Here is a 65,543-nt window from a genome sequence, read left to right as displayed (position 1 = left end):
TTTCTTTTTAGAATTATTGCTAATAATATAATTCATTGCTCATAACGTTTACATCTTTAGTCGCTTTAGCGGTGAGCCTTCAAATCTATATTTTCTTTATCTTACATACGTGGCGAACAAAGCACATATCCTATACCCATTTACAAATTCAATTGGTTATCCGTCACGGATAAAAATTGGCGCCACCGCGGGGCTAGATAATAGTTCTTAGTCTTGATTCTTATCAAACTCATTTAAACCGTAACCCTCGTTCGTCTCGTCAAAAACAAATCTATGGTCGACGTCGGCAAAGCCACGTTAACAACACCGAAATTGTGGCAAAAATGGAGGCGCCGAACGACGGTCGCCGAATCCTCGCCGACCCGAACCCCGTCGACTCGAGGGAGGGGCTCAATCGGCAAAACACCGTGGATCAAGAGAATGATGCCACACCGGCCACCGATCCTCTAAGAACTCATAACTCCGTTACATTGTCTCGGACCCAAAGCCTAAGAACCGGAGGCACCGAATGACTCGCATTAATTTGCGCGCCCGATTTTTGTTGCGAGAACAAAGAGCAGCAATTGCCGAGCAAGGAATGGCGATTGCCGGTTGCAAGGCGGACGAGGGGAAGTCGAAAAGATAAGAACGAGCCGCGGGTGGTCGAGAGCAATGATTCTCGGGGGCCGTTCCTCCACCGAGGTAAAGATCGAGACTTTGGCAAAACGGGTGGATTCGACCGAGAAGAAGGCCGAGACATATAACTCTCGGGGTGGACCGAGATACGGGGCCCCGCTCTTTGCCGAAGGGGCCGAATTCGAAAAGGTACATTCAAAGGCCTTTCCCACCGAGCGCGGCCCCAAACGATTGTTCGAAAATGTAAATACGACGCACGCGGACCCGACCCGCCGAGCACGCGGTTCTCATATACTGCGCACAAGGCGGCAATGATCAAGTCGGTTTCCTCGGGCGGAGCGCCGAGTACGACCATCTACCCGAGCACTCGATCACGTCGTTCGAAAATCGCCGACGCTTCGCCTACCATCCAAGTGCTATCAAGGTGCAGCCCGTGAGGCCGACATCTTCCGATTACGCAAAAGGGACGATACGAGTTACTAAGGGAGTTCGTCTTTCCCGAGGGAACGGATGGAATTACCCGGTGCCCGAGCGAAGAACGGGTCGCAGAAAGTGGGCTCAATAATGCCTCGGCCAAGTCAAGGAAAACTTGCTAGAATACGAGGCCGTAACACGGGCCGATGTCCACAATCGGTATGAGTCGAAGATTCGGGCAGAGGATGACCCACCTCGAGCTCTCTCCCATAAGGTCAAAATGAACCAAGCTTCGAGAAACCGAGGAAGGGTTACGAAGCGAAGTCCGAATCGACTCAGAGAAAGGTTTCGGCCATACCGCACCGGAGCGACCAAATTTCAAGACGAAAAAATCGAGGAAGCGCCCGAGCCGCCCGGTCGAGGTAGCGAGAATGGACACGCGTCCGCCGAACAAAAGCCTGGGCCCTCGTTCGGTAAGCGATACCGTGAGTTCAACCAAAGAATAAAGGTCTCCGAGGATTTGAGTACAACTTCAACGTACCGGATCTTGCTCGGCCTTGTTTCGGATGTTCGGTGGCCGAAGCCACCATGACACATCCCGGTGGATCCGAGCATGGTTTGCGAATATCACGAACCCATGGCCGTAAACCGAGGATTGCCGCCTAGCCGATTTGCCGAAAACGGCCACCTCCGAGATCTATCGAGCGAACGAGCCAAAAGCCATTATAAGGGAGAGAAGTTCATCGAAGGATCGAACCGCCGAACACCGCATGTGATCAATATTGTAGTCTGGGGATTGACGTCCCTAGGTGTCCGGAATGAAGTCGACAAAGATCTCCGTTGTTCGGGAAAAGCGATCGAGATCATTTATCCGAGCTTCCATCTCCTTTGACGACGCGGACGCAGGCGTCATTCAACCGCACAATGACGCGTTGGTAATTTCGTACTTATCTTTAAGACTATGGTTAAACGTATCTTGATTGATCCGCGCCCAACATAAAACAAAGAGATGGACCGAATCGTACCGGCAACCCGGGTCGGTTCAATGGCGAGCGAAACCACAAAAGTGGAGATCACCGCCAGTAAACATTCGAGGCCACCATTCAATACCTGTTTCTACGGGGGACTATAACGCGTTATGCGGATACATCGCCTTCAATAGGTCACCCCCACCTGGGGGGAGGAAAACCATCCGCGGTGAGCAGCCCGAAAGAAAAGGAGACCCCAGTAGAACGAGGGGCCGAGGGGTCCTGGCCAAGAAAAAGGCCCAGAGGAGCCCCCCCCCCATTAGCAAGGGCCGTAGCACGGAGAGGATGACTCCTCGGGATGCCCCGATCTTTTGTCACGCTGCAGAACTCCTGGACGCAACCAAGTCGACCACAAGGCCGGAGCGCATCATCTGCTCGAGTTCCTACCGACATGAAGGTATACCTCGGGCAACCCCGAGCTCGTGCACAAATTAACGAGTTTCTTCGCCAACGTCGACTACGGTCGCATATGATATAGCTGTATATCACCGTGCGGGGGCTTCACACAAGCTCGCCTTTGACGGTAAGTTCTCCCGGCCAAGCAAAAGGAGGCCCATTCCGAGTCAAAGCACGCTTCATCAAAGACGAGGTAACAAAGCTTTTAAATACGGGTTCCATCCGGGAGGCGAAACATCCGGATTCTCATTAACGTGGTGGTGGTGCCCAAAAAAGGTAATAAATTTCGTGTGTCGATTATAAAGATTTAAACAAGGCGCGGAAGGATCATTCCGCCGCCGCACATCGATAGAATGATCGATGGCCGGGCATGAAATGTTAAGTTTTCTCGACGCTATCGGTATATCCGACGCAGGGATCAAGAGAAAACATCCTTCATAACCCGTGGGTTCATCGTTATAACGTCATGCCTTCTTTGAAAAAATCGCAACTTACCAACGCCTAGTTTGTCAAGAACATATAGAAAAACGACGGAAGTTTATATCGGATATGTCGTCAAGTCCCCGGGAACGTAGGACCATCTAAAGCATTTTTTAACCTTCGATGTGTTCGCACACGATACGAAAGCGGTTAACCCGAGTAGGCGTTCTTGAGGTCCGGCAAATTTTTGGGCTTCATGGTATCGAACCGGGGATCGAAATCAACGACAAAATCAAAGCCATCGAGGACATCGAGGTCGTGAACGCATGGGGTCGGCACAAAGGCTCGAGAATCGGACACGGGTCGCTTCATATCGAGGTCCTCCGACAATGCCACCGTTTCTTCTCTTTGCTCGTAAAGAAGAACGACTGGCCGGTTGGACACCCGGAGTGTCGAAGAGGCTCCCCACGAGTCGAAAAGGTATTTGACCGCCCCCCGTCGTCGCACACACCAAGGCCGACGAGCCGCCACTTTTCCTCTACCTAGCCGTTCCGGCAACAGAAATGGGCGGCTCGGTCCGAGAGGAACTGCACGCACCCTCGTCTATTATGTGAGTAGAACTGGGCGCAGTAAACCCGTATCCTCATTTTGAAAAATCGTTAGCATTGCAAGTCGCCTCCGTAAAACTCAAACCTTATTTTCAATGCCACCCTAAACGTGTGTGACCACTTATCGCTTCAAAATATCATGTAAACCGCCGTCCGGTAGTTAACAAATGGCCGTAGAAATTAGCGTTACGACATCGAGTATAAACCCCGGCCATCAAATAAGGGTGGCCGACTTCAGAGCCGACTTTTTTGCCCTGCTTATGGTTCCCGAGGTCGAGATGAACTCCCGCCGACCTCTAAGAAAACATTCGGGATCGCGCCTCGAATCGTCCCCGAAAGTCCCGATATCTTCGACACGATTAGCTACGGCGGAAGCGAAGAAAGAGTCAAAAACTGACGCGATATGTACAATGGTGTTTTTCGCGAAAATCGAGAAAGTTGTCAATAGGGATCCAAAATTTAAGGCCGAACTTCCCTTTAAATTGTACTGCCACAGAGATAGTAAAGCGCAACCGTACATCGACTACCAAGGCGACGGTAAGCTCCCCGGCGGACCCAAAAGAATGATAAGACCCCCACGCTTTGCTAGCCGGGATGACCGAGACGCACGCTCCTTCTCGACCGGCCAAATGTTCGGGGGTCGGCGAGGCGCGACGAGGCACTAGGGCTAAGGCCAGGCAGTGCTTTGGTACGAAAAATAGTCGTGCCGCCCAAATGTCGAGAAATTTTACTCTAGTCGAAACATGCCTCGACGATCCATCGAAATTCGGCTCTTCACGGCTTTAACACATCGCGGGGCGGACACCGGGCCCGCTGCAAGGCCCGTTTCATTCGTTTATGACCGACTATTTTTCTAAAAACGGGCCGACTGTGCCTTCGAAAAGAAGCAGGCGAGCGATCAAGGGATCACATCATTCGTCGTTTCGCATCCCGCCGGATAATCTCGCGATAACCCGCCCGCCCGAAGGTCAGCTCGGCGATCAAGATCAAGAAAATCGTATCAACTCCGTATCACCCATGCGCGAACGACAGCAGAATCCACGAACAAAACAATAATCCAAAACCGAGGAAGAGGGCTTCGTTCAGCACCGGGAGACGATCACGGAGGCGCCGCGGGCTTACAGACCACATCCAAGTCGAGCACCGGCGAAACTCCATTCTCGCTGTCGGACGTGGCCGAAGCTCTTATAGACAAGCCGGATGGGAGTCAAACTAAGATGCACGGTCGCGAAACTTGACCTCGCTTTACGAACTATGCGAATACGCGTTCTATTCGCATACGGCTCAAAAACAAAAAATGAAAGATATAACCGTGAGATCCGCCGCACTTCCAAGTTTCTGGGGACTTAATCGAAAGGCTGCACACCAAAATCCCAACACTCGGGTCCCGTGGTAGGTATGCCCGTACAATAACGGGCAAAAGGGGGAGGACGGCAACGACTACGCAACAACCGGAACGTGGCTCACCCAAAGAGTCCAAGCTATGGGCCGTATTCTCTCATTAACCTTTCTCATTTTTGGCAGAAGTCGAGAACGGATGGAAAATAGAATCTAGGCCGAAAACACGGTTGCACTCTTTTCCTTAGTACGGCTTTTGTCCCAAAAGGGTTTTCCGACGAGGTTTTTAACGAGGGTATTAGGTGTTCGAACGAAAGCGAAGAACATAACAAAGACTCACCCGACCTCGGCTCGGATCGTCGGGGGGAGTACCATGCCCACACCGAAGACGACACCAATCAAAATAACGGAACATCCAAAATTTCTTTACGAGCAGAAAATAAGGCCCGCCACCGGGCGACCCTCCAATGTAAGGACCAAACGATCATAATGAATCGTGTCCCATCCAAAATTTGCTACGACAAAATAAGCAGTGCTCGCCACCTACATGCCGCCCCCAATGTAAGGACCAAACGATCACAACGAATCGTGTCCCATTCTTTACATTTGCTACGGCAGAGGAAGAAAGAGTCAAAAACTACCATATGTACAAACGTTTCGCGAAAATAAAGTTGTCAATAGCTGTCAAAGTTAACAACTTCCCTTTAAATTGTACTCTGCCAGATAGTAAAGGCAATCGGCCCAAAACTCAATAAGACCCCCCAAACGGCGCCACTACATAGCAAGGCCGAGAAGGCCTGCCCCAAAACAAAAGCCGAACTAAAATGTCGACTCTAGTGAAACGGTCCTCGACCGTCGGAGACGACCGAACTCCCGAAGAGTCGAGTAAAACCGAACAAGCATGATGAATCGGTGACCGAGTCACCTTATCATGAAAACGGACCAACAATCGCAAAAAGATAACGACAAACATTCAAACGAAGAAGCTGAAAAGATACACTTTTCATTTATAGACAACGGATGTTCTTTACATCAAGAAAAAAGAAAAATGAAAGTTCTATGAAAATGAAAAATAAAAAGATAGATGCCAAAGTAATGGCTCTACACTATCCCATGGCTGAGTGAGGATGAATGCTCGGACTCGATCCGCTCGAGTCATCCGACTCGACCGAGATCACGGTTCTCCTCCAATCCTTTGGCTTCCGCATTAGGGGCCGGGGAAGGTTCTCGAGGCCGTGCTCAACTTGCTCGAGGGTGAGGCGCCGAGACTTCCACTTCCTCATACTCGGCGACAATGGCGGGTCGAGCCTCGGCCGCCTCCACACTTCTCCATGCTCCCTCCAATCGCCGCCTTGGCGGTTTGGCTCCCAAATGAGCCCGGTTTCTTTCGAGGTCATCTTTCGTACGGTTGGCCGCGGCCCGCCCGCCTTAAGGTCGTCATTAGCTTTATTCGCCCCTCGAGTTCGGTTCTAATACCTTCACATATCCGGCCCGCTCCCTCGGCCTTTTCTTCCAAAATCCGTCGCGCCGTTCGAACAAGGCGGCCTCGGACCGAGTCACGCCGGTTCTCGAGCAAGCACAGCCGTCGACCTTCGCCGAGTACGCCTCTCTCCCCCGAAGCTTGGAAACCGCGTCGAGTTCATCCGACCGCACGAGAATCGGGTTTTATCCCTAGGCGATCTTGTCGCCTCGACTCCTGGGTTGCATCGGTCATGGCGGCCAAGTCGCCCGCCAAACGACGGTTCTCCTCTTAACCGCATCGAGCTCGGGCGAAGATTGGCGAAGACGACCACCCGGCTCAACTCTCCTCCTTCTCCTCGAAGAAGGTGTTGATATTTCTCCGTCTCCGCCCTGGGCATCGAGTTGGCCCCGGAGATCGTCTATCTCGTGTTGGGCATGAATGAAGGCCTCGTTAACCAGCACCACACTCTGCAGATAAGACAAACCAAAGGACTTAGGCGAAGAAGGGATGGCATTCTGAGAATAAAATTTACAAGGGTGGTTAAGGACCTCACCCGGTTGCCGCGTGCGTACCCTCGTTGATAAGGCATCGCCAAGTGACCCCGGCCATTTGCGTTTGTCCGAATCCGAGACAAGAGGGCGCAAATAGCTCGCTACGCCCACCGGGCGTGATAAGAAGCTAAAGTCTTCGGGGGACGGTGACTACGTCGATCGGGTTCTCCGAGGATCCACGCTCGGAGCGGGAAAACATTCGCAAACTATCCCCGGCACCGATTCGGATGCTCGGTTGGCGGCCCTAGTGGCCCGGGGAATAGGGAGGTGACCGAGCTTCTCGCCGCGAAGCCGGAGGAGTCCCCGAGAACATGTCATCAAAGTCATCCACGCGTTGAGCGGAGTGGATGAACTTGGAGCGGCCTCGATGCTTTCGGCAAAGGCGGGGGCCGCCGATCACGGCGGGTTCGTGCCGGGGAGATGGACGAACACTTGTGGGGGCTTCGATCTCCGGTTCTCCGCTCGTTCACCGGCCTTAGCGACGACCGCTTCCCGGATCTTTTCCTTTGCGGGGGAGTATCTTCCGAAGAAGTTTCACCCGAAATGTCGACGAAGTCAATCGACCGAAGAGGACCGGTGAAAGTATTTCTTCCGCACCCGAGTGTGGGGTGAACCAACGGCCTTCGCCGATAGAAGGAACGGGCCGAACGGAGGCCGCCTCCTCCGGAATCGGGGGCCAAGGGGACCGAGCCGACCCTCCGAACGACGATGTCGGGCTCGGCCTCCTCCCTCGACGACCGGGCAACACCGTGCTTTCTTCCTTTTTGTTGTCGGCGCGCTTTCGGAAGTCCTCTTTCTTTTGGCGGCATCGTCAAGGACACGGGAAGAACCCGCCGTGTCGAACCCCGATGACGGTGCAGGACAAGCGGTTCCCGGCTCTGGCCTCGAGGCCACCGAACCCTTGGGCAAACCTGAAAGGCAAAAGCAATGACGGAGATAGTGAATTCAAAGGGCCACGGGCAGTAGGGAGCACAACAAACACGTAATGGAATAAACATATTACCGTGGTTTTGCGCACCCACCGGCCACGAGACAGTGGGCCCATGTCCGATTCTCTCATAGGGGTGCGGCGGAGGAGCGCGACCCATTCGCTCGCATCGCGGATGACGGGAGGAACGTATCCGTTGGCTGAGTAAAGGAAAAGAGAAGGCAATGAGTCGACAAGATCAAAGAATGAATAAAAAACAACTAAATGCATAAGAACGATTGCCCAAAAATTCGAGCTTACGCTTATTGTTCCATTCCTCCGGAAAGGGCATGTAGTCGGCAGGGATGATGTCCTCGGTTTTCACTCGGACGTACCTCTCTAGCCAGCCCCTATCCCGGTCTTCGTCCATCTTCGAGAAGAACGGTTCGACCGGCTTGACAAGTTTAATCACGCCGCCCCGGAAGATCCTTGGGGAATACAGGCGTATTAAGTGGCTCAGCGAAAATTCCTTCCCAGCGTTATTGGCGAGTAACCGGAGGCAGGCAACGACCCTCCAAACGATCGGGCCGATCTGTGCCAAAGTCACCCCGTAGGTCCGGCACATATCGAGGATGACCGGATCAATCGGAGGGTCGGTTTTGAGGGTAAAAGGATAAGTGTACACGTACAAAAATCCCTCTCGGTAGTCGGTAACAGATTCGTCCGGGCCAGGTACGAAAACCCTCACCGGGGTGTCCCACCCGCAGTCGGCCCGGACCACGTCGAGCTTCTCCTCGGTGATCGATGAAGGATATCGATTCACGTCGTATCCCCCGTCGAAACCGATAAGGCTTATCGACCTCAAGGTCTTTGTTAAAGTTGAATTTGGCCGAATAATGTCCGAAACTGCGAGCTCGATTTTAGCCGGGGGACGCGGGACCGGGATCCGGGGGTGACATCGAAGGAACTCGTGGGAAGTGGACTCGGACATCTCCAAAGTATGAAAGGAGAAGGGTTTAAAAGTGAAAGGAGGCGAAGGAGGCGGTAATTCAGGGATGACGAAACAACAGCAACCGGACCAAAACGATTGGCGAAATCAACCCTTTTGCATTAATTTCGAGTTAATGAGTCAAACAGCAAGTCAGATGCAGCAGATAGCAATTTTTGGGAATGTGAAGGAATGTAGAGAAGAGAGGAGGCTGAAGAGAAACAGAATGTGAAAATGGTAAATGAATAGGTAATGGGCCTTATATAGGCGAGGAAGGGGAACGGTTACCGAGGGTAACCAATCGAAAAACGCCGCGTGTCCCCATCATTAACGAGAGGCGACTTAACATGACGTGCAAAGGCGGTTGGCGAGGCATTACGTAGTCATTCCCGCCAAAATGTGAAGATAAGAACGAGCCGGCCGAGTCACCGGTTTCAAGGTTATTCACTCCCCGTTACCCCCGATGGATCGGCATAACGAGGGTGAGGGGCTATCCGTATACGGTCGATACGGATATAACGTAAACCGATGAAATGAGGACCGAGGGAAAGAAAGAGAGGAACGTGCCGATGACATTCGAATCGAACCGGAGGGGCGCCTAGACCGGAGCCGAGCAAGGACACGTTTCGTCCACCACCTTATCGTCGGTCCGAATGGTCGTTGGTCCCAGTATAGCCGTTCGATCCGCATGGCCGTTGTTCCGGTTTAGCAGTTGGTCCGCATAGCCGTTGTTCGGCAGCCGCCGTTGGTCCGTGTGGTCGTTGGTCCGGCACGCCCGCCGCACGTGAGCCACGCGTCGTTATGCCGTCCGCCGTGGTCGCCCACCAACCACGCGTGTGTCGACGGCGCCGTCGTCCAATCCCACCAAATCCGTTCAGGCTGTCCTTGTTATTATTATTTTATTTAGTTCACATCGTACGAAGCCCGTGGGGCAAAGACTATAAATATGGGACACCCTCCTTTCGGGAGGTTGGCTCCCTTTACCTTTCAAGAACATTTGCAAGAAGAATCTCACATATTTATTCTCCCTCTCATTCATTCGGCCAAGGCCGTTTCTTTTTAGAATTATTGCTAATAATATAATTCATTGCTCATAACGTTTACATCTTTGGCTGCTTTAGCGGTGAGCTTTCAAATCTATATTTTCTTTATCTTACATACGTCAAGAACAAAACACATATCCTATACCCATTTACAAATTCAATTGGTTATCCGATATCGGGTAAACACATTTCCCCTTCACTACAACCACAATTTGTTTCCGTTTTCTTCTTTTTCCTGATTTTTAATACTAATAATAGAACTAGTGAGTCATAAGTCTTTAACAAAAAGACCAAAAACCAGCCCTTGTATTTTCCATAACGTGTCTTAAAAGCAAAAACAAGAATACCAAAAGTGAGAAAACTCACAGCCCATTCCTACTGGCCCCCCTACTTTCCCTTCCTCTTTTTTATTCTTCAAATCTCACCCCTCAAAAAAAATTTTCCTCTTCTCTCAATCTCAGTCTCCACTTTCCTTAATTTTCTTCTACGCTTTGTGTGAGAGAGAGAAGAGACATTCTTCAATCTCACCCCTCAATTTCCACAAAATGTCGCTTAGACCCAACACTCGTACTGAAGTTCGTAAGAAATCTTACAAAATTGGGGTTGATGCAGATGAAGCCCGTAGAAGAAGAGAAGACAATTTGGTTGAGATCAGAAAGAATAAACGTGAAGATAATCTACTTAAGAAGCGTAGAGAAGGTCTTCTTCTTCAGTCTCAACAATTGCCTGATGCTGCTCAAACACCTGCTGCTATTGAAAAAAGGGTATAATTCTTTGTAATTTTTGAAGTCTTGATAATGATTTTTATATACCCTTTTGTGTTTTATGTTTAGATGCTGTGACTGATCTTGTTATTGATGCCACCGAGTGGGTAAAGTTTTGATCTTTAGTGATGGGGTGATTCTTGATTTGATTGGTTGATTACTTTCTGGATAAAAAGTTTGTACTTTTGTGTTTATATTTTGACTAATTAAGGGTTGGGTATTTTGAATTTACTGATTGAAGTGAATTAATGGAATTCTGTTTTTTTTTTTTATTTTGATGTTGCTTAAGTTGAATCCACTTACTAGTCTAACTTTTCTTTATGTGTCATTATTGAGATCCTGATTAATTGCTTGAAAATATTTTAGTGATAAGTAAGAGACGCTAGATATGTAGACTTTGATTATTATTATTTTTGGCGCGGCAGAGAATTATGTGCGTTTGCTCCCATACGATACTTTTTTAAAGCTGTGCATCCCTTGATTCCTGTGGGATCAACAAATGAACTTCTTATAATCTTATACTTAACAAATTTGACTAATTGCTAATATAAATGAAAATCTTGATTCTTTTTGGTGTAAAGAGAGAATGCTAGTATGTATAGGTTATTAGGACAGTGTTATGTGGTGGATGCCGCAGAGTGTCTAAAAGTTACGATTTTAGCGATGGGTGATTGATTGTTGATTTGATTGGTCAATTACTTTGAAACTGGACAAATAGTTTGTGTCTTTTTGCTTTTATTTTATCTTTCGGCTAATTAGGGGTTGGGTATTTTGAATATACTGATTGAGGTGAATTAATGGAATGGAACTTGGATTTTTTATTCTGTTGTTGCTGAAGTTGACTCCACTTAATAGTCCACCTTTAATTTATGTTATTATTGAGATCGTGATTAATTGCTTGGAAATATTTTAGCTATAAGCAAGAAACGCCAAATATTTGGACTTTGAAATTTTTTTTTTTTTTTTTTTTTTTTGTGTGTGGCAGAGAATTATGTGCGGATTTGCTCCATCACAATACTTTTTTAAAGCTGTGCAGCCCTTGATTACAACTGGGATCAACAAATGAACTCTTTAAATCTTATACTTAACAAATTTGACTAATTACTAATATAAATGAAAAACTTGATTCTTTTTGGTGTAAAGATAGAATGCTAGTATATATAGGTTATTAGGACTCTTATATGGTGGATAAGCGCGGAGTGCCTAAAAGTTTTTATCTTAGCGATTAGCGATAGGTGATTGATTATTGATTTGATTGGTAGATTACTTTGAAACTGGACAAAAGTGTGTACTTTTGCTTTTATCTTTCGACTATTTACGGATTGGGTATTTGAATTTACTGATTGAGGTGAATTAATGGAACTCTGATTTTTTATTTATTTTGTTGTTGCTGAAGTTGACTACACTTAATAGTCTACCTTTTATTTGTGTGTTCTTATTGAGATCGTGATTAATTGCTTGTATATGTTTTAGCACCAAGTGAGAAATGCCAGATATTTAGACTTTTGATTATATCTTTTTTGGCACTGCAGAGAATAATGTACGGATTTGCTCCATTATGATACTTTTTTAAAGCTGTGCAGCCATTGATTACCAGTGGGATCAACAAATGAACTCCTTATAATCTTATACTTAACAAATTTGTCTAATTTATATAAATGAAAAGCTCGATTCTTTTTGGTGTAAAGAGAGAATGCTTGTATGTATAGGTTATTAGGACAGTGATATATGGTGGATACCACACTCGATCGCTTGTACATAGTTATGCACCATCCTAGTATGAAATCAATGAAATTACCTCTTGATTTATTAGAAACTAGTATTAGTGCCCGCAGTGCGCGGTTGACTACGATAAATAAAGAATAACAAAACAAATTGAATTAGAGACAATATCATTGATTAAGATTCTTTTATTACGTCCTCATAATTTCATTCAACACAAATATAAGGTCCAATATAAGAAAAACTTGATAATCATAAATAGAGCTAATAATCATCAACAAAAATAGGGTGAAGAAACCACTATTGGAATAAGCTATGCTAGCAGGGGCAGTAACTTTAAAATTTCTCATTTTAAATAATAAAATGTTAAGAAGTTTGAACTCCATTCCAATTCAAATTTGAGAAAAATACCAATTGATAAGCTATAGAAATATTAAACTATTTGCCAAATTTCAATATGCTGATCAAATTGAGGGAGTGGTTGACCGAGTAGGTTAATTAGTAGCGGGGAGGTTGGAATGGAGCACTGGGAAGACTTAGAAAGAGCTAAAAAGGAAACCCATACTTTACAAATAGCGTGCCACGGCAATTTTAAACAAATCAACAAAATTACGCAGTAAGTCCTTTGTAATATCAGATAATCATAATTAGAGCTAAGTCAGCTAACTTCGTTTGTCCAATTGAGTTCTTATTTTTAGCCCTTTCTTTCACATCTTTCTGTGTATATGGCATTTTTAACAAGTGTGAAAAAGACAAGTTGAAATCATGGATTAATGTGTCTGTCATTATTTATATCAGGCTTATATATCTTTAATTATTTAATGAACCATAATTGATCTGCGGAAATGATTAGCTGGACTTATGTCAAGACCCAAAAGGAACTCTTACCTTCTGAGGCTCCATGCAACGAGAGTGTCCATTTGGTAACATATCATCAGTAACCTATTCTTTCTGGAATGAAATGTTTTGATAATCGTGCTCGTGTTATGAAAACCGAAAAGCAAAACTCAGTTTGATAATATTATTGTCTCTGATGAGAAATGAAGCGCACACTTCAATCGAGGTGCATGCTTCTTCAAAATAAATGTCATCTGGGTTAGAAAATGTGAAAGTTTTTCTAACAGAATTAAGATAAACTCTTTATATTCAGAAATTCATTAAACTTGACCAAGTGATTCCATTTTTGTTAAAAGCCATGCCTTCGCTGCTTAAAGTGATACAAAGCGAGAGGTTATGTGCCCTTCAGAGAAGTGTACCTTTCAAACAATGACGAGCAAAGAGTTCCAAACTATAGGCAGTCGGTTCTTTGAATCTCAACTTTGAGGAGTTGGATTAATATGTGTACTATTGTACAATGGATGCTGACATTAATTATTTCATTTGCAATTTGATTATTATAGTACTAAATTCACAGTTTGATCTTTTTTTTTTTAACTTTTTGTGAATTGTACACGTCACTTCAAAGAAGGGTGCACTATACTTTTCGCTTTTTGCTTCCAGCCTCGTGAACCTTGTCGTTTCTTGTGCTTTTCGCTTTAAAATACTGTTTTTAACTTAAGAAAGGTCAAGGACTTACAATCTGAAAATACAATATGGTAGAAACACTAAGAATTAGTGTAGAATATTAGCTTCAATTTTCAGCATAATATTAATAGAGTCACAATCTTAGTCACATAATATCGTTACAGACATGAATTTCTGTAGAAAACTTGGCTTCAAATTTCAGTAATAGTTGCATAATGAGGAACAGAACTGAGGAATTGTAGAAAGAAGAGATGAGAACAGAAGATGAATGATGCTAGCATAAGCACAAACACAAATGTAAAATTTAACAAGTTTTCTTCTTGAAAATAAGAAGAACGGAAATAAGGAAGTTCCTCTGGCTTCGTACTATTGTCGAAGAGGTTAAAGCGTTTAACCTTTTCCTCCTTCTGTGAAGGTAGAATTAGTTTAGAAGGAAATATCATATCATGCTATGAATACTTGACGGACGTGGATTTCATTTTCCAAAAAAATACTTGACGGACGTGGATTCTTGAACACGGCAAAGGTTTACAGATATTTTTTTTATTTATGGAACTGTTAAACATTTAGAATAAGGACAAGTGGGAGTATATTTGAGAGATTAAAGATGACACTCTAATCCTTTCCTTTGCCAAAACTTTTACTATAATTAAGGGCCACTTCTAATAGCTTTTTGTGTTTTCTAACAGCTGGAAAGTATTCCTGTTATGGTCCAAGGAGTATGGTCAGAAGATCCCGCGGCGCAAATCGAAGCAACTACACATTTTAGGAAGCTTTTATCGATTGGTATTCATTTGTTCCGTCATTTTTGGATCTAGTTTTCTTAAATTATTTTCTGCTGACTATAGTTTTGTTAACTGTAGAGCGCAGCCCTCCAATTGATGAGGTAATTAAAGCTGGAGTTATCCCTCGATTCGTAGAATTCCTCGGACGGCATGACCTACCTCAGCTTCAAGTGAGTGTTACCTATTGCTCCTTCTTTTCCTGTTAGGTTGCCTTTACTCAAGATGCAGCAACCATCCTGAATTGGCCTTGATCTTTACTATGTCTGAAGTTTGAAGCTGCCTGGGCGTTGACAAATGTTGCATCTGGGACATCAGAACATACTCGTGTTGTGATTGACCATGGAGCTGTTCCTATGTTTGTACAACTTCTTAGCTCAGCCAGTGATGATGTCCGTGAACAGGTAATCTTGTTTCATTATTTGAATTTATTTTTAATTATGCACCCGATTGTTGGACGTGAATTTCAATAGTTTCCTGGTGAGTGTTAGAGTTTAAACTATGTCACCTGTTGCACAGATATCTTCGGTATGTGGAATAGGAACAACTTTGCAATTTGCTACGTAACCTAAAACATAATGCAGTGTTCGTGAGCTTTAAATTAAAGTCAATATACGTCAAGAAACCTTGATAAGGAAAACAATTATTTCATAAGTTAAAATTTTATTTTGCTTAAAATAGTAGAATCATGTAGAAATAATTAAAGGAATAACACTTTTTTCTTGATGTGCAATTGGATGTAGAGACGAAAAAGCAATGAAAATGTGAAACAAAAGATAATAATTTGGCTAACTAAGTTTAAATTTCCAAGTGGATAACTGCGGGATGCATTTTGCACTTTGTTAAGGGATTAATGAGTTGTATAGTGCCGTTGTCGAGGAGTTTAATATTAAGTGAGAGCCTAGCGGTATAGGAGGTCTGAAAGTTTTCCAAATTTGCTTCTGCTATTTGTGTTGGTGATCCTGTGTTTTCTTCAAAGAATTTTGTGTCCAAATTCTAAAAAAAAGTGCATGTCCCTTTAACAAAGTAAACATTTGTTTTTAATAATTGTTGGTTCTTTCTAAAAATTCTGACAACAATTCTGTCTTGACACCAATTTACCAAACAGGCAGTCTGGGCTTTGGGCAATGTTGCTGGTGATTCCCCAAGTTGTAGAGATCTTGTTCTAAATCAGGGTGCGCTGATGCCATTGCTAGCTCAGTTGAATGAACAGTCAAAGCTTTCAATGCTAAGAAATGCAACATGGACTCTTTCTAACTTTTGTCGAGGCAAACCACCAACACCATTTGAGGCAGTAAGTGGACTTGAATTTTGCTTCCTTTTTAATGAGCATATTTTTGTGTCTTATTTATTGTGCTGTTTCCGAATCTGTCTAGATAGTTAAAGATTTATTTCAGAAATAATTGGCTGACAGTGTATGTTATAGGTCAAACCTGCATTGCCCGTTCTTCAACAACTTATCCACACGAATGATGAAGAAGTCTTGACAGATGCTTGCTGGGCTCTTTCTTATTTATCTGATGGCCCAAATGATAAGATTCAGGCTGTAATCGAGGCAGGTGTCTGTCCACGACTAGTGGAGCTTCTTCTGTAAGTTCCTAATATCTCTACAATCATTGTTTTGCTTTAAATTAGTCAGCATCCATGCATTTAGGGGGTTGGAGATTGCTCTTGACATCCAACTTTATACTTGGAATTTTTATAAAAATCCAGCTGATTTGATGCTAACCTTGCCTTTTCCCCTCCTCGTCCTATGAAGTCATCCATCGCCTACCGTTCTCATACCTGCTCTCCGTACCGCGGGAAATATTGTTACTGGTGATGATGCTCAAACACAGGTACTGCGACGTCATCCTCTGTCCGAATCAATACTGTAGCATTACCTTTATAGTGTTCAAGTTATCTTTGCACTTTGCCTTTCCGGTCACTCTATCTCCACATCAAAAATCAAAATGATATGAAAATTGTTATGCAGTTATTATGTTATCCATGTTTAACATCATGCGAATCTGTTTAGTGAGCAAAACAAAAGTTCTGAGTAACGTATCGCAAGAAATTTATTATGCACTTTGTCTTTCAGGATGAACTTGCGTATATAATCTTTATAATCAGAAAGATGGGAAAATTCTGCTAATATCACCTCTGCTGCTACATGGATATGGATTTAAGTGTTCTTCGCTTTGCTTACTTTTGCTCTATTTTCACATGACTTACTGGTATTCATATTTCAGTATGTGATTGACAACCAAGTCTTGCCATGTCTGTATCAATTGTTAACTCAAAATCACAAGAAAAGCATCAAGAAGGAAGCATGTTGGACTATCTCTAACATCACTGCTGGAAACAGAGCCCAAATACAGGTATATCTCCATTCCACTTGAGTGCTTCTGATTTTATTAGTCTGCTGCCAGGTCATATCTCTACATGGAGTAGTTTGCACTTTTTTGGCTCAGTAAATCCCATAAACTACTGTTTTGTTATCTAAAGTGGAAATAAGGTCTATACATAGCAAGACTACATCAAATGCTGTTTTTAAGTTGTTTGAACAGAAGCTAAGTACCTAAAATCTTTTGGGATTGAGAAAGTACTCTGATAAATCTAACTATTGCCTTGGTCTCAAGCTCTGTGTTATCGTCCTGTAGATGCTAGACATAGTCGTGAGTTTTTGCTCTGTCAGGTAGTTCTGTTTTGTTTAAACTGTAGTTCTATATTTTATTCAAGTACCTTCCAGAAGTAGTTTACAGACTATGCTTTACACCTGTGTTTGTCCCTTTCCTTTTCTGAGGGTCTGTAGGGCATTGGGTTGCGGTGGTTTTGTTATTGCACTTTGCTCTTCTCGTGGTGATTTAATGGGGGTCACATATTAGCATAATATTTAATATAACACATTTATTTATGATGAATTTAATGTACCACTGTTATAAATGCTACAACATATGGTATTTCTGTGAATTTTTTCCGTCATCGCGTGCTTTTCTTGTACACCTGCAGCTTAGTTTTGATTTTTACTGAATACTGATGTTATTTTCATGGGAAACAGGTTAACGGCTTCAATGTGCATGCACTTTTTCCTTTCTTTTTTAGGTTTTGCCTGGACACAGGGAGCTCCTGTTTGTAGTTATTGCAATTTCCTTTATTTTATCTTGGCTCTCTTTGATGCAAATAGGCTCACCGTATGATGCATTTCTTGAGAGTAAAAAAAATATATGTAATGCGAGAAAACTAAACATAAGCTTAAATAATAATTATTTGGACAAGGTAATTATTATCTAAGGATATGTACAAAGGAACTAAATTTGCCTTGTGAAAAAAAGAGAGAATACATATGAGGGAACTATTACAAGCGTTAGAATAATCGTAGGATAAACAACAAAAGTTTCCGCAATAATGGCTTTACACCAAGGATCCGCAGTGGACCTGTCTTTGTTTATCCTAAATATGAATGAGCTAACTAACAGTACACAGGATGAGGTCTCGTAGTATAGTGAGAGTATCAACCAAAAAGCTTAAACTACAAAGAAGCACGTTAGACAATAAGGTATTTGGATAAGAAGAAGCAATATCTGCGCTGCAAGTTTAGGTATCATAAAAAGAGTGAAACTGGGTGAGACTAAACAGGATTGTGCTACATAAATATACACAGTTAGATATTTAGGCTTGACTTTCCAGAGAATGATATGATAAATGAAGATGTAGCACATGATTAGAATATGATTGTTGAAATGAAAAAGTGCTACCGGAGTGTTATGCGATGGGAAGATATTTTTGTACTACGAAGTTATTTCAAGAGAAGCTCGCTTCCTTTTCGTCAACTTTTTTGCCGATTTTTTTGCTGTCCATTTTCCCTTTCAAGGATGAAATGAATTGATTCAGGAAATTCAAAATATTCTTTTCCTTTATTACTCTTGCTACTTATGCACTTGCACTTGTTTATTTTCTTCTAAACAGGCTGTTATTGAGGCAAATATTATTCTTCCCTTGGTACACCTATTGCAAAATGCAGAATTTGACATTAAGAAGGAGGCAGCATGGGCTATCTCAAATGCTACCTCTGGAGGATCTAATGACCAGATTAGGTTTGTTCTTTGTCTGTATAATCTCTCTGAGTCCTTTAATTCTGCTGTTTGTCTGATATCTCTTATGATCGGGTCATACTCTTCTTGTCACCGAACCGATATGATTTTTAATGAGGTAGTTAGTAAATAACTATTCTTGAAGCTTGAGCAAAACTAACAGCAGATTTTCTTCTTATTTGATAAATGATCAGACACTCTTATAGACATTCTATTGGAGTGTTATCTTATGATAAAATAGGTAAAGCTCTTGGTTTTGAAACACAAACTGATATTTAATGAGTGCTGGTCTACTTATCATCTTGACATGCTGGAGGATTTCCAATACTTCTGGAAAGAGCTTTTAAACCTTTTAAGGGAATAGCTCTTAGGTTTTTGAATGAGCAATTGTGAAGTACTGTGCAACTGCGGAAAGATGGTGAACATTTCAGTTTTTGTTAATGGATCTGTTGTTTATCCTATTGCAGGTTCTTGGCAAGTCAAGGTTGCATTAAGCCACTATGTGATCTCCTAATTTGCCCCGATCCCAGAATCGTTACAGTATGCTTGGAGGGGCTCGAGAATATTCTGAAGGTGGGCGAGGTGGACAAAGAAGCCGGCGTGAATGGTGGAGTCAATCTGTATGCACAAATGATAGATGAATGTGATGGATTGGATAAGATTGAGAATCTCCAAACTCACGACAACAACGAGATTTATGAGAAAGCTGTAAAGATCTTGGAGAAATACTGGGCTGAAGAAGATGAAGAGCAAAATCTTCCTGATGGGGTTGACGGGAATCAGCAAGGTTTTCAATTCGGAAACAACCAGCCTAATGTTCCTGCAGGGGGATTCAAGTTTGGTTAGAAGATTATAGCGCGTCTGTTTTGTTTTATAGGTCTCTTCACTCGTGGATCACAATATTAGACTATGTAATTGGATTTACTTGTTGCCAAGGGTCAGGGTTTTTGGTCTGGCACAAAGGCTTTTTGAATTGTCTGAAAGTGTAATGGTTTAGTTTGTTTTTCTTAATTTTCATTTGAACTTTCAACATCGTCTTACAAAGGAGTGTTCTTTTTGGTTGGCTTTTTGTGTGAAGTACAGGATATTTTTATGGTTGAATTCATGGTATGTGGTTAATGTTGCCTAAGATTAGCTGTTTACCACGACGTAATCTAGTGTTAAGATCATAGTCAGTATTTGTGGTATCAGACTATGATGGCATGAATGTTAGTATATACTTAAAAGTGGTGTTTGGTTTTGAAACCAAACTCAAAGCTTAATGGGTCTGGAAATCAACAAAACCTGTTTTCTTGATTACAGAATATTGGTTGTTGGTGTTCTAGATGAGAAAAAAAGTTGCAAATCCTTTAGCACTTCGAATGAGTTTTGCATACAAGTTTTGACCAAGATGATTGAGAGAGATTTAGCCAGTTTCATTTTGACGCCCCTTCTCAACCCCGACATTTACTAATTCAGCACAGGTAATTCCCTATTCTCTCCTATCTATTCTGATTTCTCGTCTCCTTTCTTTTCTCTTCTCATCCAATCTCTTTTTCTTCCTTGTTACAGATCTAAACACAACCACGGTAGCTCGTTAGATCAAGCTCCATATATTAGTTTATTAGTCTTTCAATTCAGTTATTAGTTGTAATTGTAATTTTGCTTTCAATTCGAAATAAACCACAAAATTGTCCCAAAAAAAACTTGTTTGATTTGTTTGTTAATTGATTGAGACTGTGACAATTGGTATCAGAGCTCACGAACCTGCAACCTGTGGCTTTAACAATGGTGGATGGCACTAGAGTGCAAACTATGAACGCAAGGCTTGATAGACATGATGAGATGCTAGCTGAGTTAAATGTTGGGCAACAAACCTTACGGCAAACATAGTTAGGTATTCGAGGAACCTTAGAACTAATTTTGAATCGATTGACTGCCTTAGAACGACTACCACCAAATCCAAATGGAGGAGGACGGTTGCTTCCTGTTCTAGCAGCTGATGCCAGACCAAATAGGCAAGCAGGATTCCCAATTCCACCTCCTAAGTGGGAACTGCTTGGTTTTGAAGGTAAGGAACTTAAGGTATGGCTTTGAAAATGTGAGAGGTATTTCAACTTGTATAGAACTGCCGAAGAATCTAAGGTTGAAGCTGCTGCTCTTTATTTGAATGATTGGCTGAGGTGTGGTTCAAGTCCTTAACCTTAATTAGGAAGTTATGACTTGGGCTGAATTTAAAGAGGAATTGTGTAATAGGTTTGGTGAAAAATTAATGGAGGATGTTGTAGAAGAGTTTAACAAACCTGAACAGACTAGACCAATAGAGAAATTTCTGGGCAAATTTTAGGATCTCAAAGCCCACATGCTCATCAGAAATCCTGTTTTAGAAAAGGCACATTTCTTGTCTAGTTTTGTGGGTGCTCTCAAGTAAGAGATTAAGTTTGGTGTCAAGCTGTTAAAACCAACCACCTTGAGTAGTGCAATAGAACAGGCTAGAATGTAAGAGAAGGTCATTGAAGCTGCAAGTTAGAGGGATAAAACACTCGTGAAACCTTACTCTAACACTAGGGTGACAGCAGCTCAAAGAGTTTCACCCATGCTATATAAGAGAATTGAAACTTATAGACTAAGTCCCGAAATTTATGAGTACAGAAAAGCTAATCACTTATGTTTCAGATGTGGGGAGAAGTATGCACCTGGACATCAATGTAAGAATAAGCAACTTAACTGCTTGGTTGGAGAGACTGAGAACGGTCCTGAAGCTGTTGTGGATCAGCCTGAGATCCAAACAGGAATCCTCATGTAACTAAAATCATAGGCAAAAGCAAGAACAAGAGTCTAGCAGTGTTTATAGATTATGGCAACACCTATAGTTTCATTGATGAACAAGCAATGAAAGAAAGCTCGGTTATGTGCCGTTTTTTATAGTCCTTTGTGAGTGTGATCGTCAACGATAGAAATTATGTCATGTGCAATGTCAGTTATGCAGGTTTCAGCTAGAAAATGCAAAATAAGTTATTTCAGGAAGACTTGAGGATTATTCAGTTGGGAGGATGTGATATGGTGTTGGACAATGATTGGATGAAGAAATATAATCTAATCAAATTTGATCATGAGAAGAGGTGCATTACAATTGGGAGAAAGGGCAATAAAACTGTGCTGCATGCCATACCCGAGTCAGGTAATCTGAGGATAGCTCAATTGTTTTATTAGCCTCTTATGAAACAGATGGCCATCCAATAAGTGGTTGAGTATGATATTTTCCAGAAGAGTAAAGATGAGAATGTCTCATATCCTAGACTGTTGCAACCACCTCCCATCCCTGATTAAGCTTTGAGACACATCTCTATAGATTTCATTGAAGGATTACCTAAGTCTAAATGTAAGGTCATTTTTGTGATAGTGGACAGAATTACTAAGGCTGCTCATTTCATGGCATATACTCATCCCTTCACTGTTGTAGATATAGCTAATAAATTTTGGAAGGGAGTTTACACCTTACATGATACTCACGAGTCCATTGGCTCAAACAGAGATAAAAAATTTCTCAGCAATTTTTGGCAGGCATTGTTTAAGCTCAAAGGGACTTAACTACTCTATAGTTTAGCTAATCACCCTCAGACTGATGGTCAGACTGAGAGGGTGAACGAATGTATTGAAAACTACTTGAGGTGTATGGCTATTCACAAACCCAACCAATGGAAAAATTGATTGTATTATGCAAAATGGTAGTGCAACACTAATTTTCACAGCAGCTTGAAGTGCAGCCCATTTGAAGCATTGTATGATTTTGCTCCTCCACAACTATCCATGGGTCCCTTTTTGGAGTCCACATTCCCAGCTGCTATTGATGTGCTTATACAAAGGCAACAAATGCAGCAACTACTCAAGGACAATCTACTTAAAGCTCAGGAGAGGATGAAATTGTATGCTGATCTCACGAGAACAGAAAGAGAGTTTCAAGCTGGTGACATGGTATACTTAAAGCTCTAACCTATAGACAAACTTCCATAGCCCTCAGAAAAATTTGAAACTTAGCTCTAAATACTATGGGCCTTATTAGGTCCTCAATGGAATGCGATCAGTTGCTTATAAGTTGTTGTTACCGCCGCTTCCAAGGTCCATCCTGTTTTTCATGTTTCATTATTAAAGAAGAAAGTTGGTACTAGAGCAGTTGTACAGTCAGTTCTGCCTATGATTGGCGTAGAACGCCAATTTCTAGTGAAACCAGTTGCTATATTACAAAGACAACTTGTGAGAATAGGCAATGTTGCTGCTGTTAAGGTACTCATTCATTGGTCTAATTTACCTCCTCAAGATGCTACATGAGAGGATTATGATTTCATCAAGGCCAAGTTTCCAAATTTCGATGCTAATCCTTGAGGACAAGGATTATTTAAAGAGGAAGGGTACGTCATGTCTTGGAGAATTAGAGTATAAATATAGAATAAAGGAAGTGTAGTTGTAGAGGTTCGAAGCTATGAAGAGAAACGGGGAATAACTATCACAATCCAACGGTCGAGATTGAATCTCAATTAATGAGAACCAATGGACCAGATCATGACAGCTAGATAAGTTTGTTATAAACTCAACAAACTCGTCTGGGCATTCATCATTGAACAATACGGGTAATTTCAAATTCTCTCCTCTTTATTCTGATTTCTCATCTCCTTTCTTTTCTCTTCTCATCCAATCTTTTCTTCTTCCTTGTTACAGATCTGAACCCAACCATAGAAACTCGTTAGATCAAGCTCCATATATCAGTTTATTAGTCTTTCAATTCAGTTATTACTTGTAATTGCAATTTTGCTTTCAATTCGAAATAAACCAGAAAATTGTCCCAAAAAACTTGTTCGATTTGTTTGTTAATTGATTGAGACTGTGACATATACTGAAATTGGCCGTAGATGTTTTTGGTCAATTATCTTTCACGGTTTCACCATTTATGTAAGTTTTGTCCGATTTTATGTTGTCTATTTCTACAAACAAATCATATCAAGTATCTATCACAACCTCGCCGTGCCCTTAATACATGACTTTAATTGCCATGATCTAACGCTCTTACATTAAAATATGAAGTAATACACCATATGGGGTTCCTCTCAAAGGGGATCTACATTCGTTTAGCAAAAATTAAAGTTAATAGAATCTCAATCGAAGACAACTGAAATAATTTCCACAATACTCATTAATTTAACCTGCTTCCGGGACGGAGCCGTATGACGCGAGAGTGTCACGTACGGTTCCTTTGAGAAGGGTGTGATACCACCACCTATCAGGCCTGATGGAACAAGGTTGACTGAGACTGGCGGACATCAAATGGATTAGAGTTATCACAGAACTGGAAGAGGTTCGATTCCTCTTTTCCCGCCAGAACAAAATTCACTTGATTGACACATGTACATACCGCGAAGTCACTCGAGCGAAGCAAAAAAAAAAAAAAAAAAAAAAATTATTACAGAATTAACTAATGACACTCTGGTTATTAGCAACTATTGAGTTAGCTATGTTAGTAAATATTTGATGTAGATTTATTGTTACAATGGAACTGAGCTGGTGGAAGACCTGAAGTTGGGTGGGAGGAGAGTACGTAGGTTTTCAATATCTTCAATGCTTGACGTCCACATATATCAATATGAAATTGAAAATGCATACATCATTATGTAGATTGTAACCTCTACAGCACGTGGCACGCATCACTCATTTAATCTAATATAATACATAGTTCACAACATCTTACGTCTTTTTCTTCCTGAATAAGTTTTGGTAGTTCAGTATGAACATAAGAATTTATTGTTCAAATAAATTGCTCGGATAAAAGGGGGAGATAATAAATGTTGTGTAGACAGTTTGTTGTTAGTATTTTTTTAAAAAGAAGAAAGGAAAGATAAAGAACTGCCATAGAAGCTATTTAAATGTTATGCATAAACAATACTCACATGTGTACCAAAAAAAAAAAAAATTGACACGGCGATGCATCCATTGACTTTTCAATGTCCAAATTACTTAGAGACCATTTGTGAACACGTATACTGGGCTTAGAATATGATTCTTTTGTCCTTAGTTTTATGTATTTTAGATAGCTAAATCAAGTAAATGTTTGGAAGTCGAATTTTGTTTCAAAGAACTTTCTCTTACTTTACCTATATTTCAAGGAATATTGGACATTATTAACCACACCGGTAAATTTTTATAATCAACTGCCATCGCATATAGTAAAAAGGTAAATAGTTATCCACACATTGTGTTCACATCAAATCAAGTAATCTAACTTAGAAGTTAAAAATTAAAGTGAGAATACATATATCACTTATTCATTATCAGTGTAATAAATTTGTAGATAAAAGATACATGCCTTGATTTGGTATATAGACACTCGAGTAAATAGCTTAAATCCTAGCTATACTAAAACATTATCATTTAATCATTATTTAATTATTGAAAAAAATTCAAAGTTGATTTAATTTACTATTCCTGCCGACAGAATTAAATGACACATATGTCCATGCACTGTGGAAGTCATTATTATCATCTGGATCTTTAATTGGAGTGGAGCTAAGTGGAGGACAATCAATTAAAGGGACCCCCATTATATGTGAGTTAGCCTTCTCCCTTGATTTGGGAAGGAAATAGCATGACCCATTCTGCCTTCTTAACAACAATCATATCAAAATGTACTTTGAACATACGTAGTTTTCATCTACAGCCAAGAATTTGAAATTGGAAACAAATTGAGTCGTATAAATAAGGACTCTTCATCCCCATACAGCGACATAATGCCCATTTATTGTAGATTGTATATATAGTTGTATGTTTGACTTGTGAATATTGAAGTTTTTTAAAATTTGCAAATTTATTCCTGAAGTATTCGATTTATTTTATATTTATGCTCCGTTCACGTTTCGATCCAAAAGTCCCACGTTATTGAATTCGTGATTCCATATTTGTCCCTTCCTCTAATGGTTGTCCAGCTTGGTTTTGATACTTGTCACAGTGGAACCACGTAGATAAACAAAAGATTCAAGTTTACCCATAAACTATTAAATTGTTTTATATATAACGATTGAAAAGATCCAAATATATCTCTGAACAATTAAACTTTAAATACTCAAGTATTTATATTCCTACATGACTTGACTACTTTTGTCACAATGTAAAACTATTTAGTAGAAGAATGTATTTGAAATGAAAGATAACAATAGAAGCTCCCATGAAAAGTGTTATAAGGCGTATATAAGACAACTGCAAATGTTTTGTGTATATTTGGAGATTTTCCCAAATTCTTTTATAAGACAAAATGCAACTGCAAATACTAACGTGGAAACATCGAAAGATAAGAATTTTTTTGATGTGGCAATCACATAAATATTATCAAAACATGTGATGATATTTTTTCGAATGAAAATGTGAAAATTTGGAGGCAAATTGGAAATTAAATCAGAAAGGAACTTGCAGGGAAAAGAGAGATGCCAAATGGACATGTTTATGGGAAATATCTCAACAGAATGTGAAATACTAACTTTTTTTGTTTTGGAAGTTAGTATAATTACTGAAAATTGAAAGGACACGACTCACTAGCATTAATAAGGCAAATTTCCTGACAAAAAATGGGTGAACTCGTGAGAGACAAAATATTCACCCTAGCATGACTATCAAGGACTCAATTATAATGACCTTTTTAAGGCAATATATATAATATGGCATTTTGTTAAAATAGTTTAGAAAAGAAAACCTTCTAAAACAACTGTCTTGTAAGGCGGACCATGAAATATTAGGGGTCGTTTTGTTCACATATTATCATACAGTGATTAATACTCCCCTCGTCCATTTTTAGTCGGTATACTAAAAATAAATGTCTACTTTTACTTGTTCATATTGAAATAATCAAGAGATAATTTATTTTTTACTCTCTCCGTATCAAATTATCCATCGTGGTTATAAAAAATAGTTGTCTCAAATTATTTGCCATTTTATAAGTTCAAGACCAAATCAATTATTTTTTTCCTATTTTGCCCTTGGTAGAATTTTGTCGTTAATGAAGATGACACATAAATAGAGTAAACATAAAATGGAGAGAGACTATATAATTTAGACATAAATATGGGTAAAGTAGTCAAAAACATCTCCCAATTAATATTCCCTACGGATCAAAAACAGTGTCCACTTAGACTTTTTTTTCTTGGGTTAAAAAGAGTGTCCATGTATCAAATCAAGAAAGAATTAATCTTTATTTTTTCGGATTTGCCCCTATTAAGTGTTATGACATCAAATTCCAATGCCTATTTAATTAGGGATAGTTTAGTCAAATTACATATTTTTGTCTAGAAGTTATATTTTAATTAAAATGGCTAAGTGGACACTTTTGATTCGGAGGAGTATTTAATGGCGTATAAAACGACAAATAATTTAAGGAAGGAGTAGTTCCTAATTTAACTTATTAACTATAATAATTTTTTATTGCATTTCTCAAAACATTGGATTTATTGTATTCAAATGGTAATATAGTAAACTTATCATTTTATTAATTATTTCAAGATATGGCAAGTCAAACATAGACAAGTAAAAATGGACACAACTAGTAATGAATAAACTGTTATATTATAATGAACAAACTATTATACAAAAAGTTGCTATAAACGAATTTACTTACTCTCAGGGTTTTTTTTTTTTTTTTTTTTTGTATTTAAAATGATATAATTCTCGTATTGTTTAGTACACGTATTTAATTTGTTTCACATTGTATCTCGCATAAAATAATTCCCGTATAACTTCATCCAGGTATTGTTTGATATCGCCTACTATATACTGCAATACGTAATGTAATTCTAATATATTTTCTGATACGACCAACCAAATGTTAATCATTTGATGCGAAAGTTTATGCTGGCATTAGTTATACCATATAATCGAATACCCCACATGATCAACCAAACGACCCGACTGTACTCTCTTAGGATATTTCTTTTTTTACTATAGTTAAAAGCTCAACACACACATGAGAATCATATAAATAAGAAAGATTAGATCTGTAAAACAATAAATATATCTAAACGTGTGTTCTAAGGTGCAATATAATTAAATAGAGAATTAGCACTTCCCCTCTTACACTTTTCAGTATTACCTTTCGAAACCCATAAACGTGGTTCTATGGTGCAAAACTTATATAGCATGTGACAAACTTTATGTTATAAATTTAATTTTGTATTATTAACAAACAAATACATTATGTTGGTGGTCCAACATTACTGACTCGTGTTTCATGTGTTTTGGTTTAGGGTCTAATAACGCACAGTAATTCTGTTTTAACTTTATTGAAGGCTACGTTCTCTCTAGTTGTCCCCGTCATTATCCATCTCAAATGGCTTTTGTGGATAGAGTTGCAAATTACACCATTTGTATCCTCTAAATCTCTAATATCACAATCAGAAATTCAGAATTATCAGCGAAAACAATACTCCATCAATCTAGCCTTAACAATTGAAATTCAAATAAATTCAAAATACTTACTCTAACTCGATGCCAAACAACCATTTATTTTAGACGGTTGCAATAAAATGCTATGATAAATATAATTAAATGGTACTAGTAAATATCGTCTATATGACAGATAGTTTCAAATACTCCGTACTTAAGTGATTGTTTTGGTTTAATTTTGTCTTAGAAGAATTTCAAGGTGTTTGAACCAGTTTTGAGAAAATATCTTTTTAGCCAACTTTTTTTATTTCTAACGTCTGTCGTTTAGTATAATTAAACTTTGTTCTTATTCAGTCACTACTATTTTTTAGTTTCTTAAAAAATCTTTTTAAATCTAGGGGCCGTAAATGTAAGAACTGATTTGGACCAAAGATTTTTTTTTTTTGTGTTTAATAGGACAATAGTTATTTAGAAGTATTCTTTATCAACTTAATTCAAATTTCATTTCTCTATTAGTTCAAACCAAACATAATATAAATAGTTTCAGAAATTTTCTATATATAAGCCCCAACTTTACCACTTGCAAGAATGGCCTTGTGACAAAGAATATATAGGAGAAATATTCTATTCCTTTTGGCCAAATCTCAGAGAGATGGCGTCGTCCACGTCAGCATTCAGGTGGCTAAGAGTTAGTTTCTCAGTTCCGACGTCGTTTATGAGGTGGCCAAGGTTGTTTACTTCGTATTGGAGTAGTCCGAGAGGTCACAACGGTGTCGTTTCGGCGTCGTATTTTCCATGGGATAGTATCAGCTTTGCTTTCTCACCTAGGCAGTGGTCGTGGTCATGGCCGGACCTAGACTTGCCTTTCTCCATCGTTGATTCTATTGTTTGGTCTATCATCTCTGCCGTTGAATCTGTTGCTCTCGTCTCCTTTCTCTGTTTCTTCTTCGTTTTCTGTGGCTGTACTCTCTGATAGTTTATCTAATAGAGGTTTCTACAGCGGAATAGCCGGAAGTTAGTCGGCCGGTGACCGGATATTGGACGCGAGTATAGTTTAGTTTTAGAAAGATGATGATTGTACCCAGCACGCCAGAGTGCCTTTGACTGGTGGACTGCTCTATGGCTGAGGGTAATTTTGTCAATTTACCTGCCTGGATTTTTCTCTTTTTCACCTTTTTTACTGAAGCTAGTACTGAACTCATAATAATAGTGAACTACAGGCTCTTTTTTCCCAATTTATTTAGATGTTTTAGTCTCTAGTACCTTTTGCCATTTGTATATAAGTTGTTGGATGTGGCTTTTGTTATTTATAACATTATTTCCCGCTATTAAATTCTCAGTTACTTTTACACCTTGAGTCCAATGGACTACCCTCACAGGTGCAACTTGCAAGTCCTATGCCATCCAAAAAAGGTAAACAAAATGGTTCACATTATCCTCAAGTTTCGAAGAGTTCGGTTGTTCGGATATTTTAAAAATTAGCTCCAAACGGAATTCTCGATCATTTGAAAATAAAGTAGAGAGTTTTGTTTTTCCATTGAAAAGCAAATGAGATGAAGCCATTTCTCAACGAATCTAACCAGAAGTCCTCCAAGTGCGACTAACAAAATGCAATTTTTTCAAGGTCCAATTTGATTGATTTGACGAGTTAAAGTGAGTTCATTAAATCAGGCAGCGTTTATAATGTGACGACTCTCTAACTTATTAGTAATTTCTTTAAAATGAAGCATGCAATTTCTTACTCCATTTTTTATCTTTGATTTTCAGACAACAAATCTGTGTTTATCAACAATTTATGTTCGAGCTACGCCACATGGTGTGTGTTGTGAAGCTCTAAAGTGATAATAGTAGTTTATTAGAAAAAGGTAATCCAAAGGCTAAAGTTACATTTATCAATTAACTATTCAATTAAACAAAATAGATCACTCAATTCACCATTCGAAATATAATACTAGTAACTCTGATTCTCTGAATTGTTTATTCTAACTAATGAACAAAGTTCAAACACTATTCCTCCTTTGTGTCTGTTGTGTGATCTCCAGAAATTGCTTTATTTTTTCCTTTTTGTTTGGGGGTTCAGACAATAGTATTTTCGGGAAGAAATGTGAGAAAACATTAGCAGATACTTTCTAAAATTAGTAGAAGTGTGCATAAATTAATACAAACACTATAATTATAAAATAAAGTATTTTTTCGGAAAGAAATGTGAGAAAACATAAGTGGATGTTTCGCCTCACCAAAACAAGTGACAGACACTAGCTACTATATGTAATGTACCACATAGTTTATTTATGATGTATTCCCATAAAGTAGCAAAAATGACTTAAGAGTCTACCTATATTACTGTCTAGTATAGTGTATATAAATTTTAAATTTATATAAGCATGTTGACTAGTTCCACCTTATTGTTTATTTTAATGAAGAGACAATCAGACGAGGACCTAAGGTCTCTTGGCCTTTTACAATTTGAATAAAAGAAAATATTTTTTTTCAAATCTCTTATATGTTTTTTTTAGATCTCTTATGTGAAAAAATTGAAAATCTTTTGTAAAAAAGTCATAAAACTAAAAGAGTTTGTAAATGACCAAAAATTCATTTCTCCCCTTACTTCTTGCAACTTTTTTTTCTTCCTTTCATTTTTTTTCCTTTTTAGTATGTCCATACCACATTTATTTGATAGAGTACTCAAAATAAATGTGTACCATACTGCCATTTATGATTTTGGCTAACCTAATATACTACCAAAATATGCTTTTTTCCCCCTTTTATGGCTAAACAGTACACATTAAAATTTTACTTAGGCACCGTTTGTTCATAGATACCAAAAACAATTTCACTTTTTTTTTGAAATTTTGGAGTTGGAGTTGGATTTGTGTTTGGCCATAATTTTTGAAATTGTTGTTTTTGGTGAAATGTAGTTGTAAAAAAGTGAAAAAAATTTGAAAAACAAGTTTTTTGAGATTTGTAGATTCCTAATACAACTTGTTCGCATTCGAATTACCTACCAAACGCTGATTCTGAAAAAAAGTGAAAAAAAATTCCAGAATAAAGTGAATAATTCTTATGGCCAAACGGGGGCTAACTTTATTACGGGGAAAACGTATAAGTTACATAAAAAGTGCCAGACGATCTTCTTATGTTCTTTAATCGATTTCACATAATTTCTCTTCTTCAAACCTCCTTCACTTCCCTTGTTTTACTAGTAAAAAAGATTAGAGACATTAAAATCTTCTCAAATTAACATAGTAATTATTTTCCTCCTTTACCGCAAAAACCTATCTTAAAATTATTTTTTAAAGATTGGACTTAGATAACTTATAGCGGGAAAATAACTTCAAAATGCTAACAGTATGGAGCAGTGTCAAAGTGTCTAGCAGAAACTAGAAAAAAGACAACTTTATGAGTGGTCTTGACTCTTGATTCTAAAATCGTTAATTGCGCTAATTGAGCCGCTAAAAAAGCCAGCTAAGTTTCCTTAATGTCTAAAACATTCCCCAAATTTCCAGAATTTTGCGTTGTCTCCTCCTTTTCATAGGATGCTATTCCCAATCATATCATCTTTTTCTTCCACTAACTACGTGGCCAACAGGTGGGATAGAGATTGATAGAATATTTGGGAATATTTGTAGGAGATGTACGAAAAATAGTTCCTACGTCAGATGACAATTAACTAACCCCCAAAAAAAGAGAGTCAAGAATGTAAACTTACGATCCGTTTGGACATAATTTAAAATCATGAGATAAAATTATATTTAGACATGCAATTTGAATTTCTTAAGTTGTATTTTTTTCTTATAAACATAAAAACCCTACAAGTGGTGAAAACTATCAAAACTTTCCCAATTCTTATACAATCTTACTAAATGAGCAAGTCATAGTTCATAACAAAATTAATACAATATTAGAAGGCCTTTAAAAAAAAATGAAATATCAATTGATCAAACTTTAGTTCAATAAAAAGGAAAATTAACATGAATAGTAATGTAACCACTCTTTAATATAACCCTCCCACATGGTACGAATATAAATAGGGAAAAGGGTCAAAAATACCCCTCTACTTTGGAAAAAGGGCTAAAAATATCCTCCGAACTTATTTTAGGTCAAAAATACCCCTCCCATCATTAAAGTTCTCAAATATACCCCTGTCTTGACAGAAATTATCCCCCAAAATAACCCGAAATCATTTTCTAAACCCGTTCCATCATTTAAACCCGACCCAACTAAATAATAACCCATAAGATCCCCTTATTCTCCCAATACGTAGGTTTGAAGTTTGAGGAAATTGGGGGAATAAGGGGATCTTATGAGTTATTATTTAGTTGAGTCGGGTTTAAATGATGGAGCCAAGTTTAGAAAATGATTTCGGTTATTTTTGGGGATATTTCCGTCAAGACAGGTATATTTGAAAACTTTAATGATGGGAGGGGCATTTTTTACCCAAAATAAGTTCGGAAGATATTTTTAACCCTTTTTCCAAAGTAGAGAGGTATTTTTGACCCTTTTCCCATATAAATAACGGTTGGTAAAAGTTAATGAGGTTGGTAAATGGTTGATGTGAGTAATTGCTAAAAATATCTACCAACTTATGGGTCTTTTTTTTTTTTACAAAATATAAACTTACGAGTCAAGTTTTACATTTAACAATTTTGAAATCCCAAATCATACCTTTTTGGATGATTTGGGATTTCATCTCATAAGATGAAATAATGAGATGAAATTGCATGTCCAAACGCTTATTTCATCTCATGATATGAAATCGCATGTCCAAACGCCTACTTATAATTAAGAAACTCTCAGTGAGTTAATTTATTTCTCAAGAAGATTTGCAGTACCAAGCTTTTACAGTCCATTAAGTATTAACTTTTCTCATTTCATTATCCAATTCCATAATGTTTATCTATGGTCATTTTTTTTCCCGGTGAAAACGAATAATCAGTTAGAGATTTGTATTTCAAGGGTTTAAAGATAAGTGGGTCATATCCAATCTCGGAAACTCTCCCTTCGGGTTTATATTCGTGATTACAAGAGTTAGATTGAAAGAACCGAGCCTAAGAAATGATAAAATCAAGCAAGATAAATATGTATTCGAAAATAATCAACGTGCCCGGATGTATATTTCTTGAGAGAAAAAGTAAGTGATAGGTTACAAAAGATGAGATGAAGATACCTTAGCTTACATGATAAGCTACCTATATAGAAATCAAAATAAGATTTTTCAGTCCAACATACAGGTGATGTGACGTGAGATTCTGCCCGTGATTCTTGCTTAAATTTAGTATGGCCCGGTCACTCATATACTCCTTGAGATGTCCGGCTCGCATTTCTATATATTTTGCAAGAATTAGTTATGCATTTAACTATAATCAATTCGAGAAACATGTATACCAAACAATTGACGAAACTTTTTAAGAAAAATAAAGGCAGGCACATGATGTGGCTAGAGCCTTACTCAAAATGGTTATTGGATTTGGATCCATTTTTTTCCGTTTGAATACTATCAATTTAGTCCAAAATGCATCTCACCAGATTATCCAATATATTGTTGGGCCATGGAGTCCATTTACTTGCCATCAGCTTTTTCTTAAATAAACACAGGAAAGGGATCATAAGGTGAAGGATCTTGTGGGATTACACGGGGTATGTTATTGTTGTTTTTAATCGATGTTCATTGACATGACGAAACTAAAATAATCAATCAACTAGATTACTAAGATTTCATCAGTTCTTTTATTTATTTTTAAGCGTAGGCGAACTAAACTTTTCAGTAAGCTCAAAGTAGTTATATATATATATATATATTTTTTTTTTTGTTAGAAAAAAATACAACTTGAGAAAAGTTGGAATTCAGAAAAACAAGGTATTTTCCAGTGTTCGAATCCTCATTCAATGATATTTTTTTAGTTAAGAAAGAAAAAGATGTAATTAAAAAGGCCTTCTAATAAGTCCCCATTTTGTCTTTTCTTAGTTGATGCTTAAAAATATTTAAACCCCACAAAAAATTCAAAAATTATGCCTAACATTCTCTTCCTCATAATATATAATCATTAATAATAGAATTTAGACCCCTCTTATACAGTTGGTAATTTTCATGAAAAAAGATAATTGTGTTAAAATAGTGAGTTCCACTATCTTTGTGCGAAGAAATTACCAAACTTTATTTCGGTACCTCATATATCACCCTTGACCAATATATACCCTGATATAGGGGTGTTCATGGTTCGGTTTGGGTCGGTTATTGATTAAAACCATAACCAAACCAATTTAGTCGGTTTTTAAATGTCTAAAACCATAACCAAACCAAATAAAATAATAACCACCGGTTTGGTTATTGTCGGTTTGGTTGGATTTTTCGGTTTATGACTAGCAGACATGAGACTTATCAGTAAAACATTAAAAAGTTGAAAAAGACATGTCTTTTTTTTTTTGTTTAAACGATAACTTTTATTTATCGTTTAAGGTGGAACATACATCATAGAAATATTTTTCACTATTAGTGATAGTGTCACACGTACTCAAGTTACCCAAAGTTGCTAAACTATTACATATAGAGCTAAAAACTAACTAAGTAGTGGCTGCACCATTTTTGTCATCTTAATACACATACCTGGAAATAAAGTAGAGCATAGGAGCTTTTAGTTGTTGTTACAAACATACATATTAATTAAACATAAAGACTACCTAAAATGAAAATGAAAATATATGAAATAAAAAAACTTTGTGTAATGATCCCAAACTTTGGGACAATACTTGCATTTCTTCCTCCATTCTCCCATTTTATCAAAAACACTTTGTGTAATGATCCCAAACGTCAGATGTTTTTCTATCATTATCCCCAAGGCTAGGGTCTCAACTACAAGAGGTTGTTCTTTTCTGTCTTTTAGGAGGATTACCCACGGAAGAAGTATTAGGGCATTACCATGTGCTTGAGTTGCGGAAAGAATTCATGTTATCAAGTATCTTCTATAGGAACCTCCAAATCTACAACCTCTCGTCCTTTTCATATGAAAAATATTAGAAGTTTAGGACCGTTCGACAAGAAAAAGGAAAGGTATAAATTCGAAAAAAAGAAAAGAAGAAACAACCTAAAATCAAATGGCTAACAAAGAAAGGCTAAAAATTTAAGTTAAAGACATTAGACTCTAACATGAACTTCATAAGTAGGTTTACACTTAACACTTAAAGAGTTAAAAGACTTAAAGACATGGGCTTGGACATATTCTTAAAAACATGGGCCTTAAACAATCATGTGAAATAAGTAGACCAAAAATCAAATTAATGATTAAAAGGTATAAAATATTTATAATTATTTATGAAAAACTAATATTATACATATAAATAATTATAAAATTTATGTATATAATTTATCGGTTTGGTTCGGTTATTTATTCGGTTATTTTTTAATATAACCATAACCAAACCAAATATTATCGGTTTTTAAAATTTAAAACCAAACCAAACCAAATGTCGATTTTTTTATTCGGTTTGGTTAAATTTTCGATTTGGTTTTGATTTTAACCAAAACCGTGAATAGCCCTACCCTGATATATGTGAGAGATAGATGCATTTAGTCCTAACCCTAAAGCTAACAATTTTTTCAATATTTGCTATAATCAAGGGCGGAGCCAGAACATTTGATAAGGGAGTTCAAGAAAAAGGAAATGGATGAAAAAGGGTTAAAAAATTGTCATTATAGAAAATCAAACCCGCAACCATGGGCTCAATAGTAGGCGCCCTAGCCGCTAAGCTGAGTTCTCCATTATGTTAAAGGGATGCACCATTAATATTTATACATGAATAAAAAAGTTGACCCCATATATATAGTGCAATTTTCCGACGAAGGGGTTCGATTGACACCCCTTGCACCCCTGTAGTTCCGCCCCTGGCTATAATTTTAACACTTTTTGTGTTATATGTACATCACGTGTGTTTGCAAATTAGTGAAGACCCACTTTTTTTGGCCAAAATCTTTTCTCCAAAGTCCAAACCCTGCGTTAGGAAGAGACTTTCTCATCTCTTTTCCAAAAATTAAAAACGACAATTTTACTGCCAGTCCTGCTTTCTTATTCAACTAGGCATGATTTTTTTTTTTTTTTTGGCAATTAAGATAAAATTTAACTAGTTATTGAATGTCAATTCCTTCTTTCAGTTTTTTATCGGGTCCTCCCATCCATGTGAGGTGCACATGGCAAATTGTTAAAGTTAACAACAAAATTTTATCAAACTCGTATAAAAGTATATAATAATGTATAAAATGTGTTTATAGACAAATATGAGCTAAATCGGGTAACACACTCAAAATATGTGCTACAAGGTATAAATACTTCCCCCACCAAATGCAATTGTTTTTAGGGAAAAGGGTAAAAAAAAATACCCCTCTACTTTCATAAATTGGCTACTTTTACCCTCCGTTACAAGTTGGGGCCAAATCTACCCCTCCCATTACAAGTTGGAGCCAAATATACCCCTACCGTTAGCAAAGTTTCAAAAATACCCCTCATTTCTAACATATTCCTACATAATCAAGCCTAGTCATTGAAATTAGGTGACATGGACGTCACATAACATTTAACTTATCATATGTGGTGCCTACGTGGCAAACTTTTTTTTAAAAAAAAATCTAGAAAAATGACTTCTATTAAAAATCTGATTATTTTTTTTCCCCGATTTTATAAAACCCCTATACCAAAGGTAATACAGGTATTAAGTACCAAAATAACAACCCCAATACATTGATCATTCCCTCATCTTTGCACAGTTGTGTAAGGGTTTTGTTCAAACCCAGGTAGTAGCCGGAAAAGCTTAATCCACAGTTTTGCTCAACAATGGCGTGGAGGCAATTTCTATTTTCCAACAAAAGAATACTTTCAAACTCATTGCCATCTGGGTTTGCTAGCTTTTCCTCCAAATCCAATCCTTACATAGGTAATTAATTCAATTTCAACCTTTCAATTTGGTAGTAAATCATTGTATTTTTAGTGAGAAATATTTGGTACTTTTTTGTGGGTGCAGTGAAGGTAGGGATACCAGAGTTCTTGAACGGAGTAGGGAAAGGAGTAGAGACGCATGTAGAGAAACTTGAATCAGAGATTGGAGATTTCTCGAAGCTTCTAGTTACTCGTACTCTTAAACTCAAGAAACTTGGCATCCCTTGTAAACATGTCAGTATTTTTTTATCCCTTTCCTTTTTATTTGTTTCATTTGTCCCCGATATTGCTTCAGTAAAACAAAACAAAGTGACGGCTTTTTCTTATGAAAATCTCAATATTTTATATGTAGAGCAATATAGATAGCGAACATTCATATAACTGATTATAGTTTTTTGTTGTGTTTCCTCAACTAATTGAGGATTAGGATCCCTTCGCATTTTGACACATAATTGTTGTTTTCGTACAAGTTATCACTCCACGAGCTTAAATAGAGCAACATGAACTCAAAGTTCACATGACCAATCCCAAAAATACTGGCGTTTACTTGTATAATCTTTTGTGAATTTTGTGGAAATGGAGTGTGATATATATTTTAGATGGATTTAAAAAAGGAGGAGGAAGATGAACATGACATTCTTTATGCATTTTGTGCTTGTTGAGAAGACGGCGATGAGAGAAATAAATTACTACTATGAGAAAGTGAATAGAGACCAGCTGGGATGTGTACTGTTTTCCAGCTTTAAAGTAAATCTTCGAAACTTAAGGGCTTAGATCTTTGTGGTTGTTTCCTCTATCAGGATGGTAAAACACATTTTCGATGGTTAACTGTAGGTTGTCTAGTTGATGTTGTAAGAAAAACTTAATAGATGTGATCAGTGTTATCAAAGGCGCGCTTAAGCCCTGAAACAAGGCTCAAAACATGTTGAGCGGGACTTTATGTGCGATTTGTCATCAAGAGTTAATACTTGCCAATGAGCGTTTTAGGAGGTGACGCTAGATTTGATATTTCTTTATCGTAATTTTTTCAATTTTTTTGTCCATATATTTTTTATTGATGCTTATTATTATTAATCTTGGTTGTATATATTTGTATTTTTGCACTAGCTTTTTTTCATTAAAGCCCACACTTTTTTTAGCTTTTTGAGATTTAAGAAAGAGCTTTTTTTGCGCTTTTGCTGTACTTGATGTGATGATGCAGTATATGGCAAGAAGATAGGGATTTGAAAGAGTGCTATAATTTTTCAATTCGCTTTTTGTCATTTGATATTTTGAGTTGGATGCTTGTAAAGTTGTAACTTGTTAAGTTAGTGGAGATTTTTAGCTTTTTGAGATTTAAGAAAGAGGTTATGGCTGCTGTACTTGGAGCTGCAGTATATCAGATAATGGAGTGCTATAAATCTGAAGTTCTTTAAAGGCAATACTGTACATAGTAATTTTGCAATACCACCTATACAAATAGGAGTTAACGAGAGATGTAGACATGCTTAGGGGCTACCTGAGAGCTCGTAGATGTGAGGCTTTCATACGCCAATTTTGTAATTACTTTTCTTAGAGTTCTTTTGTCTTAGGCACTCTTCCTAGAAGGTGCCCAAGGCATTTTTTTTTTTTTTTTTTTTGGGTTATGGTAACATTTCACATTTATTAACCAAAAGAAGTTTAATATATTCTTGGTTGCACCTATCAGTATGTTAATGATGGTACTTTCCATTTTTTGACATTGACCATTTCCTGAATTGGACTTACTGTTCCAAGTTAATATGTGCCTTATTTCGAGACTTGATCCAGGTTTCCTCCTAGAGGAATCTGAAATTCATACGCATAAGATTGAGTTGGTTAGTTTTTGTGCTAGATACCTATAAATGTTAATTTCCAGTTCAATTGAAATGCCCAAAGTGTTTTTGGTGTATGATAGTAGTAGTATTTATTCATACATTAGGATCCAGTTTTGTTTTCTGATATGCATTTAAGAGCATCCAATTTTGGTTCTTAAGCTTTTGCATCTAAATGTTAATCGACATAAAATTCTTCTTATGCTTTTATGATCTGATTTAGTGGGTCACTGAGCTCTTGAGTGAATATTGTCTCCATGGAGAAGCTTGGTCCCTTGTAACTTTACCTGTAAAAAAAAATAAAAAAAAAATCGTAGTTTACTGTCCCTCATAGGTGAGGATGAACTGTTACTGGGAAAGAGCTAAGTTGTCTTAGTGGTGTTCTTGAACATGTATTTTAATGATGTAATGTGATTAAAGATGATGTCCTATGCAAGTTATCCTATTGAGATGATCAATTAGTCCGTTTTGTTAGTTTACTTTTCAAACTGCAAAGTTAATCTATGAGATCTCACACCATTATCATTATGCACAACATGCTTTTGTTGCACACCTCAGAGGTTCATGGGTGGTCTTGGATTAGGGATTCCAGCAAGGACAACTGAATTGGGGTGCTAAGTTTAAGAAGCGCTAGGAAATAGTTGGAGTTATACTAGAAGATAGTGTGGAGAAACCGAGGCTTGGGTTCGTTCCATTTTCGTTTTTTTACACTCTTTGGGTATTCCAAAACATCTGTACTCTCAAGTTAGTTTAAAAAACATTAGTTTAAAAAACATGTCTATAATCATCGAGAATGAATTAACACTTGATCACTTTTGGACTGCCCCAACAACTGGAAATGATAAGTGTAGAAAAATTAACTTTTTGGTCTAGTTGTCACACATAATTATGAAGGTTGAAAGTAAATTCATAGCTTAGAGTGAATGTTTAAGTTGGTGTTTAAGTTGGTTCACCTTGCACAATGTTGTGTCTTATAAGATATAGAATTGTTGACTATGACAACTAAGCCACACCATGACTCTAGATTGATATTACCAGATATTTTCTGAGTTTTGGAATATTGTACTGAGACCAAAACCCGATAAACTGCAGTGAAAGTGGAAATTTTGCTGATCGGATCAAGTCTACTATTTCCCAGTGGCCGAATTTAATGCTTTCCAATCTTTAGCTGTGTCTTTCTTTTGGGAACTGTTCTGATTCTTCGCCAAAGTGATAACCCTAGAAAATGAGTGGACTAGTGCTTAGAACTAGTTATATGTTTTGTTTTCTGATCTTATAGCACCATAGTGGATATCGCTGTCGTTTGAATTACAACCATCAATCTTTTTGCTGTGTTTTTGCATCCATGAATCCTTCATGACACTTTGCTTTTGCTATTGCAGAGGAAGCTGATACTGAAGTACACCCACAAATATAGGCTGGGACTTTGGAGGCCTAGAGCTGAGCCTGTGAAAGCTTAATTAACTCACCTTGCTGGTGGTCCTTTTCTTGAAGAAAAACTTTCTGCCTTGATGCTGATGCATTGCACTTCCTTGCATGGAAATTTCAAAGGGGCAGTTATTTGACTTTGATTAAGCATCACCGAAAGTTGTGATGCCCATGCTTTTTGTTAGGAACTGTGTTTTATCAGTAACGTGAGAATTAAGGACTTGCTTTGTAAGCATACGTCAATAACGAATGCCTTCTTTATTTTCCTTTTATTGAGAATGCTAATTGATTGGTGCATCCGTCCGATATTATCATGTTTTATATGTATGTAAGCTAAAGGGTAGCTTTAGAATAATAGTAAACCATAATTTTAAAAAGCTATAACATTGGGATATAACAGGAAAGACTGCCAATATGGACAGAGGAGTGTAGGCGCTCATGAGCCATGCCTTTGTTTCTAAAGGTATTGCAAAAACTGAAAACTTCTCTTCAATGAAGTTTAGTTGAGCATAATTTTCTGGAAAATCTTTTCACCTGCTTTAGAAACAGCCGCAGCAATCTCTTTATCTTTTGGAAATCTTGTTATATAATGTTTTAGTGTGACGTTTGATCTGAAAAAGTCAAATTGAATCACATAGAGAAAAGGTGTAATAGATGCACGAAGAGTTAATATAACCAAAACAGTAATGAGGTGCATATCTCCAATCAAGATATGTTAATTCTATTCCGCAAGTGAAGCTCTGCAATGACCCTTTTCTAAACTTCTTGTTTCCTAGAGTACAACACCAAAATCATGCATGGCTCCGAGGGGCACGTAATCAGAGTACCTCTTTCTAGCTACTTAAGAACACCTACAAATATCAGGAGCTCTTTACAAAATCCATAGTAGTTGTTACATTTCTGTACAATAAGCAGCCGCTATTTGTCAAAAGATTCAAAATGATTTTACTTGTTCGAGTCAGTTCCTCCGTCATTCCAAATCCACAAAACCCTGATCTGCATTGGTGCAAGAAAGTAACAGTTATTAAATGATCAAACCTGTTTCTCTAGTAGTGATATGACATCATTCTTTTCCCCAGACTCATCTCATATCGTGTCTTTTTTGTATTTCATTTTTTTGGCTGGGGGCTTGGGGAATATTTGAGAATAAGAAACCACACTTATGACTTTACACATTAAATCTACAAGCAAGACTTTTTTATAGGCACTTTACACTGAAACAGACTAGGTATGGTAAAATGATCAAGTGCGCTTCCTTCTTGTCAAAAGTGATATGTAACCGTAAGCTAGCATTCCCGACTTGCAGTAAAGCAGTTGGTTGTTGCATCAAGATAATGTCCTGGTCCGGTAGTTGTTTAAGGGCCTAATAAACCATGCTTCTCTTTTGTGAAAGCTCAATTCTATTTTGAGGAAGAAACACACGACCAACATCTTTTTTTACAGAAAACGGAAGAGGAAGAGTTAAAATATGATTTTGAAAAGTCATGGGGATGGAATTCCTTTGTTACCTCCTGTAAAACTGCCCCTGGCTGATTGTTGAGCAGACAGGAGTATCTAAAGTGAATGGTACTTGTTGAGCAGATAAAAGTATAGAATGAGAACTGTTTGAGATGCCACATCATAGACCAGTCGCACAGAAAGTTTAGAAGAAATTGTACGTGAACCTACCACTGAATTAAAGGCGACATACACACTGATGTCATACACGAGTGCCCAAAACACCTGTAAATTAAGAAAACATTATCATGATTCACTTAAATTGAGAATAAAATCCACAAATGGGATAATGACAAACTTATACTAGATTGTATAATTGGCAGTCATTAGTGCAACAGTATTCTGATTCTCCCCTATCAATGTTGAGCTAAGTTTTCATAGTCAAAAAAAAAAAAAATGTTGAGCTAAGTTTTCATAGTAACTCCTCGGATACAGTATCAATTTCCTCCCATATTGATATAGCAAATATGCTTAAAATTTCCACCAAGGAGTGAATATTAGTTTTTCTAAAGCACATGTAGCTTAACAAGTTGTTAACAGATAATGATCATCTCAAGGAAGTTTAGCTCCAAATCATGCAATTTTCTTTTTATTTTCTAATTCATTTGTACATGTATTATAAACTGTATTCCCGGAAAGCTGTAAATAGTACATCTTCAAGAAATTGATATAAGAAAATGGCCCTTCCAACAAACAGTGATATAACTTAGAAAGTTCAGCTACATATTAGGAAAATCTTTGAACAGACATCATATGCCATTCTTCATGAAGCACATTTAGCCACCTTGTATAGCCTAACTGGAAAACCAGAAACAACCTATTTAATGCCATCAAAATATATGCAGCTACAATTGAAACACCAGGAGTGTGCCAACTTCAACCAGCTTAAGATTTTCATGCAAAAACAATAAGGAAAATGAAGAAAACAAGTTTCAGTAAGCTTCTGATATTATCTGATTCAACCAGAGGAACAGGAAATCTTAAAATTGCAAATCAGGAGGTTTTGGCTCTTACAAATGACAGACTTAATTTGACTACATGCATTAAGCTAATGAAATCTTCGGAGCATTTTGAATAAGCAAGGAGATATACTTTTGTGTAAAGGCAACTGCTGCAAGCTAGAATTTTGATCTCTCCCTTTCTTCCTTATTTATTAAATTTCCTTAGCAACTCATCATACTTTTTCTGAATGTGCATACCATGTTATATTCATGTCGACAGTTCTCATAAGAACATAGAACAAGAATAGTGAAAAACAGAAGGAATAATAAGAATTTACAACCAGTAAGCTCATAGAGTTATAGCATCAACACTAAACTCTGTTAGCTTTCATACAAGATAAACCAAAAAGAACAACATACTTGATTTAGAAGTCAAAAGAAGAATATTCAAAAGATCTCCATGATAACAAATGTTATGAAGAAGTTCATACTCTCAATACTACTGACGAATTAAAATCTCGGATGCCCTGTGACATGAAGCGTACCTTGAAATATAATAACCAAGAAGAACAGAATTGTGATCACCGTTGCTAATATATTCATCTTCGAAGATGATCCACTCTCCTTTTTAACTTTCTTCAATGCCTTAATTCTTTCGGTCCTTCTCCGCTTCCATATAGCAAGCTCAGATATTTCCTTGGCGAACTTAACGTCAGAGGCATCTAATGATGGACCCTTTGGGGGTCTAGGTGGTTTAGGAGGCTTTGGCTTCTTTGTCTTGTCAATATCCATTTTGTTGTCCCTCAAATTTTCCATCTCTTTCCTGACTTTATTTGACCAAATTTCTGTACACCTAACAGAAAGCTCATCAGCACTAAACTTTTTATTATATGTATTTGAACCATCTTGGCTTCTTACAGATCCATTGGATAATCGAACTCCACGAAGCCCACTCCCCGCTTTATACAACTCTTTATTAGAAATTTCACCAGTCAGATCATAGTTATTACTTCCATCTTCATCACTAGTTGTTCCCCCACTCTCCAAATCTATCTCGAAATCACTTTCCCTTGACTGTATATGATCCATAGCTAACCCTAAGACTTCTTTGTCTAACTCTCTCCAACTCCTTTAGCTGATAACAAAAACATAAGTTCGGAACAGAGTTACTAAAAGGCTAAGCCATTGTACAACAAATTTGCTCTTGCTTCCAAATCTTGGAAATATGACTTTACATCACTAAAGACAATGAACAGCCAATCTGGTTATTTAATAAAACAAAAGACATGGGCACAAAACACCAAAACATTCAAATGAAAACTTCTTTTTTGCCATTTTAAATATATTTACTTGAGCTAAAAAGGGTATCCAAATTTAGGCCAGTAAACAACATTATCCTACAACTTAAAAAAATACCTACCTTTTCTCATGTTCCACAAACTACAAATGGATCTTGAAGAAATACTCAAGCACTCAATATTTTGCTGATTTTTTAAAAAATACAATACACACACACACATATATCCTTGTACCTTTTTTTAAGAAGGATATATCCTTGTACATATTAATAGTACTTGTTTACAAGTTGGCAACGCCAAGACAATCTCAATCACATGGAAGTTTCGTTTCACCAACATAGAAAATGACAAAGAAAAAAATTGAAAATCACAGTGGTCCCTTTGTGCAGCTGGAATAAAGCATTTATCCAAAAGAGAGTATAAATTTACTACTGTACTAATTTCTTTGTTATCCAAACAAAAGGAAAGGAAGTTGGTCACAATTCCTAATAGGGTTTCCCATTTTAATTTTTTTATTTCAAATAATCCAAAAATACTTAAATCCCTTGTCCCCATTTTTTCCTCAAACACTACAATAAAAAATAAAAAACTCAAAAAGGAACATAAGCGAAAGGAGAAGAAATATGAGAAAACACGATATGGGTATAAAAAATATATGAAAAACAAAGAGATCAAACATAGAAAGATACATTCTTGAAGAAAAATAAAAATAGCAGCTTTAAAGAGCATTATTGGAAGAAATAAAAGAAGATTTGTATACATACATTGAAGGTGACAACATGGGTAGGATTTGGCCATGGAAATGGATTTCATGTAGAGCTTGGGGAGGAAGAAGAACAAGCGAAGGAACGAAGTCGTTTTGGTAAGAAAAAACGTGTCCTTAAGACATGGTTATTTACTTTTTGTAAATGGTCAAAGGATGCTTGGAACATTCCTAACATTAGAAGATAATGTTAAGGGCAATTGGCATAGCTATGTGCGGTTTGTGGGACCCCTTTTGTGACACACACAACAAAAATGCCTTAAAAAAATTTTTTTTAACCAAAATACCCCAACAAAAAAAAAATGTTATTAACGTATTTTAACGCAAAGCATTTTATCGCGCTAAAGACTTAACCGTAACGGTACAGTCAAGGAGCTTTTAGCGCAAAAAATCGCGCTAAAAAGGAGTTGTGTGCCCTATAACGCAAAGATTTCATCGCGCTATAGATAGATGGGTTTTAGCTATAGCGCATTATTTTACTACGCTATAGTAGTCCGTCATTTTCCATTTCACTCCTTTTACGTAGTTTAGCCGTATATTAATCATGCTTTGATACTCCGAAACTTCAATATTTTATATAGAACCCTACTTATATTTGTACAATTAATAAGATAGGCTCAATACATAAAGAATACGCAATACTTTGATACTAGCGATTCCGCTACGGCGAGTCAGTGCTACTGCAATCCGAATCGAGGACGGTTTTTTGGGTTAGCTCACCCTCGCGGTTGTCGTTTTAGTGGTTGAAAAGCTCGAAGTTTTTTTGTTTGAAGACTTATAGTCATTAGCTTTACGTTATTTATCTTTTAGGTTTCGTCTTATTTTTAAATTAATGCTTAACTTTATTTCGAACGTGTCACTTTTTTTTTTTTTTTATCAATTTAGGACGTGAAACTATAAACAATAATAAAAACTAAGATAATATATATAAATATGCAAAAAATATATAATATTTACGATAAATTGTATAACACTAATGTATATACACTATCGTGACGGGTCCCACATGTAGTATGCGGAGACTATCCCTCAGCCTAAGGCTCGCCATCCCCACCGCCCTCGCCATCGTCTCCATCGTCCTTCTTCCTCTTAATAACCGGACGCTCCAAGTCATGATCATCTCCTCTTCCCTAGCCCGTGCGCCTCGACTGTAACGCGCTTCTTCTTGGGATCCGTTCCGCCGGCACGCCCGCAGCCTCGGGCCGAGCTAGGTCCGGAGACTCAACCTCTTCCTCGTCTAGAGTCGCCACCTGTGCGCCGAAGGATGAACCCGAAAAGTATATAATAATTAGTACCATTTCTTATTTATATTGAATACATTAACGTTATTTATTTAATCAAACCGTGTGTCAACGGCGCCCGAGTAGGCTCCCGAGACGGGTCCGTAGGCTCCTCGACGGGTGTGGTGGTGAATACGAGGTAGTCTCCGGACGAGATGTCGTTCGAAGTCCAAGTAAAGGTTATAAAAATTAAATAAATATTTACCTTATATTGAATAAAAGTAGTTTTAAGTAAAAACTTATACGCGCCTCGCAGTCTCACGAGAAGACACCTCCTTCGAGTCGACCGAATGCTCCCCGAACGGGTCGCTCCCGTGGACCCGCCGGCGTCGAATCCTAAAATATCAAAATAACGAAATAATAAGTAACATACATATTTAAAATAAGTACTTTAAATAATCAAATATATATATTAAATATTGACCTTATGTTGAATAAAAGAAATTTTAATAAAAAGCTTACTCCGTGGCTCGGTGGGTCATACGGGAAGACACCGCCGGCTCGACGCAGACCCATGAGAAAATGCCCGAGTGGGTGGCTCGTGACCGCTACTGCGCTCGAATCCTAAAAATATAAAATATTACTAAATAATGAGTAACATATATATATATATATTTAAATAAATAATTTAAATGAACAAATAAGCATTTTAAATACTAATCGGGATCAAAAACTCATCGAAGTCAAGAATCCTGGGTCCCTCTAAATTCCTCACAAAGCCGCTCATCGCCCAATGAAGCGCGTAACACCGCCCCAATCAACGTTATCACGCTCCTCCGTGTATGCATTCTCGCTCGGTTGTGATGACGACCCGGTATCTCGCAAGCAAGAGCGCCGGCGCAAACGTAGGCGAGTCCCTGTGTGAGCCGCCACCGCCCGGAACGGCCGCGAATGGACCAGGACCGTGAACGCGCTCCGGAACGGGATCGGCCTCATCCGCTTCATCTACCAAATGGTGTCCTCCACCACTGTGTCCTTCCGGGAAGCAAGACCGCGGCCTCTACGCGCACGGCGGCCCCCGAAAGACGGCTGGCCTCCGCCGCGGACGGCCGCCTTCCGGGAGCATCCGGTCCTCCTCCTAGCTGCCGCTCGATAGTCGCCCTCCGACATAAAGCTCCTCCTCGCGCCTAATCTCGCCGCTCGTTCGGATACCATCCTCTCGATATCCGTACCATCTCCGCCGCAAGCCCGGGTAAGGCATATGCTCTAACCCCGACATGCGTAAACGCCGTACGGCCACCAAACGTTTGTGTTCAACCGTAAAAAAAAATTATTTTTTAAAACGTAACATTCAATGCGATTAAATAAATCTAAATACGATAAACTTACCAATGCCCTCTGCACGTCCCGGCGAGCGTCGAGTATCCTACATCCCCAGTGGGGACGCAAAGCCGGGTTACCGATCAATCGGCGCGGTGATCTCGATGATACCGCCGCATGTAATGCCGAACGGGAGTCAAATGGTCGACGACGCTAAAAGTGTTGCCCAACCCGTTCTCCCAACGGTGAGCCGAACATCCATGAAAGCTTTAGAAAATCATCATCAACGGCGGCTCGATCGTCCCGCCGGGTAGTGTCGGAGCTCGGTGACGGACTTCGGGGGTATACTGTACGCCAAACCGTCATAAGACACGCCGGCATGTGCTCCTCACAATGTCCTGGTGTATCAATGGACACCGCGACATCCAAACCCCCGACCGCCCCCACGTAAGGCCGGCAAACCATCTAATATAACAGCCGTACGGCGTCCATATAAATAGCCGCATAATATATACATACAAATCGTTGATCACCAAGTCGAAAAGACGTTTAATTAAATTATTAATGTAAATTTAAATTGTTTTACCGCATCGTCCGTCACGTGATCAAGCCGGTCCCGAATGGTAGAATATCGTGGCGCATATCCACATCCCGATCAAAACCCGTTGTCCACCTCCTCGCATAAGGCATATCAATGTCGAGGCGATGCCTAGGTACGGCCGAAAGGCAAGCATCCTCTCACACGCCCATAATCAGATAAATGATATTAGAAAATACGATTTTTAAGTCGTCTTTTCAAGAGTTTTGTCTACATTAAAGAAAGGCATACTTAAAATATTACCCGGAGAACAAAGAAAAAATCCACACACATCCGTGACAACTCCAATAGACGCCAAGACAGCATCCGTAAAGATACGCCAAAAACCCCCCCCCCCCCACCCCCAGCTGTAGTCTCCTAGGCGGTCCAGATGCTCCAAGAAAATCAAATAACGTAAGCTGACAAAGGCACCTGATGAATTCGGGAACAAGATGCCCCCGAATATAATAAGCAGAGATACAAACGGCATGACGATCAACAACGTCTCGCGGGGTGCCGTCATCAACCGGATCAAGACCCTCCAAAAAAGCAGAAGAGTGTACTAATCCGAACCCGACCGTCCCGAAATCCGGCCCCGGGCAACATGTGCACGGCTGGGTGAGCCTAGTCAACTCGTCGCCCACGTCCGACCGGGAGGAGGCTCGCATCGAGTGTATAATGGCTCTCCATCTACCCGCAATCCAAATAGGACCTCCACATCCCGAAGTGTAATCGTGGCCTCACCAAAGGCGAAGATGGAAGGTATGTGTCTTCGGCCTCCACCGCTCAACCATATCCGTGACGAGCGCCCAATCATGCCGTACTCGACCAACGGACACGCAACGGTAGATGCCGCCCCGAAACAATATCTCCAAGACGCGAGGGTGTGGGGGTGTGCTCGCGTAAAAGAGCCCAAGCTCTCTGCCTTACGGGGCGGAGCCTAGTAGATATCCCTATAGTACCGACCCATAATAAGTCTGATCTATGATTATCTTGTAAAGACAATATCGATCTATTAGAGGTCCCGGTGAACAGAGGGCCCCGCGTGAGCATCGGGGGGGGGGGAACATCGGGCCCAGGGGGAACATTCGGATCCATGAAAGAGTCCGGTCTGTATAAAACTAAATTAGTCATTATTCTTGAAATGAAAGATAAATTATATTAACTAATTAATAATTTGTAGGGAATATGTGAATTATGTAGTATTATATCTTGTGAATAATTAACATGGATATGCAAAGAAATTTAATATGTGATAGTAAGGACACATATGTGATGGCAAAGACTTTTTGAGAATCATCTTAAGTTAATTAGTTTGAGAATCGAAATTCAGCAGTAATATTTGTTTAGAACTCTATTTTGAATATGTGATATATTTTTAGTTGACCAAATAACGAACACAGCTACGATAAAATTAGACTAAAAGAGTATATTCGTCGACCACATATTTTTCTACATACTTTACATTTTTATCGTTAACTTATGTATTTATGAAAAGAAGTACTTTAACTATTCTTTTTTGGATAATTTTTTTTTTATTTAACATATATATATTCACGCTTTTAAAATTATATAGATAACAATTCATAATCATTTACAACTTATCTGGATGGTTGTTACCTATTGTATTATATTATGTTGTTAATTTAAATACAATGTTTGTTTTGATTGTTACTTTTTTAGATAATCTTTACATTTTTATCGTTAACTTATGTATTTATGAAAAGAAGAACTTTAACTATTCTTTTTTAGATAATCTTTTTTTGTTTAACATATATATATTCACGCTTTTAAAATTATATAGATAACAATTCATAATCATTTACAACTTATCCGGATGGTTGTTACCTATTGTATTATATTATGTTGTTAATTTAAATACAATGTTTGTTTTGATTGTTACTTTTTTAGATAATTTTTATGTAACGACGAAAGGTCCTATTTTATGTAACCATTGATTTGGTCCTATACAATATGACACAATACGAAAAATGTCAAAATAATACATAACAATCATCCAATCAAAGTGTTAACAACATAATAATTCATTACCAATCAATTTCTTTCAATTCATAAACAATATTTAACAACTAATAAATTCATAATTAATATTTAACAAAATAATAATTCATTAACAATTCATAAATAATTAACAAATTAACAACTCATAAACATATAACAAATTAACAATTCATAAACATTTAACAAATTAACAATTCATAAACATTTAACAAATACCGAATTAAACCAAAAAAAAAAAAATCGGAACAAAGTGGCAAAAGCCACGCCAGTCAATGAAAAAGAACAAAAAAAAAAATTGTTTTTTTTTTTTTGAAACATAGCAAGGATTAAATGTTAAGCATGCTTAGAATATAATGTATATAACAAAATAATAACAAAAGTTCATAGTAAAAAACCTTAATCGAAGATTTTTTGTAGAGTTATTTAATCGAGTTCTACGCCGCTTTTTCCCAAAATTTGAACTTAGAATCTTGCTCCTCGACTTGAATATACCGAGAATCTAAACTTTCCGGACGAAATTTAATAGAAAGTGACGTTTTTGGAAGTGGGACCACCTCTTTTTTCTCCGTCAATGGCGGTTTCCTTTTTTTTTTTTTTTAAAACGCACGGAGGGACCACGATTGGTGGAACCCGATCGGTTTATGTTGAAGAGTATAACACAAGATTTTACTGCTTATAGTATAACGCAAGAAAATCTCGCGTTATAGGGCACATAAGAAAACTCCTTTAACGCAGTATTTTACTGCGCTAAAGCTCTTAACGGTACCGTTACGGTTAAGTGCTTTAGCGCAGTAAAATACTGCGCTAAAGGTACATTGGTAACATTTTTTTTTGTTGGGGTATTTTGGTTCAAATTTTTTTTTTTAAAGCATTTTTGTTCCGGACTCGTCTTATTATTTGTCTTAATCCGAATTTTGAAATTTATGTACGATTTTCCAATTTGCATATTCGCAGAATTGCCCTTCTTTCGGGGTGGTATTTAAATTTTGCCCCTCATATTTGTGGTCTTTAAATTTTGTCCTTCGGCTAAAATCCATAGGTTCCGGGTTCGAACCCCCATTCAGTCAAAATTTTAAAAAAAATTTGCAAAGCAGAGTTTAAATTTCGCTATGCCCCCTCCGGCAGACTTTTAGTTATGTTTTCCTTGAAGCATATATATATATATATTTTTTTTTTTTAACTTTTCAAGGTAAACTTTTAGTAATGCCTTAACTAAAAGTGTGCCTCATAAAACATAACTAAAAGTATGCCCCATAAGGCGTAAGTTTTCCTTAAGGCATAACTAAAAGTTTGTCTTATAAGGCAAAGTTTAAATTTTGCTACGCCTCTCCTCCGTACTTTTTAGTTAACCCTCCGGCAGACTATATATATATACTTTTCAAGGTAAACTTTTAGTTATGCCTTAACTAAAAAGTATGCCCAAAGACATAACTAAAAGTATGCCCATAAGGCGGAACTTTTCCTTAAGGCATAACTTAAACCGCCTTATAAGGCAAAGTCTATGCCTTAAGGAAAAGTTCTTTTATGGGGCATAATTTTATTATGCCTTAACTAAAATTCTGCCCCATAAGGCACAACTAAACTATGTCTTAGGAAAAATTCTGCCTTATGAGGCAGACTTTTAGTTATGCCGGATCCGCATAACTTTAGCTTTTCCTTAAAGATTGTATGCCGGATCCGGCTTACACTCCCCCAGTCCTGCCTTGCGATTTTTTTTATTTTATTTTATGCTTGAGCGGGGGTTCGAACCGTAACTTCATGTATTCGCCCACCTTTCCAAGCGAAGGGCACAACTTAAAGACCACAAATATGAGGGGCAAAATTTAAAAACCACAAATTTGAGGGGCAAAATTTAAAGACCACCCCAAAAGAAGGGCAATCCGCGCAAAAAAATGTATTTTGACACGAAAAAAGGAAAATATTCGAACTCTGCTAATAAAAAAATATTAGACAGAAAAAGAAAAAAAATTGGTAAACATTATCTACTAGTAGTATGTTTCATAGACATGACGTGTCATAATTATTTCCCTTGGATTCAATAGGAATTTCAGAAAATCTAATAGTGACAAAATTAAAACATATTGAATTTTGGCTTTAGTGGTGACTTTTTGATCTTTTTAGTAGTGAACATTTAGTGACGACTTTTTTAACTTAAAGTCGACAAAAAAGTCTGATCGTTTTGTAATGAACCTTTAGTGGCAACTTTTGATCTTTGTGGCGATTTTAGTCATCACAATAAAGTCTGATTTTTTTTGGTAGTGAATGAGCTGCTGGGCTAGCGGCTCAGAATAGTTTGGGCCGAAAGGTCAAATCACTGTATTAATCTCAAACATGGGCCAAACAAATTCCTAAAGGCTAGGTAGTGTCCTTTTCCGGGCAATTTGCAAGATTGCCCTTCGCTGGGGGTAGTCTTTAATTTTTACTCCTCAAAATGGTGGTCTTTAAATTCTGCATATGCAGAATTTCTGCCTGTGCAAATTCTGAAATCCATTTCCATGGCCAAATCCAGAAATTCTGACAACATGAAGGTGACAACATGGGTGCAAATTTAGAAATTTTGCTGGGCAGATTTGCAAAATTCTGCCTTGCGATTTTTTTTAATTTTTTTTTAACTGAGCTGGGGTTCGAACCCACAACCTTGGGATGTTAGGCGAGGGGTAAAATTTAAAGACCACCAATTTGAAAGGCAAAAATTAAAGACCACCCCAAATAAAGGGCAATCCGCGCAAAAAAAAAAAAAGGCCTTTTCCTAGTTTGAGGAAAAATTTCATAGTCTGTGAGGGCTCAACTCTCGATTATAGCCAAACATATCTAGTGGACAGGGACAAACTAAACCAGTCCAGCCTAATCTGATAACAGGGCCTTATAAGTGGACGGCCTAACGACTGGAAGGAGGCTGGATTGGGCCATCATTGTTATCCGGCCATCCTTGTTCTCTGTCATAGACTCATGGTTCAATTATGCAGAATAAAGTAAAAATTATAGCCAAATATCATTCAGGCATCTAGTTTACAAAAATATGTACATAATGTATAGGTAGTATATATTTTATATTAAATATACATATCTATACACAACATATACAGTCTACATGTATAGGTAATGTATACTTCGGTCATGTTAGTAAACTAGTTGGATACATTTACTTACGTTTACCCAAAATCAAGTCAAGTTCTTCTTAATCCTGTTGAATAAGTCTATCTTAACCATTTCAAATATAAGGATTTCTTTTTGGATTCTGTAATTTACTTTTAATTTAATTTAGAGGGATAATGGCCTTCTTTTTCAAGAATGATTAACCACATTCCGTTTGAAGAATAACTAAGCTCCGTCCGTTTAAGAATTAAAAATATTAGTTTTAAACCTTGAATACCCTTTATGATATTCATGGCTTCGCCACTAAATGTGAGGATACCAGCAACACAATTAGACAATGGAGAACTAATTGAACATAATTACGATTAATAATCCATACGACAAAACCAAGATGCATTAGACACACTCAGTGCCGGATCCAGGATTTCAAGGTCCTGGGTGCTTGCCTTTAACGATAAATGACGGTCGTCCAAAAAGGAAAACCAGCATAAAGAAAAACTACTTTATTCAGGTTAGGAAGTGATAATTTTTCTCTTCTTCTTTTTCTTTTTAGGCTTTTTGCTGCGATGAAGTTTGACAAATTAGAAAGGGAAAAAAAAGAAAAAAGAAAAAAAAAAACAAAGTAAGTAGTGAAAGAAAAAGTCAATTGGTAAAAATAAAAAAGAAGAATATGCATTAAAAAAGTTAAGAAACAAAGCAATGAGACACAAAAATAAGAACTAGAAGAGTATCCAAAAATAACCTTTGTGGAGGATCGAACCCCTAACCTCACGCAAACATGGAATTTGACATTCCACATCCAAACCAAAGCACCCATAAGCACATTTGTGCAATGGGTGCTTACCAATTTAATATATCTATTTTTCACAGTTTTATATAGAACTATATATTTTCCGAGACGGGTTTAACGGGTGCTCGAGCACCACAATTTTCTATGTGGGTCCGCCCCTCACACTAGAGAAAACGTAAATAGCCTAAACACTGGAAGTAGATAATTCGGACGTCGCCGAATAAACCTAAAAAGATAAAGTTGACGACAAGGAAGAACAAGCAAAGACGACAGTCAACATATCTAAAACTCCAAATTTACTACTAATAACGATTAATAGTTCGATCCATAAAGGATAGCTGGTAAGAAACCTTGTAGGAAGAATAAGCATCAATGCATGCATGCTCAACTTGACTCTCACTAAGAACCCTTGCCTCCCAATTGCTCATGCGAACAGGTTTCGATTTAGAGATATCAAGACTTCAGATTTCATAAGCAAGTTGTTTCAAACCTGGAGAATAAGACAACGCCCAAGGACAATAATTGTCATAAGAATCACGAAGATCGCTACTTTGTTTACACACCAAACCATATTCATCCTTCAGTTTACGTATGTCTTCAGCAATGTCAACTTCCACAAATACGAAATTGGTACTAGACAAGAATGTGTTGAGGATTTGTGGGAATTCGTCCAAATACAACAACTGGACAATAAGACAATCGTCCTCGATGCAGAGTTGGAGTGTGGCTGATTTGTTGCTCGAGGGTTGATGATCCGCCACTGCACAAAAGTACTACTCCCTCTGTCCATTTTTACATGTCCTGTATATTAAAAATAATTGTCCAATTTGGAAACCAAGAGATAATTTACCATTTTATACCTATTTTACCTTATTATTAATTATTGGTTGGAAAGTTAAAGGAATTTTAATTTTATTGGTTGCACAACTTTTGGTGAAGAAATTTTTTTATTGCTGAATCACCACAACCAGTTACATGTATACTCCTTTACTACCTTTCCTCCTATACTTTAACTGTACATGCTCGGAACAAAGAAACAAAATACAACTTCTAAGTGAGTAGCTTATCTATCCATTCCCTTTCTCTAACACTTAACTTAGTTTCCTAGACAGAAAGGAAGGCTTTCTTAGTTTGCATTCCTGTATCAGCTGCTTTGTCCAGTTATCTGGTGTTGGTATCTTCAAGTCCCAAATTGCTTTATTTCTTGCCTTCCAAATCCAGTAAACCAGAGTTGCAAGGATAGTTGTTGCAACCTCCCTACACCCTTTCCCTTTTATGCACCTTGACAGCTCTTCAACATGCCCTGAATATCAGTTTGTTGTAACCTTGTTCCTATCCAGTTGAGAATTGTCTGTAGGCATTGCCTGGAGAATCTGCATTCAAAAAATAAGTGTTGTACTGTCTCTGCATAACCCCACATATGGTATATTTATCATCTTGGCTTATACTTAGTTTAGGTAAATTTACTCTGCTCCACACCCATCTTCCCCAGTACCACACCTCACTATTTCCCATCCTCCATCTGTAACCATTATTGATTGTGTATTTCCCAGTGCCACATTGCCACCCATTATGGACAAAGCTACGGGCCAACAAGTCTTTCATTTTGGCTGCATCTTTTTCCAATACCAACAGCAGTTCATGGGGTATGAGTATTGCCACCACTCATTTTCTTTTAAGTACAATACACATGACTCACCCATTTCACCCAAAGGTTATCAGCCTTTTGAGCTATGTTCCAAACATATTTGGTGACAGCAGCTTCATTCCATTTGATGCAATCAGTGATTCCCAAACCCCCTTCATGTTTTGCCCTACACCAGATCCCATGCCACTAAAAGAGTCATGTTTGTAGCCACTTTCCCATCCCATAAACTGTTCCTACACAAGGCAGTTATAGCTTTCAATACTTGCTTTGGGAGAAGAATGATGGAGGACTAATAACTATGAATATGGAGGAGGACAGAGTTAATTAATAACACTTTTCTAGCATATGAGAGATGCTTGGTGCCCCATCTCCTTATTCAGGCAGTAAGCTTATCCAGCAGTACTTCGCAATCCATCTTTGATATTATTACCATACAATTCTCCATTTATAGCAATTGTGTATTGGATTGTAGTTAAACAATTCATGATCCATTTGATACACTGATATATAAATTCCAGAGCATGGAGCATCTCCTCTACAAACTCCCACTCCACTGTATCATATGCTTTCTTCAAATCTATTTTAATCAAGCAAATGCTGGTGGTTTGTTTCCTTTTATATAGTCTAACTAAATCCTGACAAATTAGGATATTTTGGACTATAGTTCTACCTTTCACAAATGCACTTTGGTTTGCTGAAATGATGCTAGGTAAAGCTATTTTCAATCTGTTTTATAACACTTTAAAAACCACCTTGCATATGGTATTGCAGCATGCTATAGGCTTATAGTAACCTACTGCTTCTGCATGGTCTGATTTGGGTACTAAGGTCAAGACAGTGTTGTTCCAGACCTTGAGAATCTTGCTTGATCTGAAGAACTCTTTAACACCTGCTATTAGATCACTACTAATTGTATCCCAGCAGTCTTTAAAGAATTGGCTGCCATAACCATCAGGCCCTGGTGCCTTGTCCCCTCCAATTGCCCATAAAGCTTTTTTCACCTCTATATCAGTCACCTCACCTACCAGTAATTATTTATGTTCATCTGAGTCCACAGGGCCCTTCTTGATAGTAGCACTGCAGACTCTGACCTATCTGTACATGAAGTGCCAAGTAGTGAAGTGTAAAAGTCCACAAAAGCATTGGCTATACCAGGTAGGTCAGTGATGGTGTCTCCATTTCTATCTCTGATTGTGAAGATTCTATTAGCATTTCTTCTAGCTTTAAGCATGATGTGAAAATACTTTGTATTTAAGTCTCCTTCTTTCAACTAGTGCACTTTGCTCTTTTGTTTTTAAAAACTGAGTTCTGGCTTGATCCCATCTTTGGTATTCTTTTGCAAGGTGGACTTCAGTAGATATTAATAGGCAGTTTGTAGGGTCTTTCTGTAATGCTCTTTGACATTCCTCTAGAGCTTCCCTTACTTTATCATTTGTGACTTCCACATCCGTGAAATGCTTTCTGCTAATACCTCTGAGAGTAGATTTGAGCCTATTGAGCTTTCCTACTAATCTAAACATCTGAGTACCTTCTATATTTCTATCCCAATTAGTTTTTACTTGTTGGTGGAAATCAGGAGCTTTTCTCCACATTTTGAAGTAGTTAAACCTGTAAGGAGGGTGCTGATTCTCATTATCCCAGGTGATAATTGTTGGATAGTGGTCCATTAGCCCCTCATTCCCACAATGCACTTCTAAACTTGGGAGAGTAGAGATCCAAGCTCCATTCACCAATACCCTATCTATTCTGCTGTATACCCTGCTTGTGTCATCATGTTTGTTATTCCATATGTAGAATGCTCCTGAGGATCTAAGCTCTTGCAGTGAGCATGTCCCTACACAGAGCTTGAAGTCTCTAATCTCTAAAAGTGGTAAAGGTCTGCCCACTCTTTCATTGCTGTTCAGAACACAGTTAAAATCACCCATGACTACTCATGCATCTTGTATAGTACCATGAATTTGCTTAATATCTTTCCATAAATCCTTCCTAAGGGACTAATCATTAAACCCATAAACCATTGTTAACAGAAATTTATGTTTTGTGCCCCTATGCTCCATATCACAGTGCACTAGCTGTCCTGACATTCTCAGTATACTAACAGTAAACAATAAAGGGTTCCAAAGTAGAAAAATCCTTCCACTAGGATGGTGAGCCAGATTTGTACAAAAGGACCAATCTTTACAAAGATTAAGAGCAACTGTTGAAGCTTCTGATCTCTGAATCTTTGTCTCTAGAAGCCCAAACAGACCAACTTTGTTATTATACATAAACAGAGATATCTCTCTCTGTTTATCTTGTCTGTTCAGGCCCCTATTGTTCCAGAATCCAATTTTATCCATTTGGGGAAGGGATCCATCCTCCCCACCTAGAACCGAGACCCATTCTTTTTACAGTTTTTCCACTAACAACAGTGTTATTTTTAATAACTACTTTAGCAGTTGCCTCCTGATTCAGAGCTGACCCCTTTGCTGGGCTTGTGACTTGAGGTTGAACCAGTCTAGTCCCCTCATATGTGCTTATTGTTGCCATCTGCTTCTCTGTAACAATTGTAGAAGTACTGACTATTTGTTCTCCAAGAGGTACAAACATGTTCCTAGTAGGGATGAACACTCTTTTTAGTTGTGGTTACCTTTTCTTTCTTAGGCCATTTTGTACAGTTTTGCCCTTCTCATTCTCTTAGTTTGCAGCAGGATCAGCCTCAGAAGGTTGTTTAGGTTCATGAGGGTCCTGAGCCACATGTGCCCATTTTTGAAGCCTTCTACATTGTTGTATGTCATGCCTAAAATTCCCACAGTGATCACATAGTATTGGCCTCCATTCATACTCTATTTGTTGCTCAATTATCTGGCCCAGTTCATTTTCAAACATCACAAATTCAGGGTATGTTTGATTCAGAGGCACTTCAACTATGACCTTGGTATACATGAGCTCTTCTTTCATAGTTGTAGCTATATCTGCCTTAATAGCAGTTCCAATTAGTCCGGCAATCTTTATCAAAGTTGTTTTCCCCCAGTACTTCAAATCCAGCCTTACTAGTCAAATCCAAATAGGGACTTGCTCTACCAAAACCCTACTCATCTGTATTCTTGGCTTCCAAGGCTTCACTACCACTGGTTTTCTATCAAAGGTTTGCATTCCCTCCTCAACAGCCTTAGTACGAATCTCTCCACTATGGAATCTTACTATGAACACCCCTTTACTGATCTGGGCAACCTTGTCTACTCCCAAGGGCCCCCAGATATGCTTAAAATATCTTTCTACGATTGTTAGTGGAGGGTTTAATCCAAGAACAAAGCAAACCACTGCAGAGTGCCAATATCCAATCTCCTCCTCTTTCACATCATTCATTGTGAGTTTTACATTTGGAGTAGGTGTTTTTGCTCCCTCCAAATCAAACCCCCCTCAGTAGGCAATGTATTCCCTATAACATTACTCCATGTCTTTGTAGTCGAATTTGGGGCTAAGGTTTGGACGATACCTGATTCTTCTTCAATATCAGCCCATGACTCTTTGCCGGAGTTCTCACTTCGATACCGTCGGAGTCATCTGTGATGGTTCTGCCAGTGGTGATTGTTGCAATTGCAGTGGGATTATCCCTTGTATAGCACGTTCACACTTCACATTTTCTTTGCATCTTACGATTGGGGAATTCCCCGTTTTCCTATGGTCTCAGATTAATGACCTTTGCTACCTTGCCCTCTTCCTCTGTTCCTCTGCCCATGGTCTCAGAAAGCTTTTAAAGTATGTTTTATCAATTTCAATCATTAGGTTACTTAGTAATAATTCGTGGTGATATAATAAAATTGTCATTCTATTTATGGGTCCTTAATAAGCATGCCAAGTCAATTACATTACAAGTAAAAATGGATGGAGAGAGTATCACCTTAATTTATTTATTTTGTACTAAGGGCCTATTTGGAAAGCCACCCAGGTAATGGGAATTTGGGTGTAATTACACAGTTTGGTCTGTTTGTTTGACCAAGTAATTACACAGTTGGGTGGAAATTGGGTGTAATTGAGAGGGTGTAATTACACTCTCCAATTCTCAAGAGAGGGCTAAGAATTGGGTGTAATTACACCCTGTAATTCGCAGTTACTTTTTAGCTTTATTTTAATTTCTTTTTTATTTTTACTTTTTAATTATTTTTATTTTTTAAAATATATTTTTCTTTTATATTATTTATCTATCATTTCCTTTCTTCCCAATCCCAACATTTACTTCTTGTGGTTTCATGTAATTGCTCGCATTTTTATTTTTTTATTTTATTAATTTAACATAACCCTGCTATTATTCTAATTTTTGAAACCACACCTCTTAATATTAGAAAGAACGAGTCATTAACAAACTTGACATATGATGAGTGACGTTATTAAAATAGAATTTCGTTATGAATGAGGTTATAGACTTTATTTTTCCTTTCTTTTGAATTATGTTTACTTAAGTCACGTTGGAACTTACTTTTGTAATGTTGGAATTTGACATAAGAGTATTATGTTAAACTTTTTCTTTTGGATTTTGAATTTAGGTTATATTTTCGATTTAAATTTATTTGCTTTAGTAATATTGACTTGTTATTTCACATTGCATGTTATTTATTTTTCACTTACAGTTGATAGATTTTTTTGTCAAACATTTGAATATGTTATGACATTATATTTATAATTTTTTTTTGTCAAACATCCCATCTATGATGTTCTCACAAAAAAAGTCTGCTTTTAATTTTTATAATTAATTAAAAATTAAAATATTATTAATTTGAAAAATATAAATCAATTAATTTTTACAACATTAGTTACAAATATATGATTATTAATTAATATATTTTCAAGAAACAATGTGTTATTAAATAACTAATTTAATATCATTTATAAAGGCACGTATTTTTTAATATTAATTTTAAATTTTTGATAATTAAGTTTTATTTTTAAGTTAAACAAACTGTGTAATTACAATTGTGCAACTAAACAGCACGCTTGTAATTACAGTTATGACAAACAAACAGGTCGTTGTAATTACAATATTGTGTAATTACAACAATTCCAATTACCAGGTGGCTTTCCAAACAGACCCTACTTGGGAATACCATTCACTTTGACGCTATTCATTGTAGTTAAGTGATCAAGAAAACGAATGGTTCCTCTTTAAGTATTCCATGCCAAAAGTAAATATGGCTGAGCTTTCCAAAATTTAGCAGTCAAATTAATGCTTTTTCTAGGTTTGATTTTTACAGTTCGTAATTTAATTCGCTTAGTTCGTAATTTAATTCGCTTCAACTTCCTAGAAGAAGAATTTCGCCGATTGATATTGGAAAATGAAAGGGAAAATTTCACTTATAAATAATTTATGGGTCAAAATTACATATTCATAGCCCATATTTTAAATTACAAACCTACAGCCTAACATTTCATGGCCCAACTTGAATATTTACCTTTATACAATAATATACAACTTTATACACCTACTGTAGACAATGTATACACCTTGTATAAAAGTGTATAATAATGTATAAGACTAGTATACAATATTATACAACAATATATAAATTTATACATCTACTGTAGACAATGTATAAACCTTGTATAAAAGTGTATAATAATGTATAAGACTAGTATAAAAGTGTATAATAATGCATAAGCTTTGGGGAATCGGTGCCACTCACTTTCAACGCAAAGGACAGAACCTGAACCACATGGGGAAGTTTAACATACACACGGAGAAACGTGTATATGTGATTTTTTTTTTTTTTTTTTTTGCATAATCAGGAATGAATGAGAGACTTTCAGAACATGAAAAGAAGGTGCATGCATCTAGCCTCATATGCTAAACACCGCACCAGAAATGACTGCATCCAGCAAGAACAAAGTAAATGGAGAAATAAAAACATAGCTGTAGCTGTAAAATGGAAAAAAAAAATCACATATAAAAGTGTAATGGGAGGAAGGAAAAAAGCTGAAGAGGAAAAAAAATGGCTATGGCGGGTAATTGAAAAAATATGGGCTAAATCAAGTAAATATTTTGCCATAATTGGCATACAGTGTAAAATTCCCAAAAAGCGCTTTTGGTCAAATATTATCAGCACTCCCTCCATTTCATAATAAGTGACTCTTTTAGCTCATGCACACCCTTTAAGAAATTATTTACTCCTAGAAAATTATGGATATTTTAACTAACTTACCCCTAATTAATGCTTAGAAAAAGAAAAGTTATTTAATGATTCTTGTTATAAATAAGGGTAAGTTTGGAAGAATATGATTAATTTCTTCTTGAAATCCTAAAGCGTCACTTATTTTAAAACAAAATAAAAAAGCCTAAAAGGTCACTTAATATGGAATGGAGGGAGTAGTATCTATTAAAAAAAAAAAAGATAATTCCACATTAACCTCCTCGACCCCTCCTTTTAATTTATTTCAGATTACTAGCCAAATATTTATAATCGTAAGCAGCCATGCTATTTTAGGTTCTATGTGAAGTATTGAGTGCAACTGGTCTTTTGTTAAGGATAGCATGTATATCGTAGAAAAACAAACCAAAACGTTAAGGTATACTAAATGTATAAACAAATATATAACATATTGATGGAATACTAACGTTACATAAAATATTCCCATATAATATAATTGAAATAAATAATCATTTTTTCAAAAGCTGAAAGCATATAAATAACATTTGAAGAAAAAATATTAGAATTCTCTGGGTGGCAACCTTATAGAGGGGAGACTCTTTGAGATAATTCTTCTTTTTCATAAGAGATAATTATGAGGAGAGAGAAAATTATGAAAGACAGATAAAAGAGGGAGTGAAGTAAATGAGTATCGATGGAAATATATCCTTTAATTAATGGAAAGGGTTAGTGTATAAATAGATTATTATTATATTTTTTAAAAAATATGTAATTCCTATTTCTTGTATATAATGCTTACTATCTGATGTAGTAGGTAAAAATCTCATCCAATCCAAGAATATCCAGCCCAATGCCAGAAAATGGCCCAGTACTAGCACGACGCAAGTTAAGTTCACAAATGACCTCACTAAGCGGTGGTTCTTATATTTTGGCTCGCTTAACAATTTTTTTTAAAAAAAATAGCCTTCACTTCAGAAAATTCGCTAGGCAAAGCTTTAGTAGTCCATCAAGCATAAGATGTAGATATAAATTAGTTTTATCTATAAGGCAAAAGTTTAGGATATTTCAAGACATTGAACCTGCTCAATTAATGGATCACAAGTTCTATCTTATAAGCAAAACGTAAAACTTATGTCTGACGGTAGAAGTGTACAAAAAAAATCAACAAATCGCACCAAACCGACTAATGGTTTGGTATTGGAAAAAAAACCCAACTAAAATTGGTTTTGGTTTGTCTTTAACTAAAAAAAGTCAAACCGAACTGAACCAACCCGACATTACATTTATAAAACTTTTGGAAAAGGGCCTAAAATACCCTCGAACTACTAAAATTGGTGCAAAAATACCCTCCATCCAACTTTTAGCCTCCAAATACCCTTACCATCCACTTATTGGGTCTAAAATACCCTTATTGCTAACAGACCCATTTCATTAAACACGTGACAAGTTTTTATTGGTTGGCATATAAAATTAACTAAACTAATTACTTTTTAATAACCTTGATCGGAAAACCCATTTCCCCCCAACCCGATCCACCCCTTTTCAACTAACCATTTAATACACTAAGAAACCCTCCAACCCATTTCATCTAAAAAATCAGCCGCCACCTTCTTCTTCATCTTCTTATTAGGGTTTTTAGAATTATTCAATTTTCTTCTTAGTTTTCTACAGACATTGGTCTTCAAAATTTCCATTCACTGTGAAGATTGCAAAAAGAAAGTCAAGAAAATTCTACAAGTACGTGTATTTATTTACCCCCCCCCCCCTTCTCAAATATATATACCCTCTTCTTTCAGTTAATTTATGTTCTTGAGCTTCATGACATGGTCTAGTTAATTTGTCTGATGAAAAAAAAATTATTATCTTTTGAAATTTCTATATTTGGCTAAAAGTTTTAAATTTTCATGTTTGTGAGTCTTGAAAACTTAATTTTGTTTCCTTTTTTAGGAGTGTATGCCATAGAAGCAGTTCAATCTTTACTCAGGAGACTACACAAGTCCGGTAAACACGTCGAATCAATCGTTGTTTGTTGCATTCGCTCTGTTAAAATGTCAAGCACATCCTCGTCTGTTTCTTCTCCTCAACAAGTTTAGTCTCGTACTTGTAAGTGCAGATTAATTGCAAGATATTTTACTGCTATGACTCCTGAGAATGGTGGACGTCGATTCTACAAATGTCGTCTTCCTGTGTCAAACTCTTGTGGTTATTGGGATTGGACCGATGGTAAACTTCCACCTCATGTGTCAACGATGATCCACAACAAAAAAGTTAAATTGGATTTAATTTGGAAGGAAATAAACCATTTGAAGAAGATCGTGGAGGGTATGGGTGGTATTGAAAGCCAAGAACTCAACAAAGTGTCAACATCAATTCAGAGTTGAAGAATATAGATGCTACTGAATTTTCTGATTTGAAGAAAGTTTCTACATTGGAGGATAAAGTGTCAATCTTGGAGTTGAAGAGTGGTATTGAAAGTTCAAATTTGAAGAAAGTGGAAACCTTGGAGTTGAAAGTTCACAAATTGATAAGCTTGTTTCTAATGTCTTGGGCTGTAATTGTTGGTTTTGTAATTGCCAAGATAATGTAGTGTAATTGTAGGTTGTTGTAACTGCCAACAAAATGCAGAATTGTAGTGTCTTTGTTTGTTTTTGTTTTGGGTTGGTTAGGTTAGTTTTTGTGAGTTGGTGTTGATGTCCACTAAATTTATTGTGCACTAGTTGTTGTAATGTTGGTGTTTTGGTTACTAATGAAGAATTTCTGCATTTGCTCATAAGTTGTCCTTAACTCAATTTCTTTACACTTTTTGAAGTTGCTTAACTAATTCATCTTCTCTAGTTTGGAAAAGTTCTATATGACTAGACAACACTTTCACTACTGGAACTCCATAAAGATTTCAGTCTTGTAGAGTTCATGATGTTGTAATGCCTGGGTATCTTTGTTGTTACTAGACATGTATAAGCACATGGTGTTTCGTTCAAGTAATCTAAATGCCTTCTCTTTCAGCACTCTAGTAAAGAGTCAATCAAGGGCAGAGCAGACAGGTAGACTATACAAGTACAAAAAGATTAGGCTTAGGAAATTTGCAGCAACTTCACTTCATGATATACCAAAAATGTTACATTCATCTTCTCAATGACCCTTGTGCTCGGAGAAATATAGCTATATAAATCATAAATGTTCATCTTTTTAGCTGTCGTATGCACCATAATTTCCACTGATCTTAACCAGGACAAGTGACACTCCTGGTAAAATATGACAAACTGAAAAATGGCAATGGAAAACCGAATACAGTAAACACATGACCAGTAACTAACAATGGCAAATTGAATAAACACACAGCAGGTATCAATAACTAACAATGGCAAACGTATTCAACGGCAGGTTTAAACAACATTTCCATTCTACAAGACAAACCGAATAACTAACAATGGCATTGTCATATATTTTGCAAAATGTTCAACCACAAGACTACTTCATTGACAACCACAAGACTACTTCATTGACATATATGGAAACCCACAAAAACTAAGCACCCAAAAACTTTTGAAGTAAATCAATACAGCCACTTCTAAGACTGATTCACAACAAAAAATAGCAAAATATGAAGTTTAATTGTGCCATTACATAATATTGAAAAAATTAAAAACAAACAACTACTTGAACCAAGTCACTTATGCCCTAATGCTTGCCCTTCTTTGCCTTCAACTTCCCAATTTTCTTCTCCTTTGCTACTTCTTACTGATTTGAGGTCACACATGGTTCACCTCTCTAACCCAACTTTCTTGGCGAGTATGGCAGATTAGTGGACCTTCTCACACCATTCTCATCTCCCCTGAAGCCAATTTTTCTTGAACCAGTTGGTGGCTGATGCCTCTTCTTGCGTTGAAGCCTAGTTTTAGCTTCAGATATCACCTTAGGCCTAAGAATTGGCTGCTCATCTTCATCATCAATTTCTGCATCATCGTCTTCATCAACAAGTGCTCTTGAAGGTGCAACTGGTTGGTTATTTGAAGTTGAAGGTGCATGATTATTTTGGC

General features: G+C 37.6%; 3 protein-coding genes across 7 annotated transcripts; 2 read left to right on the top strand and 1 right to left on the bottom strand.

Annotated features, from left to right (window-relative positions):
• The first annotated feature begins 10,145 nt into the window (after positions 1–10,145).
• On the top strand, positions 10,146–19,764 carry LOC132064381 (importin subunit alpha-4). The gene is made up of 10 exons (XM_059457337.1): positions 10,146–10,534; positions 14,470–14,566; positions 14,644–14,735; positions 14,835–14,966; positions 15,671–15,856; positions 15,989–16,152; positions 16,322–16,400; positions 16,794–16,922; positions 18,511–18,638; positions 19,103–19,764. Exons 1-10 carry the CDS (start codon positions 10,316–10,318, stop codon positions 19,479–19,481), a joined length of 1,605 nt encoding a protein of 534 aa, XP_059313320.1. The 5' UTR covers positions 10,146–10,315; the 3' UTR covers positions 19,482–19,764.
• Positions 19,765–36,758: 16,994 nt separating this feature from the next.
• LOC132062711 (uncharacterized) lies at positions 36,759–40,364 on the top strand. The gene is made up of 3 exons (XM_059455231.1): positions 36,759–36,950; positions 37,038–37,186; positions 40,167–40,364. The coding sequence occupies exons 1-3, from the start codon at positions 36,851–36,853 to the stop codon at positions 40,242–40,244; spliced, it is 327 nt and encodes a 108-aa protein (XP_059311214.1). The 5' UTR covers positions 36,759–36,850; the 3' UTR covers positions 40,245–40,364.
• A 483-nt stretch (positions 40,365–40,847) lies between these two features.
• LOC132064380 (uncharacterized) lies at positions 40,848–44,930 on the bottom strand. Of its 5 annotated transcripts, none has more exons than XR_009416544.1 (4): positions 44,713–44,930; positions 42,802–43,785; positions 41,721–41,934; positions 40,848–41,208 (listed from the first exon to the last, which is right to left on the bottom strand). XR_009416544.1 is itself a non-coding variant. In XM_059457335.1 (4 exons), exons 2-3 carry the CDS (start codon positions 43,737–43,739, stop codon positions 41,912–41,914), a joined length of 567 nt encoding a protein of 188 aa, XP_059313318.1. In that variant the 5' UTR covers positions 43,740–43,785; positions 44,713–44,901; the 3' UTR covers positions 40,911–41,208; positions 41,881–41,911. The 5 variants fall into 5 exon arrangements, 2 of the variants coding, with proteins under 2 accessions (XP_059313318.1, XP_059313317.1); XR_009416543.1 differs by having other exon boundaries at positions 41,881–41,934; positions 44,713–44,927; XR_009416542.1 differs by having other exon boundaries at positions 40,911–41,208; positions 43,196–43,785; positions 44,713–44,904.
• Positions 44,931–65,543: the final 20,613 nt, after the last annotated feature.

Source organism: Lycium ferocissimum, chromosome 7 (genome assembly GCF_029784015.1).
Source record: "Lycium ferocissimum isolate CSIRO_LF1 chromosome 7, AGI_CSIRO_Lferr_CH_V1, whole genome shotgun sequence".
Lineage (NCBI taxonomy): Eukaryota > Viridiplantae > Streptophyta > Magnoliopsida > Solanales > Solanaceae > Lycium > Lycium ferocissimum.
The sequence above is the reverse complement of the archived record's forward strand: the minus strand, read 5'-3'. Positions and strand labels throughout refer to the sequence as shown.

Coding starts and splice junctions, on each gene's coding strand:
- LOC132062711 (XM_059455231.1), top strand. CDS start 36,851: ATGGCGTGGAGGCAATTTCTATTTTCCAACAAAAGAATACTTTCAAAC. Junction 36,951..37,037: donor CAAATCCAATCCTTACATAG/GTAATTAATTCA, acceptor TTGTGGGTGCAG/TGAAGGTAGGGATACCAGAG. Junction 37,187..40,166: donor TTGGCATCCCTTGTAAACAT/GTCAGTATTTTT, acceptor TTGCTATTGCAG/AGGAAGCTGATACTGAAGTA.
- LOC132064381 (XM_059457337.1), top strand. CDS start 10,316: ATGTCGCTTAGACCCAACACTCGTACTGAAGTTCGTAAGAAATCTTAC. Junction 14,567..14,643: donor TAGGAAGCTTTTATCGATTG/GTATTCATTTGT, acceptor TGTTAACTGTAG/AGCGCAGCCCTCCAATTGAT. Junction 16,401..16,793: donor GTGATGATGCTCAAACACAG/GTACTGCGACGT, acceptor TTCATATTTCAG/TATGTGATTGACAACCAAGT.
- LOC132064380 (XM_059457334.1), bottom strand. CDS start 43,739: ATGGATCATATACAGTCAAGGGAAAGTGATTTCGAGATAGATTTGGAG. Junction 41,209..43,195: donor CTTGGTTATTATATTTCAAG/GTACGCTTCATG, acceptor GCACCAATGCAG/ATCAGGGTTTTGTGGATTTG.